Below are 72089 nucleotides of genomic sequence, written 5' to 3'. Positions count from 1 at the left end.
TTTTCATGATCTATATTTTAGTTGGACGATACATAAGAGCAGAGAATGTGAAACTTCACGCAGATTTACATTTTTTTTTTTAAATTTTACATTCTGCTTTTATATAATTGAATGGAAATAAATCTTTATAAAATTCAAAGTCTTCCTGAACTACTCGTTTTGACATGTCTGTTTTACTTACATCAGCAGTTTTCCATGTTGATTTTCGTTTGTTTAACTTATAACATGATGTGCCATGTTTGCTCCAGCCTCGAGGACAATCTGGGAAATTCAATTAACATAATCATGAACATTGATGTAAAATCCATATATGTAGCATTGCAATTACATTTATTTTCGAAAAATTACAAATCTGTCTTACTGTAAATTTACAAAATAAGAGAAAAGATGTTATTTCGATGTACTTACTTGTAAGTCGGTTTATCTGTGTTTTGAGGTTTTGTATATTCTTTGAAAAATCTTTTTTCACTATTGTAAAGATAGTAAAATCAAAAATTTTCCAATTTCTTGAGGGCATACGTATGAATAGAATAGTGATCTATCAGTCAAGTTTTGAAAGACGGAACGGTACATATAGAAATATATTTCAAAGACCATGCCATCTGTTAGATCGTTTGTTAGATACAGATTTACCTATGGGTTCATCCATTTACCTGAGCAAAATATAGGGCTAACGGGGCAATAGGGGATACTCAATCTTCGCTCCGACCTCTGCTCTGGTTCATGAATTCGTGTTTGCACTACTGTTAATTTTGAATTCGTTACATTCACTCATGTTTTGGTAAATACCAGGCTTATTCTACCCACAAGTACTTTGAAGTTGATATAAAAAAGATGAAAAATTTCCTAATTCATATTATTTATGTAGTCTTTGGTAATCAGGTCTTCTAACAGTATATTTAAATTCTCATGAGCACGGATTGTTCTCCTATGTTTCATGACCTGTTTTTGTATTCATATGAAACGGAATTTGTTCAAAGGTTTCCGAGAAGAAAAAAAATCATATTATGGAATTTAATATATCGACGACGTTTTATCTATTAACAATGCACATTTTCTTTCATGAAAGATGAAGATAGCGAACAGTGATCAATCTCGTTAATCCCATAAGCAATACAAAATACATAGTTGGGCAAACACGAAGCCCCTTTACACACCAGAGGTGTGATCATGTGACTAGCAGGAGTAATCATCTCCTGTCGACCGGTCACACCCGCCGTGATCCCTATATCCTGATCAGGTAAACGGAGTTATTAGTAGTCAAAATCAGTGTGTTAAAAACGGTCTAATAATCGGTATGAAACACATCAGACAGTATATGACCCAATGGTATGTAGTAACGATATGTCGACTCAAAATATCTCAAATGAATTCATTGCACAATCTCTCATGTCGTAACAATAATTTATATTAGAAATGCAAGTTATTACTGTGCTAAACGTTGCCTGACCAAGATGTTACAGATTGTGCTGTCTTCGACTCAGTCTCTATCTTGAGGTGTTTGTCACTACGTCTCTTACAACAAAATTAGTATTTTCTCTATTAAAATTCATAGGTTTCTCCAGATTTATATCCATTTAAACTAAAAAATGTCATTAATATTCTGCAAATAATTGCAGAAAATCGCGTCTACGGCTGTGCTTGAAATAACTAAAAAGAGAGTCGTTGGATCAATGAGATCAATGTTTTATTGAGTAGGAAGCTATTAATAATAGCACGAAGGACATGAACAAAGATACATTTACTTAATGCATAGGGTGGCAGACATACTTTATGGAAAGATTAACATGTATTGCATCAAATTGTGAAGTCTATAAAAACTGTGAAATGTGAGAGGGTATGGCAGTCTCCTGCTCGGACATATGTGTTTCCTCTGGGCACTCCGGTGTCCTGCCACATAAATGACCCCTTGCGCAAACATCCGTGCATTAAAGGATCCCATTGGAAATAAGCTTTCGGGCTTTCATGTGTTATCCTTGGTATTTTTGTATGTATGTATGTATATACCGAATAAACATTTAGTTTTATTCATCTAACTGTTTTTGTAATTGTCAAGTGACATCTAGAGCTTGTATAAGTGTTTGTGATAATCACTTCACTGGTAAGGGGACACTGTGTCAAGATACAAGACACACGTAACATGGTAAACATTAATTCACTAACATAAATCCAGTATGAATTATAAATCTAAACGTTAGTTTGGGTTTTGGTGTCATGAAACGTGCCGACGGATAGCTGTAATATGGTGACGTTGAAGACGGTTACTTAAGTCATGCAAAAGGAATATATTTCCTGATTAAATGTAGGGTTTATGGCTTAAATCTCAACTTTAATCAGTTGTTGAAATTTGTAATCAATGAACGACCCAAAGACATCCATTTAAATTGTTGTTGGATGATACGATCCTACTGTCTATTTCATTCGAAATACTTTATGGGAATGAAGACATTTAGAGTAAACGATTACAGGGGATAGAGAGAAAGAGGGAATGCTGGGTATGTCAAAAGGAGAGAAGAAGAGAGATGGAATGGAGTGAGGGGGAGAGAGCTGGAAGGTAGGGATAGTGGAGATAGGAGAGACAGTAAAACTGGAAGGATTGGCTGACCACTTCCATGGAAGGATATGGTCTGGTACAAATACTACATTTCACAAGTATTCATGTTTCGTCAATATACTAACAATGCATAGACAGCATACACAAATAAAATGGGTGTAGAGATTTAAGTATGGGTACCAGATGTTGTGAGTTTTTTTGATATAGTATTCTGAGAGAAATATTTAAATGCTAACGTACGTCTTTTTTCCAAATCGCTTAATTCATCTTTCAAATACGATTTTATATTGAGCGTGTAATCCTCCGCTATGCATCGCTCATCGTCACGTTTTATACCAAGAGGTTGGGAAAATCCAATCTGTACTTGTAGACAGAAAACGAAAAATACAAAACCCAATATTTCAGTCGACATCTGAAAAATAAATGAAGAATTAGTTGAGTTGCCTGCAAATTAACATGTATAGGAACTATACAGCACGGGGAATACAAATTGTGATAAAATATTTGTATCGAATGTCCTTAAAAAGTTGCCGTTGCTTGTAAATATCTATTAATTATGTTAATTTACGATTCGTCTTCATTTATGCTAATGTCGGAAAGCTTAATTCAATTTCATTACGATTAATTAATAGAAAACTGAGAATATAATATGTTCATGAAAAGAATCAATCAATTACCAAAATGATATTATCTAGATATTTTTGTTACTGGTGTTTTACATAAATATCACAAAATCATACCTGTAGTTCCTAAAATGAGATTTGACGGATAGCGGTATAGATCAGCTTCCAATAATAAATCTACACATTGTCGAGTATCAAACACTTATGGGCTTTATTGTGACAAACCAGGAAAGTAAATCAAAATCTCATTACAACCCGGATGTATATATCATATGCTTGCTAGTCTTCAATATCCGAGTCACCGGGTTTATATCGAAAACGAATGAAGGTTTTTAATTTTACATTTACTAATCTAGTATATTGTATCTTACTTCGTTACTAGCTTGAAAATACGGAGGTATATTTAATTGCTGTGCTGTTCTAAAATTTAGAAATTGATTTCAAAATTAAGGATTACCCCCCCCCCCCCATGCTTAGCTCTGCTCCTTAGACGAATTTGACCCAAGACTTTGGCACTCTGTTTATTTAGTTCTTACAAGTTTATCATTATTTCGGATTTCCATTATTTCAGCATGAGTGTCACTGAAAATACATTATTTGTCGAAATGCGAATCTGGTGCATCAAAATTGGTACTATAGAAGTTTTACATTACAACCCCTGGGTCGAGGTCTCTGCTGGTGGACTGTCAGTCTCCGAGGGTATCTCCAGCCCAGTAGCTAAGTACTTCGTTACTAGCTTGAAAATAAGGATGTATATTTAATTGCTGTGATAAAATTTAGAAATTCATTTCAAAATTAAGGATTATCTCCCTCATGCATAGCTCTGATCCTTAGACTTTGACTCCAGTCTTTGGCACTCTGTTTTTTTCTTTCTAGTTCTTACCAGTTTCTTGTCACTTCGGATTTCCAATATTTCAGTTTGGGCATCTAGTGAATCAAAATTGGTACCGTACAAGTATTACCTTAGGGACTTCACCTCAAATATGAAGCAATTTTAAAGGTGCAAGCAGTAACTCTGGAGCGAGTGTTTATTGGCAAATTTTGTATAAATTATAGCACTGCCGAAACAGTAGGACGTATAACTGCGAAATAAAATCTGTTATATGTACACAATACCACGATGTAAAAGAAGAAGAATTAACATTTTGCAACGTAGACTCATGCTAAGTATATTTCGTAATTTACAGTTTGATTCCTTTCTCTTCTTTACGTTCGCATCCTAAAATGAGAATAACGAATGGCTTGAAATCATTATTGGATTGTATGTAAGGTTGAATGATTGAGGATTTGGTATGCTCAGTTGTTAAAATATAATTATTACCGAAGTCCTTTGATTTCACATAAAAGTCCCGAATATTCATATTGAGAGCCGATAGAACTTTTTCAATAACATCGTTTAAGTTACGTGGATCCTTCTGGCGAGTAATGATATGGTGGCCATCAGTAAGGTGTGTTTGCTTATGTACAAGCAGGAATCCCTCAGTTGGGTGAGGATCATAGTACCGAACTTCAAACCTCCTCAAGGTCTCTTGAAAAGTCCAAATTTATTAAAGGCTCGTACTGTCAAAGAATACATTCTAAATCATATATATTTGTCAAGTGATTGCCTACAGTAGTTTCTCCTGGGTGTTACTACAGTGTAACTACTATGTTTTTACAAAGATAATCATATGAGTTTGGTTGAAAGAAGTTTGAATATATTATTCTCAATGTTATTGGGAGCACAAGCTCAATACTTCGGTATTCTATTTTCTAGAGGATTTTACAAACATACACATATCTGTACAGCTGAGAGAAGTTTTGATACGTGATACCTCAAAGGTAAATACAAACCATTTGTGGACATCCGGATGACTGCTGCTTCAGGTGAATGGGCCGTATCGGGGTGAAATCTTACCGCTGTGGTTCGACATTCTTCCAGAGACCTAAATGTAAAATAATACAAAGGCTTGCAGTCTGCTGAAATACAGAAGTTGCGCAAATTCTATTGCCATTATAACAATCTAGTTTGCCAATACAACCTATAATTGGGCCCAATTCTTTCTGATGTGTTTCATACCGATTGTTAGGCCGTTCTTAGCACACTGATTTTGCTTACGGATAACTCCTTTTTACCTGACCAAGATATAGGGATTATAACCGGTATGACTGATCAACAGGGGATGCTTACTCCTCCTAGACATCTGATCACACCTCTGGTGTTTTCAGGGATCAGTGTTTGCTCAATTATCTATTTTGCATTGCTTATAGGAGTTATGAGATTTATCACCGTTCGTTATTTTCACCTTTCATACTCTGAAGTTGATGAAAGATGAAGATAACGAATAGTGATCAATCCCATAACGCCTATAAGCAGTTCGAAATAGATAGTTGGGCAAACACGGACACCTGGACAAACCAGAGGTGGGATTAGGTGCCTAGGAGGAGTAAGCATCCCCTGTCGATATTATAACTATATTGGAGTTCGTCATTGATAATATGCAAATAAATTTGGAGCTCAAGATTTTGAATACCCTGTTAGAATTAGCAGGCTTGTTCGTCAATTATATAGTATTTCTTTGCATTCTTTAAACTCAGAATTACCTAAAAATGTACATTTTAAACGAAAAAAATATCTTACGTTGGCCCTCAAGTCGGCAATTAGTTACATCGACTTTTTTATTATTGCTTCGGTTCCATACATCACATGGAACTTGAAATAAGACACCACAAAATATTCCACGGTTGCTTGATGGTTGGATATTTTACTGAGTATGAATGCTAATGAACGCAATTTAATGACAAAGTGGATTACTATATTTTCAACGACCCATGCCGATACAACAATATTCCATCATCACATACATATGCTTTTTATGCGTTCCAACCAATTCAATTCCCGGGAGCTTGTTCCGCGTATGATCAATAATCTTCAAGACAACAGAGGCTACTGACTAATTAATTCATGGTTTGAGGAGTTTCAATATTCTTATTTAAGGTAGGCATTTTGGCTAATTCCCTGGCCGTTATAATGAACATTTCTATATACTACATGACATTTGATCGGATGCTGTTTGAAGAGTGTGATTTTAACTGGTTTTGACCACAAATTTGCTTCATTTACCTGATCAAGATTTATTTCTCACGGCAGATGTTGACAGGAAACACTTACTTGTGTTGAGCACCCTAACACTACGATGTGTCCTTGACGCTTGTTTGTCCTGTTTTTGATTTTATTTTTTGATAGTATTGTGAGATGGAATACTGTTTGGTATATTCACTTTTGTCATAAAAACATTTCAGAAACATCTGCTTTGAATCGCAAGGAGGTTTTCATTCAACACAAGGAAATGATTCATTGAGATAAACACAGCCTGATAATGTAGAATCTATGTTCATTTTTAAGTTCTTAAGATGGCTATATCTTTATCCTTTGCATTAGAAAAAAGATCTTACGGAATCCAACGGTGGATGACCTCCACTAGACTTATTGTTTCATCACATAAAACCACCACGTCTCCAAAAGAATTGTCCCTGATGGTGTTATTCACTGTGTCCAAATGTTCATACCACCGTCCAGATAGCTTCAATGTACATATTGGTATAAATTACTTACGTAAGACATAAATTTAATTATTATTTGATATCGGCTAGACTTTTTAACATCATCGACAGTTGCCTTACAACAAAACATGAAAAACGGAAATATTTATATCTAGTGATCCCAAAATTACGTTGTTAAACACCACTTTTATTCCACCCACAAGTACTCTGAATTTGAAATTAAAAACTTGCTTGTAGGAGTTATGAGATTGATCGCTGTGCGTTGTCTTCGGCTTTCATATGTACTATATTACAGTTATTTTTGATGTTTTTCTTTCAAGAGATTTCTTTCTTTTTTGGCATTTGCTCAGCGCTATTTCGAAAAAGGACCTTGTCTTTTAAAATATTTCTACATTAAAATGTGTTTAGTTTGACATATAGCTGTCCTTCCTCGTGATGGTTTCAACTTGATACTGATTGTTTCACGTAATAACATTAGCAAAAGGCTTTAATTATTTCAGTCAGGAAACTTACACGGTTTATATGTTTGCAATATACGATAGGTGATTAACAAATATATCTAAATCGAGGATCTGTTACAAACCGTTTTATGATCCACAGTCTTTGGATCCATATAGTCTTCATTGAAGATTCCGGGATTTGAGGATGACGAAGATTCGGAACATCCAATAAGAAATACGAATAGAAATACTACAGAAGTATACATCTCTAAGACTATTTGCAATATGATGTGAAAAGTTCAACTCTCCTTTTTGACATAATGGATCAGCAGGTTTGATCAATTTCTTATATACATGCATTATCGATCTTACAAAGCATCAATACGCGCATGAAATCATTTCGCTAAGAAATATAGGGCATTGCACACATCAGTATCGCAAGAAATAAAGAAGTGGAGATTGTCCATCAGTGTGTACACGATTAGAAATCATTTCGAGTTGATCATCATTCTAGACTTGTAAAAGGGTAATCAAACGAGTAGTATTCACTGTGCGTTCTCTTCATCTGTCATACAAAACTTGAGTTTATGATACATGTGTTGAAAGGTATACAACTGTACAAGAATGATATACAGCTGTACAAGAAAGGTATAGAACTGTACAAGAAAGGTATAGAACTGTACAAGAAAGGTGTACATACAACTGTACAAGATGCAATTTGTAAAGCTCGGTTGCCTTCTTTAGCTTTCATATGCAAAACTAACAATGCATATATTGAACACAACCCAATATGTACCGAAAGTCATTGATCAATGATTGTACATGAAAAATTCCGTTTGAAATATGCGTTGAATATTGAGATTTTTTTAAAAACAACTAAAAACACAATTATAGAAGATTGGTAACGTATGCTGACGAATGCAAATAGATGTCGTTCAAAACGTTCTTTAGATATTGAAATAGTTCCTACGAGAAACAGTACGATTCTAGTGGAATGGTCATGTATACTGACATAGTTCCTTATGTCTGTATACATCTGCATCTAAACTCATAGTAGATTTAATGTTTAGATTGCTGTTGTAATTTATAGGTTTGTGATAAGTAGTTACAAAAAGTTTTGCTGCAAATTCCTAAAATGTCTTGTCATTTGAGTGTCCATGGTCTCTCTATTTTACTGAAAATGAGATTAGATTGATGGAAATGCAGGCACTCTGATTAAAGTTGGGTTAAATGTTTTTCTCATGTTTAAGTATAAGACTAAGCTTGGTTATGTAAGTGATTTTGCAATGTCATGTTTAACGTAAAACTACGGATGCATATTTAGTCTTCTACACTTTCACAAAATCCTGAATTCTTTTTACATTACGATATCCATGCTGGAAAAGGCACTGAATCTGACATGGATGTATATTTAATTGCTGTTATAAAATTTAGAAATTCATTTCAAAATTAAGGATTATCTCCCTCATGCATAGCTCTTATCCTTGGACAAATTTGGCTCCACTTGTTTGGCACGCTGTGTTTGGCTATATTTAGATCTAAAACTTCATAATGTTTTCGGATTTCAAACATTTCGATTGAGCATCACTGAAGAGACATTATTTGTCGAAATGCGCATCTGGTGCATCAAAATTGGTACCGTATAAGTTTTACATGCACTTAATTACTATGCAAATGCTGATGCATCTATGAAAAATCCGAGAATGATACGAGTTTGTAAACAACACACTCGGTCTTACATTATTAAGTTTTTGTCATCCCAAAGAGGAGATGTAAACATGTGGTGAGGTTAACATATTGTTATCTTTTAACGCATCTCAGCTTTAATGTATTTTGTGTTTATTAAACGTCTGAAAGTTGGCGCAGCAATTTCGTCTCCAGTGATAAAATGATCATTTCGTAAGGATTTATTGAGAGCTGAACACAATAGGTTGTACATATGATGCATATTTATGCGAGGTTTTAAAACTTGAGAATTCATCGTGAATAATTTTATGACTTCATCGTAATTATAAAACGCCTGAAGAAACACATAAAACATATCCCTAGCTATGTCTAAGAATACATGTGTGCTCCATTTAATCATGCAGGGATATTATGTATAAGATTCTTCTATACAAAGTGTGTATTTCTAACACTTTTGTATATATATCCAATGTGATAAGTTGATCTCTTCGAGTTTCACCCATCAATGACATTAGGAACAATTTTTCATTGCCAAAAGTGAACGTTACCATTCTTTTGGTTGCTTTAAGTTGATTTAACTATCGTTTTCTAGAATGTTCATTACCTAACTGATTTGGAACTTCTATTTCATCACTTGAAACATTTATTCATTAAAGCGTTGACGCGATCATAGGATTTGAAAACAAAAATATCTAGAAAATATGACAGGAAAATGCCATGCTATGTGCAAGCAACACTTTTCTGGTCTGAAAATGTAAAGACAACGAACACTAATGAACGTCGGCTTTTTAACACCTTACGAAAATCAAAGAGTAAGGATAAAAATGGAGAAAACCTGTCATTTTTTTCAAACCGATACGGTTGTGTTTGGTTGTTTTGATGTGGTAATCGAGAAATTATTTTACTAACATCGAAATATTACCAGTTGAAGATAAAGACCCACTACCCTGGACCTACAGCATGAGGATCAGTGCTGGTCGTCTACAGTATCAGATAATACTGTGATACAGAACCTCAGTTCTTAAAAGATCGCAACTGAAAGACCCACAGTAGTCCACTTGATATAGTGATATTATCGTAAATATTATGTTTTATGCATTTATATATAACAATGCACCGGTACATTACTTTTGCAGGCTTTGTGACGTAACAATGCATTAGTACATATTTGACGTTAGATTATCTCTTGACGTAATAAATTACTGTATGACGTTATCAGTATATTGTTATTATCGTTAGACGTTTCACTTGTTTTAAGCGAATCATAAGAAAAGATACCCACCGCCACCCCTACAACCATCCTGCTGTATCTTTTTTACACGTTGTCATTTGGCTATAGTTGTGGCCTATTGTTTGTTGTCACTTTATTTTTCATCATAGTTATTATAATTATCACACTATATCGTAACATGTAACTTTGGGAGATTCAAAACCAAGTTTATGTACAATTTGATAAGAAAGTAGGATCTCCCAAATAGTTTGGTACCTTCTTGTCATTAATAAATGACAGTTTTACAACTACAATAATGCCATTTATCATTATTTAGATAAATGCCTTTAATCTATGGGCAGGTGCGACAACTCCTGCAACCTTGTTCCTGAATTCCAAACGTTTTAGCGACCGAGCATAATTATTACGTGTCAAGCCTAGTGACCCGGATCATTCATCACATTATTCGGCCATCTTTAACCGTTGTCCCTTACAAGCGCAATCTACTACCATCAGACAAAATGCCTCCAAAAAAGAGACGTGCGACTACGTCAACCAGAACGACAAAGCAGTCGAAAGTCAGAAAAATGCCTGATTCGTCGTCTCGGCCCAGTACAAGAGCTACGAGACCGGTAAAGAAAAAACAGCCCCCCAGGCCCATTCCTGCAGCTTGTGCAACCACGCCACCGCAGCCCCTTGACGAGAGGGAAGGCTCTGTTATCACCCTACAGCCGGGAGCGAGTGTGGTGGGTGCATCAGGTAACATTATTGATTTTGCTGGGCCCGACCCAGATACTGATGGCTTGTATCATTCCGATACTAATTTCACTGTATCGGGTGAAAGTAGATCTTGTGATTTTAGTACGGGTCTTTCGTTTGGCGAACAGGTCCAGGTCAGTCGGCCTGTATCAGATGCAAACATCTTTGATCCCATAGGTATGCATGTGCCGCAGGCCATTAAGTCAAAAATATGGGCAGGTCAATACATTGACTTGCCTCTATTATTGAAACAAGCACGTGACTTGCGCACCGAGCCCCATGTTACGGGTGAACTTATAATAAGAAATGGGCAAATTACCATAGAGAAACAACAACTCAAGACAATTAATAGCATCCATACATGGACAACGGCGTTTATGATTTATATGTCCATATTTCTGGAAAAGTCTCCACACAAAGGCCAGGAACTACTCAAATATATGCACAATATTCGCCTGGCAGCAAATAGATCGGGGCATTCCGGGTGGGCCAAGTATGACGAACAGTTCCGACTCAAAAAAGAGCGGCACCCCACCCTACCATGGGGAGTTGTAGACTCCGAATTATGGGTTATGCACATTTCCTCCCCACAGTCTGATCAGTCGAACCAAATATTTGACAGTGGGAATAAGGCCCCTTTTCGTAACAACTTCAGTCGAAAACCACAAGCCACCCAGGGTACTAACTCCCAGGGAGGGGGATATGGTTCCAAAGCCACTACAGCAGCCAACAATACAACTAAGGCCGCAGGCGTCTGTTTTGCGTTCAACAGGGGCTCCTGTTCCTTTAACCCCTGTAGGTTTCGACACCGGTGCTCAGCCTGTAGGGGACCCCACCCTCAAGCAAACTGTCCCCAGTAATAATCTCTATAGCTTGGCATGTACACCTATTAAATACTCCGAATTATGTAACGCACTTTTGTCATATTCCCATTTATCGGATCAAATTCAACTTAGGCACGGCTTTAAGTATGGCTTTCTCTTGCACTATGCAGGTCCTAGACTACACCGAGAAGCCAAGAACTTAAAATCTGCACGCTTAGCACCCCAGTTAGTAGAGCAGAAGTTAAATAAAGAAGTTAAACTGGGCAGAATGGCTGGTCCCTATGACGCCATTCCTTTTCCTACACTCAGGGTTTCTCCGGTCGGCCTCGTCCCCAAAAGAGATGGTGATCAACGCTTAATTCACCATCTGTCATACCCTGAGTTTGAGTCGGTCAATGATTATATCGATCCACACATTTGTACGGTCAAATATAGTAACGTAGATGAAGCTGTTCTTATGATTCAAAAACTAGGCCAAGGGGCATTGTTAGCAAAATCCGACCTCAAGAGTGCCTTCCGTTTACTACCCATATACCCAGGCGACTTCGATTTACTTGGCATTAAATCTAATGGCAAATATTATTACGATAAGTGCTTACCCTTTGGTTCCAAGCTTTCGTGTGCACTTTTCAACAAATTTAGCTCTTTCTTGCATTGGCTTATAACTAAGGAATCCGGTAACCATCACATTATCCACTATCTGGATGATTTTTTATTTGGAGGTAAAAAAAAACAAGAGGGTACATGCGGATACACATTGGAAATATTTCACCAACAGTGCGAACATTTAGGGGTTCCTATATCCCAGGATAAGACTGTGGAGCCAACTACTTGCTTAGTGTTCTTAGGCATTGAATTTGATACCATTTCCATGCATATGCGATTACCACAGGATAAACTCGTTGAGTTACGTCAAAAAATTCAATTCTGCATTGATACTAAGAAAATCACACTCCGGGAACTCCAATCATTAATCGGGTCGCTAAACTTCGCCTGTCAAGTAGTGGCCTCAGGTCGAACCTTCATCCGCAGACTAGTAGACGCCACTGTAGGTATTAGGAAACCTATTTTTAAAATTAGAGTTTCTTCCGCTATGAAGTTGGATTTAGAAACTTGGTTGCTATTCCTTCAGAACTACAACGGTATTACATTATTTCCCCATAGGCTATGGTGGGCTAACGAAACCATTAATTTCTATACAGACAGTGCGGGTGGTGAGTTTGGCGGTTTTGGTATATTTTTCGAAGGTAGATGGGCCTTTGGCAGATGGCCAAAACAGTGGGATACGCTAGGTAGGTTTCAGGACTTAACTTTCTTGGAGATGTTTCCTGTCGTCGCGGCCGTAACAGTTTGGGGGCCACTACTGGCCAACAAACGGATATTATTTCATATCGACAATCAAGCAGTAGTTCACATTATAAACAAACAAACGTCCAAATCCCAAGATGTCATGGCTCTGGTAAGGCGATTCGTTCTTAAAACTATGACTTTCAATATCAACTTTAGAGCTGAATACATACATACTAAATCAAATGCTATAGCGGATTCAATTTCTCGTTGCCAGTGGTCACGTTTTCGGACTTTAGCGCCGCAGGCAGATCCGATGCCTACCCCGCTTCCCCCAGAAATTTGGCAAGTTTAAGCCAGGAGGCCAACAGATTACTCCAGGCATCGGTAGCTCCCAAAACCAGGCAGACCTATAATACAGCTTACGAAATCTTCAATCAGTTCAGGTATCACCTTCAACTACCAGTAATTTGGCCAGCCCCTTTAGAACATATTGTGCAATTCTTGGCATACTTGTCTCTCAAAGGCCGATCCCCATCTAGTTTGAGAACTTACATATCAGGCTTATCACACATTTTTAAAATTCAGGGCATGGCGGACAATACTAAATCTTTTATGGTCGCTAAGATTTTGGAAGGAGCAAACCGACTGGCAGGGAAGCGGGATATTCGAGCTCCAATCACGTACAAAATTCTCCTTAAGATCATCACGGCACTAGTCAACGTCTTTTCATCTAGTTATGAAACGCTCCTATTTCAGGCGACCTTTAGTCTAGCATTTTTTGGATTCATGCGAGTAGGTGAATTAACCATGCAATCGCTTAAGAGTGCTAGCCCAAGTCCTTTGCAGCGTAGGGATATCGAATTAGTCACATTAAATGGCCAGCCCAAAGTTAAACTCACAATCCGGCAATCCAAAACCGACCAGCTAGGCAAATCATGTACTTTATTTCTCTCAAAGACAGGTGATGTGGCTTCCCGGTGGCGGCTATTAGCAAATACTTAGCAATAAGGAATCCCGCATTACCACTAAATAGTCCATTCCTAATACATTTTGACGGTAATCCCCTCACGCGTTATCAGTTTGCTGCATTGGTGGCTAAAGCGCAGAGTTTTTGTGAAATTAGCACTGCATGTTTCAAATCACATTCTTTTCGGATTGGGGCTGCCACTGAGGCTGCCATGAGGGGCATTTCAGATCAGACAATCAAACATTGGGGTAGGTGGAAATGCAGTGCTTATGCCACTTACATGAGATTTCCCGAACATTAACTGCTGATTTTTCACTGGTTCACTCACAGTACTAACGTACCTCAAGTTTTCTAGGTGTAAAGAAAACCATATGGGTGATTGGCTCTTCCATTGTGTACTGGGCTGCACGCAGTGCCTTTAAACATCCTGGAGGAAAACACTTCAACCTGCAACTCAACAACCTGTCCATAGAATGGTTCGGCACCAGGGGAATGAAATGGCAAGACTTCGACCCCTTGTTCGAAAGTAAACTAAAAACCAACCCCCCTCCTGATTACTTAGTTGTTCACCTCGGTTCCAATGACCTTGGGTTGGCCACTTCATTGGAGCTATTCCACTCCATCAAATGCTCATTCTTGCGATGCAAACTTTTAGCCCCCAACTTGTCTATTATATGGTCAGATATGTTACCACGTCTTTATTGGCACAATGCCAGTGACGCATCTAAAGTGGAGGCAGCTCGGAAGAATATCAATCGTAAGGTTAAACAGTTTATCAAACAAGAGGGAGGGTTTGTGATTCGTTACCCTTCCATTACATTTGCCGACAAGCAGCTGTTCAGGTTCGACGGAACTCATTTCAATGATTTGGGTAACTCTGCATTCCTCAATACCTTACAAGGGGGACTGGAAACCTTCCTGTTGTCCAAACACCACATTAAAGTTTACCCTGATGATCTCGAAATCCCAAAGTAAGTTAAACACCCCCCCCCCCATCCTCTTGTGAGCCCGTCACTCTCTTAGGCAGCTTAATTTTTTATACTTCTTCTAGATATCCTAATTTCACAAAACGCTCTGTGGCAGGTGTGCTCGTATAGACAAGCACATTTGGCGGAATTCGGGGATTACCACAAATGAAAATTTCTCTCATGTCTGGCTCAAAACTCTGGAGAATCTATTCTCAGCACTGAGGAGGATTTGGGGCCACCTCAGTGGTACCTGTGGGGGCGGCTTGACCCTTGCTATACCAAGGGCAAGTCTTAGGGGTTTACCCCTGGGGGTCTTAACAATGACCAAGGTGTGTACCAGGGGAGACAGGATAGAGTTAGGGCCTGAGTCAGAACTGAAATTATCATCGTACGTGGCATTCACTCTTGTAAGGTGGTACCAAGAGGGCTGTTCCCACCACAGTTACCTCTGGGGGCGCTTTGCGTCAGTGTTAAAGGGAGGTAATCCCTGGGTGCTTAGTGATTCCCCGGGTTGACCGCAGGGATAGTATTTTCATGTTAAATGGATTGTGCCAACACCTGCCACTAAATTGTATATTGTCTTATAAATCTGCTAAAATGTTGACTGCATTATGTATAATTAATCTGGGTTTAATTCAATTTTGTTAATCTTGTCTGCATCTTGGATTAATTACTTATTTGTTGAGATGAAAAATAACTAGCTGCGGAAAACATGTTTTAACTTCTAGATTTATCATATAGAAGCCATAAACAAAATGACCTCAAAGTAATTGTTACAAAAGTTGTTATTGTAGTAAGTTATACTATGATATAGTCTTAACAACATGTATGAAATATACAGTAAATTGTTTGCGAATAAAGAGTATCTTACATAGTCAAATAAAACAATATATTATCGATACGATTCGTACTCTATATGCATTAAATATGATCGTAAAGACAAATGGAAGTAAATAAAAATAATTAAACAACGTAAAAGATCAGGGGAAAAGTAACGTTCGATAGATACTACATAGTAAATAGGCTAGGGTCTCTCAATGTTAAAACATTGAAGTACAATTTAATGCTGATTATTTTATCCTCGTATCAAAATAATCTATATTAATTTACGATATAGCATTTGTATTTTTTTGTCATACCGGCCGTCATCAATTCATGATATTAAGCGGAATAAGCTAAGGTACAACTTAAGTTTAGCACAGCCAATCCCTTAATGAGTTGTCTTACCTCATTTGCCCTACGCTTCCTTTTCAGGCATCATCGACAAACATCAGCAGCCAAACACCCACCCACCCACCCTCTTACCATTTTAATGCTTTACATACTATTTTGCACGTGTATTGCAGTAATCTGCGCCTAACATTTTTATCTTTACAGATTCATCACCTCCGGTATTTCAGCAATATACACAAACCAGGGAAGAAAATGCCCTTGGCATTCCTTTACCGCCTTCTTCGTCGCATTGTCGGTGTGCTGTGGACCAGGGGAGATAAAAAGGAATATTTGGATCTCACCTGGCCTGTTGTTCCTCCCTAATTTGTCTGTTACGACGGAGGGCTGTCAGTGTGCGAATCTGGTCGCCATTCTAAGTAAGTGAATTTGTCTACGGTACAAAGTAAAATATGGATTGGAGAATCACTAGCACGGCTTGGTTTCTCTCTCCACCTCATTTAAACGGAGGGGAGGCTGTGTTTGGAGTGCCTTGTGTGGTACGAGGAAGTACCGGCAATATTACCCAGCAGCAATCCCCCGGAGGAACAGGGACATCAAGTAGGTCCAAAACCATTCCAAGTCCATTATATCATACAAGCATTTGGACTTTCAGCGCCTGTGTGTACCAAGGGGCCATCGGTTTGTCCGTTCTACATTGTTATGTCGGTATCCGGTTATCTCCCCTGGTTCGGATTTCCAATGCGGCCATACCATCCACTCTCCCAATTAGACACTCGGACTGCTGTGTGTGCTTGTTATGACATTGTGTGAAATGTGACGCTTCAGCTGACTTGTTACAACTGTATTATGCAAATATGGGAATTCTTTGCTAATGTTATCTATAGTTAAAACCTCAATACAATTCTGTCCACCATATACATCTTGTGTTTCTTGGGGCAGTTTCGGGAAACTAGTGGTCATTTGTTCCTATTATACATACGAGGAGCAAGCCAGTTTCTGTTAAATTAATGTACATGTATTTTTTTTTTTTTGGATAAAATCCCTTGTCAACATGCATATACGATAATCTCAAAATCAAACATTACTTGATCTCAGATTGATCAACAGAACTATAGGTTATTTAATTAGCTCCATAGACCTAAAGAGGAATAACATCAGGATTGACTATTTCAATGAGTATGCTGGATGTACCTTCGGCACTTATAAAAACTATGATGCACCGTATATGGTATCTCTATGCATAATATAAAATAGTTCGATTTAATTGAGTTACTAAATGTATGGTTCTGCATATTAATTTCGAAATTCGAATCTCGTATTTTGAATGTCAAATTTACCTTCTGGGCTATCGTAGACTCTATATATTGTCAGTCTAAAACTTGTTTACGAAGCCTTGTGTGATATCAAACTAATCGTATGACAACATTGTGCATATTGAGATATTTTAATACCCACATTGTAATATTTCAATCAGTAATTTACGGACACCTAAAATACTTCCTGTTTATCTTTCCGTTCCTATAGGATGACACTATGTCAACTTACATACCCGTATTTTAGAGGGATAGTTGATGATATCTTTGTAGTATAGATTTAACGTAAATAAAATTGTATTACTTATAAGTACTTCGTTACTAGCTTGAAAATACGGATGTATATTTAATTGTTGGTATAACATTTAGAAATTCATTTAAAAATTAAGGATTATCTCCCTCACGGATAGCTCTTATCCTTAAACGAATTTGACTCCACTTTTTTAACACACTGTTTTGCCCTATAATAGCTCTAAAACTTCATTGTTATTTCGGATTTCAAACATTTCGGTTGAGCATCACTGAAGAGACATTATTTGTCGAAATGCGCATCTGGTGCATCAAAATTGGTACCGTATAATAAGTTTTACATTATATCAGCAGTTGTTTATGTTAATTTCCGTGTGTTTAACTCATTACAAGATATGTGATGTTTGTTCCAGCCCTGAGGACAATCTGTGAAATTCAATATAGAAACACAACCGTGTTCATGAAAATTTGATGTAGTATAGATTATAATGTTTTGAAATTAACCGAATTAATTTTCGTACAGTATATGTCTCGAGATTTTGGATCATCTGTGAAAAACTGTTCATGCATTAATGTAATGATACAGAATTAAATTATTTGCCATTTCGCAGAAACATGCACAGAAATGGAACAGTGATTTATCAAGCAAGGTTTGCAAGAGCAATGGTACATATTGCAAAATATTAAATATATATATGCGAGTGAATGCATGTCCATTTATTTTCGTTCCATTTTATGATACCAATAGGATTAACACTTTCTTATAAAAGACTGCAATCAAATGAAATTTAGATTCTTTACATATGATATGAATGTCCATTGAATAATTTATATAAAATTACGCAATCAGTTCCATGTGTACAAGAACATACGTGCAGTATATCATTAAAAATCTAAAGTGAAATAATTGTTTATAACAATTTCATTATTCGATGAAAAGCATTGCAAATTAGGTGGTATAGATCTATCTAGGATTCTTTACCGGTCTGCCTGGTCAAAATCATTCATTAACAACTACAAGTAGGTGCATTAAATTTTGATTAGATAATAAATGATCTACTTAAACGTGAATAACTGAATTCTTTTAATCATGAAATGGACTGAACTTGAAATTATACATCTAAGTACATATTGAGACGCTTAGTTTATTGGTATGGTCAAAACACGTTATATCAATGCACATATACGCCCCTCAATTTTGATTGGATAATGATTAAACGTCTACTAGTTTGAAAACTATACTGTAAATATCTATTGAGGTGCTTAACAGATTGCCATGAATAAAATGAGTGACCAGCAAGTGCATGCATGTTCAGCTGTTTTTTGTTTTGCTTTAACTTATCTCTTGCTCTCTCTCTCGCTCTTTCTCCATCTGACATATATGAAATAAGTGAAAGGTAAAATGTTTATTAAAGGGTAAATTGATCAATTGAATAGAACTTAATCAAACAAAATAGCACCACCTCGGAGATTATTCGCAAGGGTCCCCGTGAAAATTATAACTGGTATTACCTGTTATAAAGCTTAATCTCTATGTCCAGTGATGAAAAGTGAAGATAACGAACAGTGATCTGCTACTGTCCTACAGGTTCGGAATATAGAATGTTCTATCGTTAATGTGTTATGTCTTACGGACTTGGTTTATAGAATGTTCTATCGTGAAAATGATAATGGATTGCGGACTCGATTTAAATACAAAATGCGTCCCATCTACCATCATTGTATCAAAATAAAATTGGACTCAGTGCATTCGATATATCCCTATGAATTAGACATAACAGACACTTCAAAGTCGTCCACTTCTGCTTCATACTTAGAAAGTAATCTAAATATTAACGGCAAACTAACGACTTAACTTTATGACGAAGGGGATGATTTCAACATCTCATTCGCCAACTTCCCAGAATTATGTTGCAATACCCAATGACCACCTGCATATGGTGTTTATATCACTCTACTGATTCGATACGCAAAAGCTTATTCTGCCTATGGTCAGTGTTTTTTTTTAAATCGAGGCAGGTTACTGACAAACAAGTTGATGGTGCAGGGGTTTCAACAATCTCATTTAAAGTCTACATCTCGCAATTATATTGTTGTTATAACGATTTAGTTTGCCAATACACTCTATCGTTGGATCAGATGCTGTCTGACTTGTTTCATACTGATTGTTAGGAGTTCTTGGCTCACTTATTTTGACTACGGAGAACTCGGTCTACCTGCTCAAGATGTAGGACTCATAGCGGGTGTGACCGGTCGACAGGTGATGCTTACCCCTTCTAGCCACCTGATCCCACTTCTGGTTTATCCAGGGGTCCGTGTTTGCCCAACTCTATTTTGTATTACTTCTAGGAGTTATGGGAATATTCATTGTTTGTTATCTTCACCTTTCACTAAAACTACATGTTCCCCTTCTGGGAAGGAGAGACATAACTATACTGGAAACTTTTGAAAGAAGCATTTCATATAAAAATATCAACTGGAACTCCACCTATTCAAAGCGGATCGTTATCTTCACCTTTCATATCCGAGGACAATGATAAAAAATTATTTTTAGCGATTTAGAAAAAAAATAATTTATTTAACAAATATTTCTGTTCTATTTCAAATATGAATGTTACAGGTGTGAAATTACCTGATAAGTACTTGTGCAATGATACTATTGGTCATATTATTATTAATGAACAAGATATCTTAGACGTTCTCTGTAATGTTTCAATAAATAAAGCAACGAGTACTGCTTCTATTAGCCAAAGAAATGCTGAAACATACAGTAAAATCTTTATCTAAAACACTTTGTATATCATTCAATAGATTTCTTTACAAAACATATCAGACAGGATTTGACCCAATGAAAAATTGCATCGGCAAACTAGATCGTTATAACGACTAGAGAATTTGTGAAAAGCAGACTGTTGAAACCATGGCATATAATTAGCAATTCCTGCAAAAATTTTAAAGCATATTTTCTTGTTTGGGTCATTGAATACTGTAGCTATTGCAAATATCCTCCATTCTCTCATAATCCAAAATTTCTCGATTTTCAGGTAATGTACTTTTATCATATTAATTTAAAGATTTAATCTATGTTTAAAGCAGACCTGGATTTATATTTCCTGGTTGATATAGAACAAAATGATTTTAATTTGCTGATACAGGGATTTTTCCTTTCAGTATTTTAAGGAAAACAATTTGATAATATAGCAGGTGATAGAGTATTTACCACATTCTCTATCATACACAAACACGACATGATCATGTACCCCTGTACAACACTACAAATCTTTTTCGCAGACAGATGCCATTAGATTTGAGCATGGATAGTCATTCCAGCGTCCATATTTTGTTCCCAATATTTCCAAACAGTATTCGTTTCTATTGTCATTATTGGGTTCACCCTGGTCCCAGTTTTGAAATGTCAGTGGTATCTGCGAGAAACTCCACGTCCATGTGCCTTCTTTTTCCGTATCTACACCGCCTAACCAAGCTCGATCTGAAAATGTGTTTTTTTTTTCTTTTAAAAACTGCATAAAACTTAGAACCGAATATTGCGTGTTAAAAGTAATTCATAATTTGACACATTAGACGCGACTCACTATTCACCTGTGTCGTATTTGATAATATTGTAAATAAAGTCGTTTTCACTCTTCGTGCCAATTTCAGCTAGTCTTGCAGACAGGATTCTGCAGAATTGCTAAAACAAGAAATATTCGTGTAGCAATAACTTACGTCAAATGAATATGATAAAGATCCGATATTGCCATGCAGAAATTCTTTACCAGATCATAAGAATTTGCCTTGTATATAAATAGCAAAAGTCATCTACATAAGCATGAATGTAGCAAAGTTGGATTTAGTTGCGTTGCTAAAGGAAAGGTGAAGATAATGAACAGTGATCAATCTCATACCTCCTACAAGCAAATAGATAGTTGGGCAAACACGGACCCCTGGACACACCAGAGGTGTGATCAGGTGCCCACTAGGAGTAAGCATCTTGTGGTGTTAAGGTCTTATAACGCACACTGTGCAATACTTTAATTAGTAATTTACGGACATCTACACATAATTTGTTCGCAATATCGTTCCGTTCGCATAGGATGTCACTATGTCTGATTGTACATTTTAGAGGGACAGTTGATAATATCGTTGGAGTATGCATTTTAATGTCTATAATCTCTACTATAATATCCCTGTATGACTTACATCAGCATCTGTCCATGTTAATTTCCGTTTGTTTAACATATAACATGATTTGCCATGCTTGTTCCAGGCCTGAGGACAACCTGAAAATATAATTCATAGGGACACAATCATGTTCATGAACGCTGATATAGAATAGATATTTGACAGAATCAAATTTCCTACAGAAAACCCTATAAAAATATGAGAAAAAAATGTTGCTTCGGTGTACGTACTTGTAAGTCGTTTTATCTGTGTATCGAGGTTTTGGATTTTCTGTGAGACTTCTTCATTCACTAATATAGAGAAACGAAATAAAATCATTTACCATTCCTCAGAAACATACATACAAATGTAGTATTGATATATCAAACAAGGTTTGCGAGATACATGGCACATGCTGAAAAAGATCTAATAGATTAATGAAATATAGTATTATTTCATGTTAGAATATCCATATCCAGAATCACTTCAACATTATCTGATATATTGCGGTTCAGAAAAGAAAATTCGGAAGGCATTGTGAATTAGATACTAAAGGAAGTCGTTATGTATCTCTAACGATTTAAACATAAAATTGCATTTTTTAAATTCTAGAATATACATGTAGTATCATCCTTTTATTAAAGAAATAATGCTGACATAAAAAGGACAGCGTATCCCAAATATTTTATGACAATATGTGTGTTCATTGATAATTAAGAATTTAAGTGTTTCATGATATCTAATTTCTTATCTCTATATTTTTGTTTTGATCAGTACTCTTATAGAGCTTCCGTACTTATGTAGCGAATAAAGATCAGACAACACAAGATATAATTCATTAGAGTTTATCGAATAAATGATTGCTAACGAAGGAATGAAAATATGATTTAAGTTAAAGGTAATTTAGCGCGTCGAGTCAAATCATTTGAAGACATAAAGAATGGAGTTCAGTGGGACTGCCGACCAGCGATGGAGAGACCGTTGGCCTGCTTGAAATATAGACAGAAATTCAAAGGAACTGAAAGAATTGACAGAGGAGTGTTGGATCAAGTTGATATCATGCTATTGGTTAGTTTTTGAAAGGAACAGCTACATGTTCATCGTCAGGATCCGTGGCTTTAGCATTTACACTGGCATATTTAGACCAAGTGCAGATACGTTGCTTTCTTTAATCCCCAGGGTGGATAAGAGAAGATACACACGAACTGACTGAGAGTTTTTCTTCACTTGTGAGATTTCCATTGTACGCAGTAGGGTCAAAAAGTCCGGAGTGATGACAGCATATTCCAATTAAAACAAAATTCTTCCAAGCATCGCATAGTTTACTAAACATCGTTTGTCAATATATAAAAATGTCTTGTCACGTGGCGGAAATTCCTCGCTTAACTATTACGTCATCATACAAGTGACGCAGAGCTATTTTATTCGCCATACTTTCAATTGTTTTCCATCTCGGCACAGGGGACATGTGTACTCATATTTACAGTTTGGGCTTGATATACCGACATTGACATGATATATCTAAAATAAATGATTCGGACCCGTACATTTTCCTATCATATCTAGCAAGTTCCATAATCCTGATCTAAATGTTGGGCATTTCCCACATTCACTGCTAAATCTCTAAACGAGATACAAAATATCACCTTCCGTATCAAAATCCTAAATCTACCGCTAGTTACCTTTTGAAATATGCCTTCATCGAAATGAAATAGTATCATCTTTCACCTGTGCCAAATCCATATGTACACGCGGTTGGATTTTAGCTCTTCTGAGCTGAAGGCTCAAAGAGCTAATCATATGGCCATATGTCTGGCGTGTGGTGTGCGTCAACTTTTTGAGAAAAGGGCTATATATCAAGAACCCCTTGGCCAATTTTTGTCAAATTTGTCACAGGGTATCCTTGTCCCAATTGCTTTCATTTGTACTAAAACTAGGGTTGTGACCCTTTAACAAGAGGAGATCATTAGGAAAATGCAAACAAAAGTAGTGGTTGCTAAAAAATCTTCTCAAGAACCACTGGGCAAATTATCACCAAACTTATGCATAAGGATGAGGATAGGTTGTAGATAAAAAAAAATGTTCAAGGCATCATCCTGGGGCAAAGGGTGTGGTCTGAAGGTCACTTCAAAGTTGACCTTCAATTTTGTTTTGTTAACACTGTGATATTTTCCTTAATAAAAGGACTAGGACCATCAAATTTTGTCAGTTGATGCATCTTAAGACCTAATATCATGTTTTCTCACATAATCACCAGTGTGAGATTGATTTTACCCATGTGAGACAGCCATGTGAGATTTTTCTGTCTCACACTGCTGCGACGTCATTTGATTGTGACGTCATATATTTTCTATGATTTACGTTACACGGTGAAGATTTACGTTACATGGTGAAGTAAAAATATTTTGCATTGTTATCTTTGAATATTAATTTATATAGCTTTCTGGCGGACAACCTTGGTTTTTTTTTTTAGTTTACACTTACAGTGTAAACCATTTTCGGGTATGCTCTTTCTGTCTATCTAATTAGTTTTTGCATCGAAGTTCAAATGAGGATTTTGATAATTTAGAATTTTCTCAAAGCTAAATTTATACACTAAACTGTAGGTAAAATGTGAGAAAAATAATCCTTCATTATTTACTCGTGTGAGATAGGGAAATTCTATCTCTGGAACAAGATTCGGGGTCTAGGACTCGGCAAAGCCTCGTCCTAGACTGCGAATCTTGTCCCCTCGGTGGAATTTCCCTATCCCACACTCGTACTAATGAAGGATTCTATTAGTCTCAAAAGTAGGTTATGGTGACCTACTTTTTGAATTTCGCAGGTAATTATTATTAAATGGATTTTACTGCATATCTTGGGCACTGTTCAGCCTATGATCATCAAATTATGTCAGTTGATGGATCATGGGCTCTTAAACTGCGTCATGTAAAAAGTATGTCACCATGACCTACTTTCTGAATTTTATGACTAATCATTCATAATACATTTTAGGTTGTTATTTCAGACTCTAAGAGGTTTAGAATCATTAAACCTTGTAAGTTAATGCGTCCAGAGGCCTCGAAACATATTGATAAAAAGTAGGTTACAGTGACCTTTTTTGAATTTTGCAGACATTCAAATTTCACATTTTCAATTTTAGATGCATATTTTAGACACTATGAAAGCCAGAATCATCAAACTTTGTCAGTTGATGCATCTTGCGTCTTCATAGCTTGTTGACCAAAAAGTAGGTCACCGTCACCTACTTTTGGAATTTGACGGCTATATTTTAATATTTCAGACACTATTTGACTTACAATTATCAAACTTTATCAGTTAATGTATGTTGAGTCTTCAGAGTGTGTTGGTTAAAAAGTAGGTCACCTTGACCTACCTTTGGATTTTGACGGCTATATTTGAATATTTCAGATACTATTTGACTTACAATCATCAAACTTTGTCAGTTGATGGGTACTGAGTCTTCAGAGTGTGTCGACCAAAAGTAGGTGACTGTGACATACTTTTGGAATTTGACGTTTATATCTGAATATTTCAGATACTATTTGACTTCAATTATCAAACTTTGTCAGTTGATGCATCTTGAGTCTTTAGAGTGTGTCGACCAAAAAGTAGCTTTGTTAGTCGATGCATCTTGAGTGTTTGGAGTGTCTCGACCAAAAAGTAGGTCACTGTGGTCTTCTTTTGGAATTTGACGGTTATATTTAAATATTATTTGACTTGTCAGTTGATGTATCTTGAGTCTTCAGTGTGTCGACCAAAAGTAGGTCACCGTGACCTACTTTTGGACAGTTACATTTAAATTGTCAGTTACTATTTGACTTAACATCATCAAACTTTGTTAATTGATGAATCTTGGTTAGTGAGAATTTTTGCCTGTTCCACCATGTATCAGAAGATCGATTCTAGGCCCATGGGCCTCTTGTCTTTATTCGAAATGGTTATGCACATCGGGAAAATTTGAAGGTCAGAATGTAATATCATGCATTTATTGTAGGATAGTGAGGGAAATGTGAAAATGTATTCACCCATGAAAAATCATATTCCCCGAGGGCAACGTCATTTTCTCTCGAATATTCATACAATATAAAGTTGCTTATTATACCAAAACAATTTACGACTACAAAAATGCATATGAGTAAGCTCATCTGTACATTCTATGTATCTGAGGCCATCCTACTGACAACAACACACCGTCAACATTTATTGCATGATAGTGGGGAAGATATGAAAATGTGTTCACTCAAGAAAAAAAATATATTTCCCGAGGGCACGACCCGAGGGGAATATGATTTTTCAAGGGGAATAAAGTTTCATATCTCCCAAACATTCATACAATAAATTGTTTATCATACCGAAACAAACCAAGACAACAAAAATGCATTTGAAATAGGTACAAACAACTGAATATAGTAATATTATTGTTGCGTTTTGCGTGTCGGGGGATGCTGTACCCCTGCGTAACTGTGGGTTTCCCAAGTCTGTACATTGAACAAAAGGATAAGTCAGGAATGATTATAAAAAGTTTATTACTAAAGGTTGAATTTGATGGATCATAAAAAACTTCTCCCAATAACTATGGGAGAAACTACTAATCTAATAAACACATGTGACCAAGTTACTTTTCAAGCTCCCAACAACTATGGGATAAAGTTTAACCCTTCAAAGCAGATAACTCTAATATTAAGAATATAGATTAAATTCATGTTATACCAAACAAACATCAACGATTCCCAATAACATTTACTCATCTATTCATCTGTTTCCAAGACATGCTGGCGATAGATGAACCTGTCCAGTTCTGTTCTAGCAGACAGCTGATCAACGTATTTATTGACGTCGGGCTCGATTGTTGACGTCAGGTACAACATGTAAACACCCGCCATTTTCAGTTAAAGCATAATATATTCATACTGAAAGTGGACACGTTGTATATGGCGCAATTATGGCCGTTTGTCGTTGCTTGGAAAATGGAGATCGGCGATTGCTTATATTACGGGTTTCGTGATGGAGTTGCTAAAATGCGGATATGCCGATAACATCAATCATATATAATACAAACAAATTATCGGCGAGGAATTTCGGGATGACAAGTTCCACAACCTCACCGTACTACAACACTCGGTAAATATAAATCATTTCGTATTAAAATACAATTCGTTTATAAAACTACAATAAATTTCATTCCATTTATAATCTATACCCAATACGGAACTTTCGGGATGTGCCGGAACGACCGATTTTATTTGACGTTTACACAACACGGTCACGTGATAATAACCAATTGTAGGACAAAGTTGACATCGATACAAATGGTGTTTAGCTAGCACACGGTCCGTAAAGAGTTATGAGCAATCCCACGATGACAATCCGAGTCACTATTGGTGCCTAGTACCTGGGTGTAAATTAGATGGAGGGGAAAAGGTGCATTTAGACGCGTATCATTGGATGCAAGGCGTGAGGTTTTACCGATATCCTCAAGATATTCCCTAGATTTATTTCTCTCGCCAACTCGCATATTTTAATCAAATGCATTTTCCTATAAAATGGTTGTAGTAATTCCTTTCTTTTAAATATAGCATTTAAATGCAGGAATTTGATAGCAATTGAAGAATTCCATGTTTGTTTACTTTGTTGTTATTGTAATCCGGAAGTGACATGTCCTACAATTGACGTTCAACGCGCGATAAAAGTCGAGTGGATCCGTATCTCGAAAGTCCCGCATTGGGATCGCCTCATATGTTGTATATGTATTCTTTTAGGGAATGATGGCCATTATATTGACACTGGGGTACCGTTTTCGTAACATTATAATCATTTTTTGTATTTCCATTCTCCTTGAATGCTGGTTTACTCGCTTGTTTTTGTATCAACCAAAACCAAGCGATTTAACTATGTATCAAAGACCCACGTATTTTTTGTCTTGCGAACTATGAAAGTAGTTATTGCGACGTCACAATACACTTCGTCTACTTTGACGTTAAATTTATGGAAAATGCACGAGGCTACCCAAGGGGTGAAATACGATGGGGAGATATTATTTTTAAGAGGAAGATAAGCAGTTTTATCTCGTTCGTGCGGTGTATATTGCGAATGAGATGCTGTATTAGTTTTATCATATGTCCGTTTGATAAAACACTTAATTCCTGTCCGAGCTACTTTTGACATTGTCCCGGCTTGAATTACCTATTTTCTGTGTTTATCCAAATATCGTTGCGCAAACTTGTTATTCTGTGTTGATTTAGGATTTCTTTTATAGCAAAATTAGAATGATATTTTCTCCATTGACATACGTAGTATAGCCCCCCTCGCTGGCTGGTTCAACTGAGTGCAATTTTGAGTGCGGGTCGATGGCCGGTTCAGCGGAGTGTAGTTTTGAGAGGTATTGACATGAGTGTAAGGGTCAGCGTGCGGTCAAGCCTTGTAGGTGGCCAGCAGGCCAGCTGGCGCGGTCAAGCTGAGCAGGGGCGCGGTTAAGCTGGCGAGATAGCGTGTGGACGTTTTGATAATCCTTTTCTATTCTTTTTGTTAAATTTTAAATAAAGAATTGAATTAAAGAAGAACAATGGTTCAAAGTTTACACATTTATTAAATGTACTATTTGCACACAATTTACTGACCGCGTCTAACAGCTGACAGAAAGTAGATAGGGGTTAGGTTTCGTTTTCATTTCTCGGAAACGCGGCTATTTCGTAAACAATGAACTCAACTAATTGGTAGTTTTATAAAATACAATTTACTCACAGTTAAAGTCTATCAAGAGGCGGGGTTAAGCAGGTGGAAGTTGCAGGTGTCAGGTGCCTGGGCGGGTCAAGCTGGACAGGTGGAAAAAGTGTGCTCGTGTTAGGCATTTGGAGGACCATTCACTACCAATGTGTACGTCTTACGTTGGCGATGACATGAGGAGGATTCGAATTCATGAGCTCCAGGTTAGGAAGCTTTTAAGCGAACGCTCTACCATTGAGCAATGCGACCGGTAATTGCGTAGTGGTGGTGGTGGTGGTGGTGGAAGTATATAAAGAACCTAAAAGCCAGGAATTATTCATTCACTTTTATGCATTCGAACAGGTAACATGATTGAGTGCTCAGAGTGCCATGCTTTATTTTCTCGCAGAGATGCCATGATGCGTTACAAAAGACTAAAACACGGGGACCGCAATCAGGAAGAGGATATTGACATGAGTGATGTCTCTCCAACACTGAGCGATACTGACAGTGACGCAGAGGAAGACAATATCGTCTTTCGCCAAATGGCACATAAAGCGCGAAAACATATTGCCGGAGAGTGGCAGAAGCGATACGAGAAATACTTGAACCAAAATATGTCAGAAAAGAAGGCTAGTAAGAAAGCAGACGAAAAGACCAAAGGATAAACTTACCAACAGTTTAGAAAACTGTATGAGCGGTTCCTTTACGATCAGTATCAGTTGCAAGAAGACACAACGCACGAACAGGTGACGGACGCCATCGATGAATTTGTGTCCGACAATCATGGATTAAAGAAATCCATTAAGATGGCTCTACGCAAACACAAATATTTACTTGAATCTTACCTAGATAAGTATGACAATGATGAAGGCGAGGAGGAGGAAGATGAGGAGGAAGACGAGAAGGAGGAGGACGACTAGTCGATGTGACAGAATCACACCACTGTATACCGAGAATCCCATTAATGAGCACCTTCTTTAAAAACTGAATTCATGCAAATATTGACCTGCATCTACTTGAAGGAAAAAGATACATCAAAAGACATTTTTCATCTGAAATATGCAATAACATAAAAGTTGTAAACCTACAAAAATGTGTTATTTCCTATGACATGGGTATTACGAAGCAATCTCAAATAAGAAATGTAACGAATCCTCAGGTGGTAGGATCCAATACCCTGAAGTTGTCAAGAGCGGTTCCTTGTACATTTCATCTGGAAGATATACAATATAGGTGGTAATGTGTGGTGTACAAGTGGTGGTATGGGGGTGTATAGGTGGTGCTACGTGGTGTATAAGTGGTGTTAATAAAATGTGGTTGGTAGTATGGTGAAACATGCAAACTAATAACGCTAAATCAATCTCTTTAATTAACATTAAGGAAAGAAATGCAATATTAAGGACCTATATAGGTAATAGGTTGTGTTACGTTAACGAAACCCTAAGTCATGGAAACTGGTGTACCAATAGTGGTGAGTAGGTGTTATGTAGCATATAGGTGGTAGTGTGTGGTGTACAAGTGGTGGTATGGGGTGTATAAGTGGTTATATGTTGTGTTAATAAAATGTGGGTGGTAGTATGGTGGTGACACATGCAAATTGATAACGGTAGATCAATCTCTTTCATTAATAGTGTCATGCTAAGAAATTCAAAACTTAGGACCTTTATAGGATGTGGTGTGAGTAATGTTAAAGAAAATGTAAGTGATGGCATCTGGTGTGCCAGTAGTGGTGTACATGTGGTGTTTGAGAGGTGGTATGTGGTGTTTGAGTGATGGTATGTGGTGCATAGGTGGTGGTATGTGGTGTATAGGTGGTGGTATGTGGTGTATGGGTGATGGTATGTGGTGCTAATGGAAATGCCAGTGATAGTATGGTGACATATGCAAACTAAAAACGGTAGAACAATCTCTTTCATTAATATTGTCATGCCAAGAAATGCAAAACTTAAGACCTATATAGGAAGTGATGTGAGTAATGTTAAAGAAAATATAAGTGATGGCATCTGGTGTGGCAGTAATGGTGTACATGTGGTGGTATGTGGTGTTTGAGTGGTGGTATATGGTATATAGGTAGTGGTATGTGGTGTATGGGTGATGGCATGTGGTGTTAATGGAAATCCCAGTGATAGTATGGTGGCACATGCAAACTAAAAACGGTAGATCAATATTTTTCATTAATATTGTCATACTAAGAAATGCAAAACTTCGGACCTATATAGGAAGTGGTGTGAGTAATGTTAAAGAAAATGTAAGTGATGGCATCTGGTGTGCCAGTAGTGGTGTACATGTGGTGCTATGTGGTGTTTAAGTGGTGGTATGTGGTGTTTGAATGGTGGTATGTGGTGTATAGGTGGTGGTATGTGGTGTATGGGTGATGGTATGTGGTGTTAATGGAAATGCCTGTGATAATATGGTGACACATGCAAATTAAAAATGGTAGATCAATTTTTCATTAATATTGTTATGTTAAGAAATGCAAAACTTAGGACATACAGCTCACTCCACTTATATTAAAGTCGGTTATATTGAACTATCTGTTATATTGAAGTTAATATAAATCACCCAGTAGCAATATTTGTGTAGTTCAGCATTGGTTATATAGAACTTTGGATATAATGAAAAATTCAGGTAAATCCCCTGAATTTTATTATATTCGGAGTAGACTGTATATAGGTAGTAGTGTGAGTAATGTGAAAGAAGATGCAGGTGATGACACCTGGAGTGCCAGTAGTGGTGTACATGTCGTGGTATGTGGTATTTGAGAGGTGGTAGGTGGTGTATGAGTGGCAGTGTGTGGTATTAATGGAAATGTGAGTTGTAGTATGCTGGTGTTAATGGAAATGTGGCCTAATTTGGAAGGACCTGCTACTACCATAGTAAATTCGTGTTTCAATTGAAACTGTCCTAGTGTCTCGTAGGTATACATTTTGATAAATGACACGAGTTCTAGAGTACCATACATATTTATTTACAAGTAAAAAGCTTCAATTTATTTACGAGTTTAAAAATACAGTTTATTCAAAAAGCAAAAATGCGTGCAGTTTCGTCCACAGAATGTCTACAAACAGGACAATGTGTAAGTCCCGCACCACACACGGCACAACAGCATAAATGTCCACAAGGTAAAAATGCAATTCTCAGTTCACGGTTTAAACAAATATGACATTTTTGAGTACACATGGGGTTCCTCACCTCGTCACTGGGTAAGTCCCCCCAATATCGACCACTCTCGGTAAGTCTGGCTTTGGCGTTGAAAGCTTGTCGTACCCATTTCACACTTTTATTACACACCAAGTAAGCACAATGAGGACTCCAATACGCGTGTTCTATCCAAGGATCGTCCCTGTTCTCCCATTCCACCATCGACACCGAACAATGAAAAGAACACACACAATCTTCCGTTCCTCTGTAAAAGAATCCCGCTTCTGCAATGGCTGGTAATAATTTCTTTAAGACATCGGGTGCTGTTTTAAATTACTCCAAGCGATCGAATAATCGGACATAACCCGGTATGATGGTATGTCATAGTGATCCGCATTACTCATGTTTGCAACTTAAAGACCCAACTTTAAGTTAACGCCCCCCAATTTTACCTGTGTCGCGATCAATGATAAGCCGCTGGTCAATCAAACTTTTAACAATAGAGCTGAGGTTGATTGACGTTTGCAGATACCGTGGTCTACAGCTACCTGAGAAAGATGTTTTGATAACAATCATGGCTAATGATGACCGGCAGTCTTCAGATCTCGAGGAAAGCCCCAGTATACCTGAGTTTTAATAGCATTGACTCGCACCTAGAATATTTTAATTTCTAACGTCCCCTATACAATGCAATTTATCATCGTATTTTCTCTCTCCATCTTTATACATGTATTATAGATTAAACAATCAGAAATCAAACAATAATAATAAAAAAAAACAAAAAAAAAAAAACAAACAAACATAAGTTATTGGAATATTTTCTATTAATGATTTATTATGACTTTATATTTATAAAAACATGAACAATTCTTTATTGGCGCAGCACATCAACATGTATAATGGTTATATTGCCCATGCATAAAACTGTTCCAGTAGTTTAAAAAATGCTTCTGTTTGAGATACCACATGGATTATAAATTACACAATCAGAAATCAAACAACAGTAAAAAAGCATAAATAAGTTAATGAGATATTTCTATTTATAATTTATCACGGCTTTATATTGAGAGAGAGAGAGAGAGAGAGAGAGAGAGAGAGAGAGAGAGAGAGAGAGAGAGAGAGAGAGAGAGAGAGAAATGTGTAAAACTGTAGCAATAATATAGATGAAATAATATGGCATGGCAATAGTGTTGCATACGTATGACAATAATTACTCATTTAGTCAATGATTGGGAGTAAGGGAGAGAGAGAGAAAGGGGGGTTAGACTAGCTATGTGTCAGCTTCTGTTTGGAATACCATCGTTACACAAACACTACGTCCACAGAAACCCTAAAGAGAGAGAGAGGGGAGGGGGTGTAGACTTCGTGTCAGCTTCTGTTTGGGATGCCATCGTTACACAAACACTACGTCCACAGAAACCCTAAAGAGAGAGAGAGGGGGGGGGGTAGACTTCGTGTCAGCTTCTGTTTGGGATACCACCATTACGCAAATACTACAGCTACAGAAACCCTACAGACGGCCCATATTGAGGGGTATCTTGACCATTTTTCATTTGGTTGTACATGTACACAGATCTACTTGGATTTATTCATTCTCTCGAAACATGGATATTTTACCTACTACACACACGACACCGCAAACTCCCAGGACACCAGGAAGTGCCTGGAAACGCCGGGTAATATTATATTTCGGAAATTATTTATATACGATATATAACAATTTAATTAGAAGTTTTAAAACGCAAAGGTTTAGAAATGGGCTAAACCTGTCATTTGCAATACATAAATATGACCAAGTTTGAAGGTTTACGGGAAATAGAAATTACGGTATGCATGTAGGTAGAAATTTTAATTATTTTTTTTTTTGCACAAATCAAGACACTAAGCATAATTTGTAATAACCTGAGAAATTTCCTGTGTATATCATAAAAATATACACAACAACCGATCTCTTGGCCAGGTAAATTCCAGGTAAATAACATTGACCATGGATAAGCTCCGCCCACATTCAGTCATCCGTGGAGCAACCGTACGGTGTTTTTTGGGGTCTTTAAGTTTTCCCGCCGATGCAATTCCTTTTTAATACCCGTAAGGGAGAGTGTTGTAATGGTGAACCCGCTGTCGCTTGTCGTACACCACGCGGTATTTCTTTACTACGGGGATGGTGCGAACATCGTGATGTCGTGTTCTTTGATAAAGTGGGGGTAATGCACGTTGACTTCTTCTTCTTCACCTTTCAACATTTTTTTCTAAGGTGGTGAGGGAAACGATCCTGGAAGCTCGATAATTGTGCGTCAGTCCTTTGACTTTACACATTGATTTTCCGCCCTGGTTCTCGTACGCGTAATTTTTAGGGCCTCCCGACATATATTTGACGATGCGGTCACCACTCAATTCATCGGTCCACCCACCTAAACTGTTGATGATGATGGGGTTGAACCGACTCTCATCGTGTTGTTAAATGATGCTGTTGGTATCGAAGTAGAGGACGCGATCCACCAAAGGCTCTAGAGTCTCGTAGAGATGTAAACGCGCGTGTGCGGTGATAAAAATCGCTAACACCACATTGCCAAAAGGATGGTCTTCTAAAAATTATTCTTTTTCCTGATAATTGATCAGCATCATGTCGACGTCGGGGTGATCTCGAATTTCCAGCAGCTCAACTCCTTTGATTTCTAGAGTGGCATCTTGTATTTTTTTCTGCAATTCTTTTTCCTCTGTTAAATACTGTGTTTGTGGTAATTCTAATCGTTGTGCAAATTTTCCCCAGAGACAATTTAAAAAGAGTTTGGCAATGGTTCTACGGACGGGTTTTTTTCTCAATGTCTATTAGATTCATGAAGATGCTTTCCCGGTGCTGCATCTCACTGATGTATTCTTGTTTCTGTTCGCGCGTCTGACATTCATCGGGAAATCCGGAGGCTTCTTGTTTGATCTTCAAGAAAGTGTCGATGTAAGATCGAAACAAATCCTGGCTGGTCTTTTCAAAATGCCAGACTTCGTGGATGCGCTCAAGCCGATAGCCGAGATCTAGAGCTTTGTGTACTTCTACCGTCATCCAGGTTCCGGTCAGACTGCGTTCTGAATCGGTGTGACTGCATCGATCGTCGGGTCCTAAGTTGCGATGTTCGGCATAAGGGGAAGAGTAATTTTCCGCCTGTCTTGTAGGGTAGCACGGGGTGATACAGACCTCGGGGTGGGAAAACGCGGCAACGAATGAGCCCAAAGTACTCACTCACATCGGCGAAATCGCTGGTGATGACTTGAGGATGGTCGATGGGAAACGGTCTGCATTTCAACACGTAAGGATATAGGGAACACACATCAACGTATCGCATGTCTCCCTCCTCGCAATACAGGCGCGTGGCATTGGTACGACCCCCGTATAAGGCATCGCGGGGATTTAATGGGTCCTGAATATCGAGGTCTCGTAGGAATTCTTGTAACTCGGTATTGTTTTTGACTTGTCGATCAAACTCGTGTTCCCAGATGCTCACTACCGTATATCCTTGTTGCTCTAAGGCGACGCCTCGTTTCAAAGTCTGTTCGTACAGGGTTTGATACGTCTGCTGGACTCAATGGGGGTGGGTTTCCGTCAACAGATTCGGATAACAGGTGGGGCACCCGTGCCGGTAGCAGCCGTAAAATTCGTACACGGTGCGGGATTCCTCCTCGTAACCGTCCACCGTATATGGTCATATGGTGATTTCGCCCCCGTTCTTAGCATGACGTATGTTGCAGTCTAGGAAGGTAAGCCAGTGACAGGCCTTGGCCGAGTAGCGGCGCGACGGTTGGCAATCCATATTAGGGATGATGCCTATGGTGTCCGGTGACATGAATCCTCGTCGATAAGCTAAATTAGCCGTGCTGGCAAAAGTTATTGATTCCTGAAACGGGTCGACGCGGACGAGCCCGTAGAGTGTCGTCTTAAATTGCGCACAACAACGGCGTAAAATATCCACATCCGAGATACAGTAAGCCAAGAATTCCTTCTGGAAATCGAACAATTTCCCGGCCTGTTGATTGTACCAGGTATAGAAGGCTGCACGATTGACTATCGACATGTCATCAGGATTTTAGTAGTGGGCATCTGGATAAGGACCCACGTAATCCTGGTTCTGTTCCGTGTTGAAAAAGTGGGGGAAATAACCTTTTTTCAGTTTTGTTCATCCAAACGCAGAGGGCATCTTGGCGAGGGCAAAGGGGGGGGGGGGATTGTACGAATCGATGAATCTCAAGCCGAACACTCCCAAACACAAGATTTTACTGCCGTTGAGGATGACTGCGGGTTTGATACAGGCCGTGTGCACCAGATAGTTCAGGATGAACTGCCCATCGTATCCTTTGAAATTGTGCGCAATGGCGGTAGTTTCATCGTGTTTGAAAGTCACATTACCCTTCTCGTCCGTCTTGGATTGTAATAACCACTCCATAAACTGCTTTAAGGTGTCTCGCCCTTGAAATACGAAGCGGCGTTGCGATCCAAAACTCTTGACAGTGTTCACAGCGCGTGTCGATGTTTAAACTGTCGCAATGTTGACACACGCGTTCGGCCACGCAGAGATTAGGGGTGTGAACTCCGTTTCCCTGTGTACATTCAAAATCGAAATAAATATACATTTTCAATTCCTTGTTGCGTTTGGGTTTGGGTTTCTGAATTTCCGGGAATGACGATCTGTATCCAGTTGAATATGATAGTATTCCGACACTAACCTCCTAGGTTGTTGTTGATTCCGTACTCCGCGACCTTGCTGTAAAATTCACAGTCGCTCTCTATTCCGTCTGCGGAGTTGTAATTCACGCGCTCTTTGTAAGTGAAGATGTTGTTCTAAATACCGCAGTCGTTGCTCCCTTTTATCGCTCTCTATATCCTGGATTCGCTCAGACATGATGCTGAAAAGTGACAATGTCACGGCTGTATCGCGTTTTTATATCCCTCTAACACGAGCACACTTTCCCACCTATCCACCTTGACCCGCCCACACACCTGACACCTGCAAATTTGCACCTGCTTAACCCCGTCTCTCCATACACTTTAACTCCGTTTGAAATTGTGTTTTATAAAACTTCCAAATGAAAACGAAACCTAACCCGATCTATTTTCTTAGGCATAAGACTAAGAAAATAGATCGGGTTAGGTTTCGTTTTAATTTCTCGGAAACGCTGGTATTTCGTAAACAAAACGGAATTCGATTAACAATGTAAATAGTTTACACATTTATTAACTTATGCAATACTTTTGCACACGCGAGAGTTTTGGTTTTTTTTTGGTTTTTTTTTTTTTTTTTTTTTTTTTTTTGCACACGCGACAGTTTTTTTCCTCGCAGCTGTTCTACACGCGCGACTGTTGTTTTTTTTTTTAATGTGCTACACGGGCAGATGAAAACAAGCGATATTCTCACGAGATTATACTTACTTGGGTGAAATGTCACCAATAGATAATATATTTCCGGAATAATTGTTGGCGTATAATACGCCATATTCAAATTCGAAAAATTAATCTTAATAAGATATTTTCTAATAGATATAAAATACCTTACATATTCAATTACATGACAAATTTGGTTAGGTACATTTGGAATGAAATTACACTGTATTTTTGGTAGGCTTTATACATGTATCAGAGACATATATTATTTTAGGGCTAACATTGACTATAAATCAATTTTTTTTTTCATACAATATGCAAGAAAGTTGCCAGAAATTTTACTGAACTTCCATTTTTGTTGCACATAAGAATCTTAAGAGCATCAGACAGACACATAGCGTGGTTTTTTGTCTGAAAGGGGGGGGGTAGCAGAGGATAACTCGCAATCGTCTAAAATTCTTGACTATCAAACGAAAATAAAAAAGGGTCCAAAAAATCCATAACAGATGTTCTCTATTCCAAACGTCAACACCATACATGTAAAGAAGGGGGTGGATTCATCCTACCATGCAATGTAAGGGGGGGGGGGTGTCAGCCAGTATATCATAATTTGCAAGGGATGATAATTTACTATGCATGTGAATATAATGGAAAATTCAACTTTATTAAAGTTAAAAGTATCCCGTCTCTGATTTAAAGCGCATGAGAGTAAAGGATATCAAATTGGAATGGGACGGTGGTAAAACGAATTTCTTTTAGATCCAGTGGTACGGTATGTATCAATATCTCACCAGAGTTCATAGAATGTAGAACTGACTTCATAATGACTTATGAAGGTGATCGGTTGGGGAAATAACATATTCTGGTGATATTACTGGTTCTACAGGTATATATTTTGTAGACAGTGGAGGGGTGGTGGTATGTACACAACATCTGTACACGTACACTACCCACCTCACGTGTCTGTGCATTATGCAAGCACTAGTGTTTGCAAACTTTTATAAGACACATGAAAGACTGTATTGAAGATAATGGCAGGGATGTAACTTAGGATCAACAAGCTCCACTTTTTATTTGGTGTCTGTGCATCAAATAAAGTATTTCTCATCTCCCACAAAATCTTAAGAAGAACACTATAAGAGATAGGAGATGTCTCTCATTATTCATGGAAATAATTGTCATTAACACTATATTCTTTTAGCCCCTTAACTGGCCCTGTGAAATGCAGAACCACATGACCTATATCCTTGCCCTTGGTGACTAGGTATACAGACTGCTGAATAGCAGTTGACCTTTGCTGTTCACTACAACAATCCTTTTCAAGACCACCAATTCTTTTAACACAACTTCCAAGAAATGCAATAAAATGGGTAAGTCTAACAGATTGAAACACAAAAGAGTCAATGTACTATAATCATGATTATATGCTTGTTTATAAGGAACTCCTCGAGAGAAATTAAAAACATATTTAATATTTATGATCAAGATTCCTTATAGTCAATATTCTTTCAAGCTTAACAAGGTTATTATGATGTGCATTGAAAATAGTTATTCTTAAAGGGGCATTAGCTGTCATTTTGATACAAAAAAATGAATTAAATGAAATTTGCGCCATATCATACATGTGTATTTCAGTGATAACACCAGTATTTAATTATTTCAAACACCTTTTAACCCCAAAACAGGCACATGAATGTGTATGAATATCACATGAATTTTGGTAATTAAATGATTATTGTCTTGCAAGACAATAACTTGTCCTTATGTATTTCTATACACTAAAAGTGACAATCTATTGTCGTTTTATTGGGTTTCTCATGTTTTTGTACAAAATAAATATTATTATTAGGCATTAATATATATTCTTATTGAGAAATTTTGAATAAAAAGGTTGCCATCACTTTCACAGCTAATGCCCCTTTGACAAACTACATAGCATATCATAATTAACTTGCTGTTAATGAATATGTAACTCTTAAATTAGGTTTAGAGAATTTGATACCAAAGTGCAGAATATTATATTGTAAAATATACAAAGGTGCAGCCTTGAAATTTATCAAACATAACAATAATATGATTTCACAAAGTGTAATAATCAGTAATTGACAGTATCACTTATACCATTCATAAATGTATTTTAACATAATGCATTTAGTACTACTGTGTGCTGGATTATTTTTCAACCCCATGTAAATAATGAATTGCATTCAAGGGCAACAACTCTTCTAGACACATATTCTGTTCTGAACACATTCTCTTCCACAGTCATAAGATATACATCATCATTTAAACTAATATGTTAACATGTGCATATCATAGGAAAAGATTTCACACACATATATCATAACCTATTATCCAATGTGGAGATGTACATGTACTCCAAAGTTTAGATATTGTATGTCCAACCTAACGCCATATCACTGTCATTGTCACCTCCCCTCCATAGTCCTGGCTGCCACTTCCCTGTTTTCCATAATTTTCTGCTACTTTATCCTCAGTATCCTCTGCAAGCATCTGATATGGTAAGCATCTATTGACTTTCCACCTACTCACCTTCCAAGACATGGACATGCAAAATTTCTGAAAAAATAAATGCAAATATACCCTATGATAAATTTTAAATACATGCGTCTTAAACAGTACAAGAGGCCAAGAACCACATCGCTCAACGGAGTCACATTGGCCCTGCCATTGTACAGCTTTTGTGATTTTAAAAAGATTTCAGTCTTTATTCCTATGAAAAATGTTGATCCCATATTGTGGCCCCAGCCTACATGAGCCCCAAAGGATCACAACATTACTGAAAATGAATTCACATTACACAGAAATGCCTCAACACCAATATGATTGACAAGATCTTGCTGTTCTGGATAAGACCAAGGTCACAAGATAATTGATCATGGTACATGCATGATACCAAAGATCTTGCCATAAGAAATCTATATACAAAATATGAAAGCTCTGTCTTAAATAGTTGAGATATTGAATATGTCAGATTTTTATCAAAAGTAGGTCAAACTTCCAGGTCAAAGTCACAAGATCGAACACCGTTGCATCACATGAAAGAACTTTTCGTAAAAAATGTATATACAAAATATAAAAGCCCTAGCTTAAATAGTTCAAGATATATCTTTAAAAAAGATGTTTCCTATATACTTGTATGTAAAACCTTTATCCCCTATTGTGGCCCAACCTACCCTCGGGGCCATGATTTTAACAAAATTGAATCTGCACTATGTCAGAGAGCTGTCATGTAAATTTGAACTTTTCTGGATACAGTGGTTCTTGCGGAGATTTTTAAATGTCCCCCCCCCCCGCCTATTTTTACATTTTTGTGATTATCGCCCCTTTGAAGGGGGCATAGTCTTTCATTTCAACAAACTTGAATCCCCTTAACCCATGGATGATCTATGCCAAGTTTGATTGAATTTGGCCCAGTGGTTCTGGAGAAGATGGAAATGTGAAAAGTTTACAGACAGATGGCAGATACAAAGTGATTAAAATAGCTTACTTGAGCTTTCAGCTCAGGTGAGCTAACAATATATCTTTTAAGATGTTTCAGCATATATATATCTTTTATTAATAATAACTTCTTACCCTGTCCCTTTTCTTTTCAGTGGAATGAAATCTGGGTTGTAAGATTTTTATCCATTCTTCAGCTTTCTGGAAATGTCATTTTGGAGTTTCAGACAGGCTTTGTTTCCTGAAATAAACTTTAATTAAAAAAATGTTTAGAATTTCTGACTTAATTTTGAACTACATGTATTTGGAATAAGTAAATACTTATAATGTTCAAGGGACATTATATGGAACGAGCACATGGGATTTTAATATCATTTATATGTATATACTTAGCTGTTACCTTCCCATTGCATGTGTCATGGAAGGATGGTTGTATAGGACATCATCTGCTGATTCGCAATGGCCTTTCTGTTTTTTCCTTCATACTCCCTTTTCGTCTCAATTACATTAGTTTCCATCTCATGATCTGTCTGAATATTGAAACTGTTATAAGATTTCTCATATGAGTTAAAATGTAGATATTACTGGAGACTACTATTTTCATATAATTTTTCCATTTAACAACCCTAAAAAATCCTGTATGCAGATGCTTTGTGTTACCACCATGGTTTTGACCTTCAATTCTTATTGAATCTAATCTGAGTAGATATAAAGTTCACGCTTGCCTTTTATATTGCATCAAAATCATTTGCCTGTATCATTAAAATTCCATGTGATGCACGTTATATGTATAAATTACACCTTCTTTGAAAAGTAACATAAAGTCAAATGCCATAGTAAAAAAAAAAGATAATATGGTAGATCCATGAAAGTAGGTTCAAAGTAGCTAATCACCTCTATTATGATAGGATAAACTTCCTGAAGCTGGAATATTACAAAATTTTACTTATTAGATTTAGAGTTTGATACATTCTTTTTAATAGATAAAAAAACATCCTAGACATTTGTTCCTTACATTTATATTTACTAGTACCTTAATTTGCTAATTAATACATGCAAAGGTAGCAGTATGTTTACTACATTCTTTGGTTGTGTGGCACTAGCATCTATTGTTTTCAAGATAAAAGATCTCCAACACCAGGGAGTGAATCTTCAATTTATGCCATAAAGTAGTAGTTAGGAGAAACAAGTAATGTATAAATTCACTTAATTAAAGAAAAAGTAACTAGTTAGTATGATCTATCTCTGAATACCATAGAGGCATAGCAGGGTTGGGCGGTTAAAACCGCCCCCGGTTTTAACCAGTGGTTTTAACCGTCCTGGTCAATACTCCCCACGTGGTCAATAATGGTCAATTGTGATTTAAACTGTCCATTTTCCTATTTTTGTACATTTCTTGCAAAGATAAAGATAAATTAAGCCTTTTCATTATATGGATCAATTGTTGATTAATATTTTTCATTAGATAATCAAATGTAATTTCATAAGTTTGATATATTTGGTTTGCTAAAATTGACCGAAATATCTTCAGTTCCTACCAGAGGGTCACAGTTCCATAACATAGCTTGATTGGAGACAGACCTCTTAATACATGTACCTGGACAGATTAAGAATAAAAGGTAGCTGGACATTACCTGAGTCCAGGAAACAGAGTAGACAGGTGTTACATGTAATAAGCATAGGCTGGGACCAGAGATGACCAGTATACCTGTTATTGTTATGAAAACATCACCAACCCACCCCCTCAAATGTCTATTCAACAGTATTCAACAGTTTAAATGAAGATTGATGAAACAATACTTATACTAAGGTAGTTCTTGTTAAATTAAGGAATTTGAACAGAAACTTTTACATCTCCCCAATTCAGCAGAGTCATGTGTACATTATTTATGTAACATTATGACTTATAAGTATATTATATATACCAAACAATTTTCAATCGACCAGTATTAACCAGTTTTAACCAGTATTGACCACCGGTCTCATATCGACCACTTTTTTGCCAACCCTGCCCCGGGCATAGACATATAACAGATATATGTTATCCGTTATATGTCTATGTGAATATGTACTGCAACTTTGCATTCTGAACAATTAAACATATACATATTTATTTAATTATACTAGTCCACATTGCTCTTTTTCCAGCCAATTGTGCATTTACTAGTTCTGGTATACATGCTATAACTGATGAATTTGATTACATCCCTTGCCCACCCCCCTTTCATCTTAACACTTTAGCCCCCCTACTTTCCGATTTTTTTATTGGGGGTTATTTCGATGTAATGGGATTGTGAAACCAGTAGGATAATTTGGTTCAGACAGTGAGTTTTGCATTTCATTCATGCATAGAATAGCCCTACTTACCTGATATCACCTCTGATATGTCCAGGGATCTATGTTTGCCCTACTTTCAATTTTCTATTCTTCATGGGATTTATGCGATTAATCGTTGTTCATTATTTTCACTGGTCCACATAACGGTAAGAAAGAAATAAAGAAGTTTTTCCTTCAACGTATCCGCTTCGTTTGTTTACTGCCGCCATTGCGCACAAGCATTCCGGATAAATACTATATAACTACCGGATACGTCTCTTTCATTTCGCTCATTTCCGCGCGAGACCATGGGTTGTTTTCATCTGCCCGTGTAGCACATTCTTTTTTTTTCTATCACGACAAAACACCAGGTGTTCATCACGTGGTCAGTAAATTGTTATTCAAATTGTTGATTTAATAAATATGTAAACTATTTACATTGTTAATCGAATTCCGTTTTATAAAATTACCAAATAGCTGAGTTCATTGTTTACAAAATATCCGCGTTTCCGAGAAATGAAAACGAAACCTGACCTTAGGCTATATATATTTTAGTCCTGATGAAATATTACGGGCCAGTACATTATGTGTGTAAATTGTTCATTTAATAAATGTGTAAACTTTCAACCATTGTTCTTTTTTAATTCAATTCTTTATTTGAAATTTAACAAAAAGGAATACACAAGGAATATCGAAACGTTCACACGCTTTCGCCCCACCTCCCCAGCTTGACCGTGCCAGCTGTGGCCACCTGCCCAGCTTGACCGCGTCACACCCGCTTGACCGCGCCAGGTTGTCTCCCAGCCACCTCGCCAACTGCTTGACCCCCGCTGATCCGCCTATAAAACCCCGCACTCCAAACTACACTTCAAACTGCACTCAGTCTATCGGATCGCACTCAAAACTGCACTCAGTTGAACCACCCATCGGGGGGGGGGGGGCTTTACTACTGACATATAATGCAAGTTACCGGCCAAATAAAATATCAACTCGATCAATTACTACTCAAATATTGCGAACAAACAACAAAGATATGTCTACACTATTATTATCAACAAGAAATCAACCGCCTACTAGACAGGCATAATTGAAAGTACCACGACATCATTCACAAACACAGTCTGTTTTCTCTGGAACCATATTGAATGTGAAAAATCTCAACAGCTTTACTTACAAATTATAAAGTGCCTCAGGATTTCCTCTTGTCCTCATATCCAAAAAGAAACCATGTGAATAAAATTCAAATACACAAACATATAAATTGTTTAACGTTCGAATAAAACTGCATTGAAATATTCACTCAAAGTCAATAAAAGCGTGCAATCGATGTCGCCGGCACTTTATTAGAAAATAAGCTATACCAAATCATATATTTTGTGTGCTATACATTCATGGACCCATAGCCTCCCTAGGCATGGTATATTTTTTATTTCCCCTTTACTTATAAACTTGGTAGGAAGCGTAGATACCCTAATTTTGTAACGTACGTGACTGTCGCCGACTCAATTTTTAAAATTGAACAAGCAAATATAAAAATCTGAGAGCGTGTTTTTAAATTTTCTTTGCGTTAATATCATTTGTATTTCCTAAATTTTCATTCAATAAAAGTTTAACAACTTTTGCGTATGATTTTAAGCGTGGTGTATATATTACTCCATGTCGCCAGATTATATTATGTGATCATAGGGTCAATTAAACACCCAATGTATGGACAAAGATTTCGTATTATCTTTATGTTTTTGATCTATTTTGGCGCTAAAATATTCAAAAACGGTGTGAAAATATTCATCAAGCGATATTTGGATGTGGCATTGAGAAGAAGTCATCATATTCTCAAAATTTTGCATTCTGATTTTAGAAATGTAACATACGATACACTAATTTTTTTTATGAAAACGTATTTGCAGAGCAAATGTTACCCCTTTTATGAAAATCTCGTAGTGTACAGAGAATGAAAATATAAACATTTCTTTTGCAGAAGTCATTGGTTGGTCTGAAATTTGACAAACGTGTCAAGATGTAACATTCGTGATGTAACATTCGTTACCGAGAAATTAATTAAAGGGAATGATAGAACAATTTCCAGCGTATTTTTGCTCTCTCTCTGCATGATGTGGTATACGACATGAACGTCTACTATGAACGTTTGAGTTTGAAAGTCAATACGTGTTAAACTTTGAGAATTAGGATTAATTTTCTCTTACGGTAAGTACTATTACAACAACTGCAATGTTTGATATACAATATTGATTAAGCAGATGAAATGTTTTGGTCTGAATTTGTTCTTCTGATATCAAAGAATGTATATCGTATTCCAAATATCTCGAAAATCTTCTGGTGTAAGAATTACATTGAGTAGAATGCTGGTAACATACGTTACTCAAAGTAACGTATGCTACTTAATGAAATGCTTGATTCGACATCAAATATTGAACTACATATTGACAAAATATCATCATTAATGATATGTTTGTTGAATATCAACTATGTTATGAAGAAACAAATGTGTTATTGTTCCCGTATTCACTAGCATATACAGATATCCTCTGCAAGAAATACAGGCCATGTTTTCCTCTGCTTCTGTCCTATTTATGATAAATGTAACTATGCAACTCTACATTTATCAATTTGCTAGAATTCAGCATCTTTTCATAATATATCTTAGAAATGAAGGGACTAATCTCTGATGATTGTTCTATGCAATCTTATAGAGAAATCATTCAAAAATATTTTATCTGAGTGTAACATATGTTACCACAAATTCCGTTACGTAATATTATTCTACTTGTTTTTAATTTTTTATTTATGTTTTTCAGAAATGGCGCTTGTGAGAGTAGAAGTACAGAATAACTACCATGAAAAAAATGTATGAAAACATAAGAACAACCATGAAAAAATGTTTTAGAAATAATATTATATGCTCCCCTTGTGGCAATACTGAAAAGGTAGAATGCCTATATAGACAGTGAAAATAAAGGTTTAACTACCGGTCAAAGGCTACCATAATGATACATGTAAGTTTTGTCTCTCAAAATACTTATAAGCAACTTGTCATTTGAGTAATTTTGTATGACCTTTGACCTTGTGACTTGGAATCCAATGGGGGTCATCTATTCATAAGGGGCACCAGTGTTTCAAGTTTGATGTCTATCAAGGAAAGATTTCTCAACGGACAATAGCGTATGTCCAGAGTAGTTTAACCGTTGTCCTTTTGACCTCAAAATTAATAGGGGACATCGTTAAATATTCATTCATAACACCGCGTGGTGGATTATACTGACAGTTTCTATGGAAAGGTATTCCAAAATAAGCAACAAAAACATAAGATTCGGTATACATTTAATTAAAATGTTGGGAAATTAAACATTTTCTTTATATTATTATTGTAAACAGATTGTTAGAAATGGGTACATATGATTCTTTCCATTTTTTGAATAGAAATGATGTGTTTATAGTAATGAAAGGAAAAATAAGAAACATACGTTACTTTCATTGTTTATTATAACAAAGAGCAATCCAGGTTTCAAAACATGTGTCTGTTATTTCTATAAGAATCATGAGCATTTAAATAGCGATACATCAATCTATCACTTTTGTTTTAATCGCACATTTATTGCAAATTAACAAATTCAGAAGAAAAGACACATTTGGTAAAAATATTTGCTTGTCTACGTTATATTTCTATTAAAATTGGTATTTCCATTGAATTAAGTGATGTCCTTATGATTTTGCAACATCAATCGTAAAGAATAACTGATGGTGGCATCGTTTTGGCACAATATTTTCATGGATGTACAGTTGTGTAAGTGTTGAAACATACGTTACATAATTATAGCACTACTTCATTTACATACAAAAAAGCTATCGTTCTATATCTATTGCTAGTCTTTTGTTTTCATGTTTCATACATATTGAACTGTTCGAGAATATTTGTTAATCAATTTTATTTTTTGCCATTTCAAAGATATTGAAAGTGATATCTAGTCGTTTATTTTGCGCTCTTAAAATCTTATTGCTGACTTTTACAGCAGATAATTTCTTGTTGTGTTGATTAAATATTTTCTTTGAAAACCTGTATTTATTGTCTTTCGCAAATTAGAAAAATATATGCTCAGTCAATTCCAATACAAATTATGGAATAATACATGGAAAATTAATGTTTATCTTAAATATTATCATGTCAAGGACTCAGTAACGAAGGTTACATGTGAGAAAAATCTCGAAAAATATACCATACTTTGACCTACTGTAAAAAAAAAAATCTGTCATACTTAACTTGAAACAATTTGAGGTGAGTGTTCAACAGATATTTACCATTAATAAACGCATGTTACCATATATATTTTGAATGGTCGATAACCTATGATTTTGAAACCCTCAATTCCACGCTTTTATTGACTTTGGGTGATAATTACGTTCATAGATCGTTGTTACACATATTTATTTCAAAAAGACGGCGATATGAAACCTTTAACAGGTCAGGCCTACGTCAAAAATCAATACTCGGTCAAAATTTGTTATTTCGTTGGAATGACAAAACCAATACTAATTCTAAACTATAATACCTTCTAAACCAATTTTCATCCACAGTTTATTTTATTAAAATGTCCTTTGTAATATACATGAATCGATTATAAGCTCACTGTTTCTTCCCGCGTAAGGAAGATTAATATGTACTACGGATTCAAAACAATTTCAATCACCTGTTTCTGCCATACTGGGGATCATCTCAAAATTAAGCGAAAAGAAAATGCATGACATAATTAGAACATCTATAGTTGCATATTTTGGTTTATACAAATCGCGGATGAAAGGTGAAGATAACGAACAGTGATCAATCTCGATCATAACTCCTATAAGCAATGCAAAATAGATAGTTGAGCAAAAACACACCCCTGGACACACCAGATGTGGGATTAGGTGTCTAGGAGGAGTAAGCATCCCCTGTTGACCGGTCACACACACTCACGAGCCCTATATATTGCTCAGGTAAACAGAGTTATCCGTAGTCAAAATCAGTGTGCTAAGAAAGACCTAACAATCGGCATGAAACACGTAAGACAGTATTTGACCCAATGATAGGTTGTATTGGCAAACTAAATCGTTATAACGACCATAGGTTTGTGAAATGCTGATTTTAAACGTGACTATCGGAACCCCTACAATATCAACTTGTTTGTTAGTAGCCTGCTTCGATTTAAAAAAAAAAATAACCATACTCAGAACAAGCTCTTTCATATCGAACCAGTTGAAAGATGTAAACACCATATGCAGGTGGGAATATTGCTACATAAATACCAGGAAGTTGACAATGGCGTATATTTCAATTAATTTTACCCTGAGCTCATGGTAACGTTTTACGTGAACATAGTACTTTTGTTTTACAAATCATATAAAAGCATATATAGTTTACCAATAAAATAACAAAATCCGGATAATCTTATTTAAATATATTTGAATAATTGATTAATTCTCATTATTAAAAAAAATCTTAAACATCATACATGTATATAATTCTCTCTATACTTCTTACTCCGACTTACACATGTATCATCTATTTTTGTTGTATTATGAATACAAATATATTATACAATTCATTTCGTATTATATATTATTGTAGGGGCTAGATGACTTAATAAATGAGCATTTTGAAATCAGTGGCTTAAAGTGTAAACTAACTTCAGTAGAAGAGATTTTCAGTGCTGATGAAATTTAGATAGATGAACCATCGTCAATTGATAGACGAGCAGAACAAATTTTCAGTACTGATGAAAATAACGAATCTTCAAATAATCCCGAGGAAGACGTCTTTTTTGATATGATCAATAGAGGATGTCAATGTGTAAAGATGTTTTTGAAGAATGTCTGTACACAAGACATAGTCAATCACATTTACTCAACTCGTGAATTAGAAAAATCCGAAAAAGAAATAATGATCATGACTACTTTAAATTATTTTGGATTCCGTCAAAAGCTTAAGAATTCTCGGGAAAGAGTTAAAAGTACACCTATATTTTTCATGGTCAACATAGCTGTAGAGCTGCTTTTAAAATCGGTTATGATGTAAAAGAGCACACATTAGATATTCTCGAGAAGCATGTCCAAACACATAAGGTGACTCCACGGATTCACGGCAACAAAGGTAAAAAAGCACCAAAATGCAATTAAGTATGACGATACTCGGAAAGCAGTCGAATACCTTCAGAGCTATACCACTCTAAACGGTATTTTACAACCAATGGGACCTAAAAGCTGTGGTCCAGATACTCCCATTTTCCAACCATGTTCAGACACAACAGATGCAATCCACAAACAGTATGAGATTGATCACTGTTCGTTATATTCACCTTTCATACAAAAGATTGCGGAATGACGGGATTATGCACATTAAGTTTTTCGTCATTTACGGATGTGTGGGTGAGATGTACCCCTCATATAAGATCCACGTTACAACCACAATGGGCGGCGATTTGGGGTTTCTTATGTAACAACCCAAATAGTTGCCCTTCCCAAATTATCGCCGGCGACGATTTGGGGATAACCTCACACCCAAAATTGGCGTCTCCCTTCGCAGCTATGTTAAGGCTTCCCGGAGTTTGAAATTCGTTCAAAATATATATTGGATTGAGAGGTCGGTTTTTGGTTTTCGCTTGTAATTCATATACTTAAGTACAGACAATCTATTTAGAATGTTCTCTCGGCTATATATTAGCATATCTGTTATGATATCACATGACCTCGTTGATCACGTGACGGTCATTTATAATTGTTTGAAGTGTTTCACATAAATCGCCGTATCCTTGTGTACCCGAAATGTGCTTGGGAAAAATGGTAGTATTACTTGCGTACAAAATATACGTATTTCAGGAAGAGTTCAACTTACGGACACACTTACCTACACATTTGATTGTGATCTGTATTCAAACAAAGCCATCAAACATTTAACCAAGCAAGATTTGGGTAGAGAACAAACCTCTCTTACGATTTCCGTAATAGATCTCAAATGAATCCTCATAAATTACCTGCGCTAGACTCTTTTATAAACACATCATAAAATTCTACCTCTTATCACTGGTATAAAACAGAGTACATTTCAAAGGGATATTTTTCGAAAGCAGTGTAAACACGCTGAATTTCAATCAAGGGTAGTTAAACAAACTATTTTGAAATATTCGGATATATAAGATATTAAAATACAATTCAAACACGTGAATTTTGCTATAGTGTTCTGACATCTTATAGGCAGTTTGAATTAAGGTCTGAAGTTTTTGACACTCTCCCCGTCATAACAGCTCAAGTTTGCAGTGACTTGATGTCATTTTTCATTATGACGTCATATATTGGTAGTTCAGAGAAGTAAAGGCATAAATTGCATTGTGATTCTATAAGGGAATTCTTAATCTACCCGCGTTGCTGCAACTATTTGGAAACATCATTTATATACAAACTGGTGCTGTTTGTTAACTCTTTCTCCTGTCCCCCTCTTTCTTCTTCTTCTCTTCTTCTTCTTCTTCTTCTTCTTCTGTTGTGGTCCAACTATGACCACAACAGGTTCCGTTGACATTAAAAGCATGACATCTTAAAGGCCGGGAGTAATCTAGAAAAATTTACATCCCTGCAGCAATTAAGCATATATGGCAAGAGGGCAGGGCTTAGCTGTGTTATCAGAAGAAGAGCAGTCTGGCTCCGGGGTCATAAAACTTACACGAGCTTACTTTTGAGATTAAGAAAAAATCTCATTATTCATCTCAACTTAGACCGTCTCACTTTTGGTGTGCCATAAAACTAGTTTTAGCTCATTTAGCAATTTCTAACTTGAGACAGAAACCGAGATCAAAACCATGGAAACTGAGCAGGAAATTGGTTGAATTATGGGATGTGTTGTTTACAGTTTATTTTTTGCAATGCCACGCCCAGTAAATATTGCGCAATGCATGGAAAATTAAAGACATCTTGTACAAACAAATACTTTTCTATTGTTACGTCAAATTTGACTTCTGAACTTACCAATTGTAACCCTTTTAAAGGGATTTTATTCTCAAGATATCATGTATATAAAGACATTTTATCAAACACTTTTAATTCATATCTATGATCTAAATATATTCTATCAGTTTAAGTAAATGTGTCAGTGGAACACTATGTTTGTGCATTTAGTGTATTTATTCATGCCTCTCTGATACAAAGCTACAGCTCTAAATATTTTGAAACCTTGACATTGACTAATTCAAAAAGTGATGCAGCAACAAATGATTCTATTCTCTTTTATCTGTGACCTTGAGCAAATTATTTTGAAATTTAGGTATATGGTAAATAATATGGGAAGGGACAGTTTATTATTTATATAGATATGTATTGTCAATGGAACAATTGTACACATATTGTACAGGTGCACCAGACATTTCAGGTAATACAATAACATATACATGTACATGTACCTTATCATTGTCACTTGAATTCAATAAATTCTCTAGAATCTCCATTTTCCAACACGAATCCTAGAAAAGAAACAAACAATTTGTCAAAATTTAATGAAATTCATCACAAACTATAAAGACATGTGGTCATTGAAATAATTTACACACATTATTTCTTTTTTTAAAACATTATCATCACTGCTATTATAACACGAGAGAGAGAGAGAGAGAGAGAGAGAGAGAGAGAGAGAGAGAGAGAGAGAGAGTTGAGAGAGAAACTGAAAGTTTCCTTTTCATAATTCACATGAATAGAACAATCTGTTTTTAATGTACGTGTTCAAAAATGTTTGGAACACTATTAGAATAAATATAACATTTATCTTATTATAACCTTAAATATTGAAAACTAGGTGAAATTAACATTGTTAATCTTAAATAAACCAGTCAGATATAGTACTTATTTTAAGATTACAATGCAACCCCTTCCCCTTTCTTTTACCCCCCCTCCCCCATTTTGTCTGAAAAGCATTATCTCCTTTAGAAAATATTTATTATATTTTCACCTTCGCCCAGTGAAATAACACAAATTTTGCATGCATTTCCATGATCACTAATTTACTGAGAAACAGATCGTGTCATTATGAAGTAATGTTACATTATCAATGTATCTACAAGCTGTACTTACGTAAACTTGTGTTCTCCACCTGGCATGGATACACTTTTTACGTAGTAGCAGTGTTTGTTGAATAAACATGTCGGTTGCAAGCGTCCATCAATTAATGGAAAATGCAGAACGAACCATATAACAGCGTAAATCGGGTGCATATATAATATACATATATATAAGTAGATATATATATATATATATACATGTAGACACAAGCTGAGCTTTGAATTCATATTCAATGAAGTTTTTTTCAGGAAACCCTCCTCACTACACGCAGTGTGTATTTATCACCTCCTTCACACTTGAATACATCCAGTACATATATAGTAATGGTCAAAGATGTTTAAAATACCCTAAAAACACATGTTTTCTGCATTTCTTTTCTTTCCCTCCTGTTCACAATACCACTAATTATTATCTCCTACATTAGAAATTCCACAAAGGGAGATAACTCAATGTGTTAAATTCAACAAATTCGTATTTTCCATGCCAAATTTCTATTATAAATTGTCATTTGCCCATTGATATTTTTATCTGCATTATATATAACTTATTTACCTTCTTCTTCAATTTATATTTTATTATCTTTCATATGACTGGCTTTTTGCTCAGGAGTTGGTCAAAGTACACAGTAAAACTGCAAACTTTTGGTCATTTGAGCCTGGATTATGAGCTGTGCTACAATAATGATACAATTTCCAAATAAATTTACATACTGATAAAGATTGTTACTACTTTGTCCCAGCATGTAACATGAAATTCCTTGTCAATTATTCGTGATAAAATAAATTGAAGTGAAAAACTCCCAAAACTCCAATGTTCCTGTTTTTTGTTTTTCTATATAAATAGCCCGTTGCTATGGAAACGAGTCACTTTTCAGTATAAGTTTAACGATATATTTTAAAGAGTTTATGTATTTCAATTGAATGATGACATTTAGTGTGGAAATTTTTTCAGTGTGTGCCACAATATTTTGGTCCTTACAGAGAATTGCTCTTAGTTAGCTTCAAGTTTGATTTATGTAATAAGACTTATGTATACAATATTCACAGGAAAGGGGTATGCAAGAAGAGGACCATCAAACAGGCCAAGAAGCAATGGTCAAATATGAAGCAGCGAGGTAAACATGGATTTATGGCAAATATAAATATTTAATTGTGCATCAGTTCAATTAAGATTTATATGATTATACATGTTTAAATCTCATTTAAGGTGGCTCAAAAATTTATTTCAATACATATGAACAAAACATTTAAATCGCCATCTTGTGACGTACATGTAGTGTCATAAAGAGTATAAGCTTCAGTGTAGTGAGCTACCTTAAATTAAAATATGCCATTTTATTACAGCAAAGAAAATCAACAGTAGCGGAAAATATCCCTCGACAGGTGGAGGTCCAAAGCCCCCATCTCATTCCCCCATTGATGAGACCATGCTGGCATTTCTATCTGGAAAGCCATCTTTAGAAAGAGTGGAAGGGGGATGGAGACAAGTGTAAGCTTGCACATAGGTAAGCAATGATAGTATGCAGATTTTGAAATTTACTTGAGAAAGTGTATTTTAGTAAACAAAAAAAATACAAACAATGCCATATATGAGAGCCTCAAATCTAATTGTCGAAAAGTTTACGAGCAGACAAACGACAAAGCTCACTTGAACTTTCAGGTCAAGTGGGCTAAAAAAAAAATGATATGTCTCCAAACTTGGTTTTAGAGAATTAATGGTAGAATGTCTGCATTAATTGTAGAGGAAACGGGAACTGCAGAGAAGGAAGGACCGTCAATGAATGTAGAGCAGTCAGGACCATCCACTTCCAATGCTTCAGGGTGTTGTCCCCGACCTGTAGAGATGAACACACCCTCTGTAAAAACAAAAACAACTCTATTCAAGAGAAATTGTAACCATACATCGCGATGTATTTGTAAAAGAGAAAAGGAAATTAGAATTTGAGATGGAATTAATGAAATTAAAAATGCAGAAAGTTAAATCAGAAATAGAGCATCTAGAAATGCGAAAAAATTAATTTCAATCTTCTTCCTACCTGTCTCTGTCTCATTTTTCAGAAATTTAAATACATGTAGGTAATGTACTAGAACAGGCTTTATTATATTCATCTGGAATCGATGATATGGTGGCATCTAGGTTTGGCCTGTCTGTCTGTGTTTGGTAAAAAAAAAACTTCCACCTTGATCATTCATGCACTTAAAGATGTTCCTTATATATTTGCATGTAAAACATTGATCCTAGATTGTGGTCCCACCCTATCCCTGGAGGTCATGATTTAAACAAACTTGAATCTGCACTATGTCAGGAAACTGTAATGTAAATTTGAACAGGTGAGCTAAAATGGGAGGGGTGGTATGCACAACATGACAGTTAAATTCCAATTAAAAAACAACTTACTGATTAAAAGTATTGTATTCCATATGATATACCTGATAATACTGAACAAAACCATTTTTAAATGTATTCTTATCCTCACTATTATTATTACATTTATAATTATATGCAAGGTGAAGATAACGAACAGTGATCAATCTCATAACTCCTACAAGCAATACCAAATAGATAGTTGGGCAAACACGGACCCCTGGACACACCAGAGGTGGGATCAGGTGCCTAGGAGGAGTAAGCATTCCATATGATTTGATGTAATTCATGATTAGATATGTGTGTGTGTTATTTTGAATATCCTGTCTTGTCTTGTCTTGTCTTCTGTGTATGTCACACTGTAGATAATTTGTGAGCAAATCTTTGTAGATACATTGAACCTAGACAAAGCAATCAAACAATGACTTTTAGTTATTATTACTTGTGTAAAAGGCTCTATAAACTGCTTGATCAGTCCTTATTTTAATGAAATTAAAAATTCTGAAACAACAAACTCAAAAAAAGTTTTACAGGGATGGTTCCTGGTCAAGATACCTGGAGCAGATGAGTAATTGGGTACAAAACAATGTCTAATTTGACTCCATGAAAAAAAAAATAACTTGGAAATGTGCCTTACGGATTTAGTAAATTAAAACCTTGATCTAATGGTTTCTATAAGCTATTGAATAGAGTATAACTGCATATCAACTGTGACCCCATTGCTGTACATATTACTACTTTTCAGGTTTATATCCAAAAACATTCTTGTGTGGGGTATAAGTACCTGAATATTAAGTGAATGGAATCCTTTCCTGTTGATGAAATCTCCTTCCTTTTCACTTGGTGCTTTGATCTTGATCTGAGTGCCATCCACGCAGCCAACAACGCTCGGAAACCCTATCAAATGCGAAGACTTAAAGGCACATTGTTCATTTCCGATAGTGATATACTTGTACAATATACCTTACCAATTTAGTTTCTACTTATTGCTTCGGAAAAGGGGGATGTAAGCAGCCAATACAACGAAGTTTAAATGTAGAAGTAGGACTTTGACAAGAATAATAGCCACAAAAGTGAAGCTTTATAAGTAACACACCGTCAAGGCTGTTGTATACATGTGCAATGCAAAACAGAGGAAAATCGGATTACAACTTTTTCTTTTTAATTAATCAAAAATACTTATCCTCGAGGACATCTACAGCTGTATAGGAACACTGAATGTGTGAACTAGATAAACATATGATAGAAGCTGAATGCATTGTCACGTTGAATCGTTGTGTGAACTCTATGTGTAATAATCCCCGTGTACATAGCACACAAACAAAAAGGAAAATAACCCGACCAGGGTAATTCACTCACCCGAGAGAAAAATATCTTGGTCTTATTATTTATTTCCTTATGTACGTGTTTATCCACTACAAACTGATATCGTGAAATATTTGTAATACCTTAAAATTAGCTTTAAAACGAAATATAATAACACACACACACACACACACACACACACACACACACACACACACACATACAAACATACATACATACATACATATATATATATATATATATATATATATATATATATATATATATATATATCAAACCTTAACATAGCAGTGCTGAAATTAATCTAACCCTGAAATAGACTGGTTCCCCTACGAAATACTCAAATTAATGCAATGCTTACCTGCAACCTCAAAAAAAGTACATTTGTACGAATCCAAGTTGACTGGGAAATTGATAAAGCGCGCAACCATGGATGATAACAAACGGCATATCACCCGAGCAGCTCTCCCTGTCGCTGACTTTGAAATCCCAAGAGACTCTACCACAATGTTGTAAAACGAGCCAGTGGCGAGAAATCTCAGGGCGGCGAGGACTTGTAGCAAATGGGGTAGGGAACAATTTCGATGGAACTGTCTCTGTATATCATCAAATACTAAGCCAACAATCCACAGAATTGTATCTGGACGAAACCGGAACCGAATGAAAACTTCATCACCTTCCAAATCCTCTAGGGGATTGGATCTATCTTGAAAAATCCGGGGACGGGGCGCTCTCCTTCTCCTACGGATGATGTTATACCGATTCAATCGGGCAACTGCGGAAGCCATATTGAAAGTGAGAAAAAAACACGGAGTTGAGACACCTTTCCATCGATCTAACTTTCTGAGCTCATAAGTGAGATCAAACTAGAAATATGAGATTATGACTGAGACGAAATTTTTTTATGGCACACCAAACTTGAGACTGAGACCAAACTCTGAGACGGTCTCAGACTTTGGTCTCAAAAGTGAGCTAGCTAAATTTTATGGCCCCGGAGTTTGATCCTTGACTCTACACGTGCTCTGTAGCAGACGATATTTTGAACAAGGAGACTGGCATGATCAGGTAAACGGAGTTATTCGCAGTCAAAATCAGTGTGCCAAGAACGGCTTAATAATCGGTATGAAACACGTCGGACAACATTTGACCCAATGCGAGGTTGTACTGACGACCTAGATCGTTATAACGACCATAATCGTCCACTTCTGCTTCATACTTAGATATTCTATTGAAAGTAGACATTAACGGCAACCTGACAACTCAACTGTATGACAAACGGGATGATTTCAGCTTCTCCATCGTCAACTTTCTATATTTATGTAGCAAAATTCCATAGTCACCCGCATAAGTGTTTATATCTCTCAGCTGATTCGATATGCAAGAGCTTTTTCTGCGTATGGTCAGTTTCTAATTCGAGACAAGCTACTGACAAACAAGTCGATGGTGCAGGGGTTTCAACAATCCCGTTTAAAATCAGCATTTCGCAAATTATATAGTCGTGATAACAGTCTAGTTTGTTAGTACAACCTAGCATTACGTCAATTGCTGTCTGACGTGTTTCATACCGATTGTTAGGCCGTTCTATGTACACTGATTTTGCCTACGAACACCTGTGTATACCTGATCAAGATATAGGGCTCGGGGTATGACCTGTCGACAGGGGATGCTTACTCCTCCTAGGCATCTAATCCCAACTCAAGTTTAGCCCTGATTCAGAGTTTTGGGGCCAAATTTAAAACTTCATGAGAGTTTATATCATCCCACCTCCGGTGTATCCAGGGGTCCGTGTTTGCCCAACTATCTATTTTGTATTGCTTATAGGAGTTATGAGATCGTTCACTGTTTACTATCTTCACCTATGATTAAGTCTTCTAATCTTACATTCCTGATGTCAATGTCTAAAAAAAGTAGATAATTCTTGCTGATCAATAATAGAATGATCATGTAACTGCTGACTACAAAATGAAATGAAATTAATAGATTTAATAATTATTTTTATCTTATTAAGAAACATCTAATCTGCTAATGGTACAGGAATTACTCATACAAAGTTTTGATAGATGCTTACATGTATCTTGTAATGGCACTTACATATTTGCTTACTGTCCAGTGATGTTATGAAAGAGGGGCAAATTAGATAATGATATAGTACTCATGGATATGAATTAACATCACCAAGACATTAGACACCTTTAATGCTAGCTGTGCACTTCTAGTTTTGATATTCAGCCAATCTTCACAGTTAGAAGTACCGTGCTTACAGACGTAATGGCATCACAATAACATTGTAAAATGCGTAACTCAATCGAAACATTTCCATTGAAAGCTTTTTAAACCTAATCACCGAGAGCATAACATTTTCAAACAAACACTTATAATGTTAAATGAAATTTGAAGGTAATTCAAGGACGCAAACAAGCTAAGAAAATTTCTAAACATTCATCTCCATGTTTCACGAATTTCTACATTCACTTCGTAAAAAGTGAAATAACTTATCTTAATCATAAATATACTTAAAATACGCATTACAGTTAGGAGGCAGGGTGATTTTAATAAAAAACACATATTTTCGCAAAGGTTTAATTTTAAGATCATTTTATTTTCTTTATTGAAAATACACAGCTAGGTACTTCGTTACTAGCTTGAACATACGGATGTATATTTTATAGCTGGGGAAAAAATTAGAAATTCATTTTAAAATTAAAGGTATAGGGTCTAAGATATTGGTAAAACTTTGCATGATCTTAAAAGGTGGCAAAATTAAAGATCATCGCTAGAAAATCACAGAAACTTCTTCAGAATGTTTAAAAACACATTGGATAATATAGTAATTACGAAATAATTACCTGTTCTCATTTGCCTAAACTGGTAGCCTGTTGACTTCGCATATCTTATGTTTGTCTGTAGTCACCAATCATTGGGGTACCAGTTTGATATATTGTCCTCCAGACAAACATTTTATTAAATGCTAAAACGTCAAATTGACTTCAATTTCAAAGCGCTGCAGATATTGATAACTCATAATCAATACTGCATTTTTTTTAAAGTTCTTCTTGCAAAATATTGTGATGTCATTTTTTAGATAAAAGAGAGACCCTATGCCTTTAAGGATTATCTCCCTTATCCATACATCTGATCCTTAGATGAATTTGGTTCCAGTTTTTGTCACTGGCTTTCCTTTTAGCTCTTAAAAGATTATTGTTATTTCGAATTTTCAAAATTTCGACTTGAGCATCACTAAAAAGACATTATTTCTCGAAATGCACATCTGGTGCATCAAATTTGGTACCGTATAAGTTTTACATTACGACCCCTTGGTCGAGGCCTCTGTCACATATACGGTGTACATGTTTATATAGTATGTTTTCAGTTATCCTGAAGAGGACCTCGCTAGTCAAACACCCTTCAGAGAACCCAACAATACCTGTATTTATTCACCTGAGTTTAGGATTTCACTCTCTTTGGACGGTGTTCCACGCATTACAGTAGCACGGGTTCCTGCAAATTCTCTTTTTGTCAAACTCCTAAGTTTAAATTAGAAATTCGTAACAGACACGACTTCTGAAGTGAGTAAAACATTTTACTTTTACATTTTCTCTTTGTTAATTTTACGGTCCTGGGATAACTGTTGTTTCAAAGTGTTAATAACTATGTTTGATAACTTATTTTGTTTGTATAGTGTTTATTTACACTGCATGAAATTTGGCGTTTACAGATATTATATTTCATTAAACTTATATTATTCGTGAAGTTTCAGATTTGATTCGAGTTTACAGTAAATTTATACGTGTCCGTAAAATGAAATTTAATTTCCAATTTTATTCCATGTATAATGCAGATTTAATGTTAGTAAATTTCATTTATAATATGAATTTAATAACCATTTTAAATTTTATCCCATATGACACAAATGTATACGTTTCTATCAAATATGTATGGTTTCAAGTAGATCTTATACACGCGCACTGCTTGTACAATATTCATATTCTACTGTCCAGACAGTCCGACCTGCACTACGCAAATGTTGCGCATAAGTTACATGTACCCCCGCTTGATAAATACAAGAATTTAAGATATTAAATACTACAGAATGTATATATGAACTATACACAATATAAACGAGTATTCAAACCCTGTTGTCAGTTTATAATTCTAGCAAGAATCCAAGTACAGATTTTCTATATCAATTTCATAATGAACAGGCCTTGGTTTCAGTGTTTATTTGCAATGTGTGTTATTCCCCCGTGCAACCGATCAAGAGGAGATACGTGCTCCTGATTCAATAAGCACCCGCCCTTACCTCTGTTGTGTCCAGAGGAACACGTTTGCCCTACTCTTAGTACTCTTTGTGGATTTATGAGAATAATCACTGTTCATTACATTCACTTTTTCATGCACCATATGCTTTAGCAATGGGTTCAGCATTAGCGTTCATATTCCTCAAAAATGTTCACCCTGTTAGTAATAATCACATCACAACAAGTATAAACAATGGTTTACTGCACATTTCAATAGTTTTTAAAAGTATATATATCATAAGTATAAATTACAAGTGTAAATGTTCAAATGAAATCATTTGAAAAGTTTTGTATTGATATTAAAAATTCCAAGAATACATCCTTCCATTCAACTGGCAAAGGACGAAACATCCTTACGAGAGACACTAATTAGTTAACTGGCGCATGCCGAAACATCCTTTCGAGAGACATTAATTAATAAAAACCGCCGTAGGACGAAACATCCTTCCGAGAGACATTTGTCAACCGGCGCAGAATGAAACATCCTTCCGAGAGATATTTATCATCTGGTGCAGGACGAAACATCCTTCCAGAGATATTAGTTAACCGGCGGATGACTATACATGAACATCTTCAAACATTACATTGTCATTTACCACAAAATGACAAAACTAACTTAAAAAATCTTTCAAGTATTTGCTAAACAAGTATACCTTACTGAAATGAACATACTTCATGTACATTGTGAAATGTTGCTTTAAAACATCATATATTCACATCTTTGATATTGGGACAAATGTAAGAAACATCTTTATTCTGAACCCTTCCATCTGCACAAATATATTTACAGATGATTCTCCGTACAGGAATAAATGCAGATGGTCCAAAAGTGTCATATAGGTCAAGAGGTATATTTATTTATTAATCTGGTCTACAGGGAGGATAAACAATTCTAACAATTAAACATTATAACTACATGATACCATACAAATGTATATCCTTTGTGCATATGATCTTATAAGGATTTCTATATTGACATTGGTCTGGACATTCCTCATAATAATACCGATGGCAAATGCACTGCACAACAAGTATGCCATATATGGGAAGTAAATTGAAACAGTATAAAATATTGTCCCGAACACAGAGGGTACCAAGGGTAGTGCCTGTGCTAACTGCCAAGTCAATCAGACTGGAAAGCTTGTACATGTACCCTAAGTATTCGAGACAGCTTATTTATAGTAAATAGGCATGCATGTGACTCGAAAATGAACTAATGGACACAAATAATTCGTAAATTACTTCTCTTCATTTATTTTGATTTGAACCTATTCTATTGTATAATAGAGCTACATACAAATGGATTGGATACGTATAAGTCCTTGCAATTTAATGATCCTCTCCAATATACTTCAACATAATGCGTCTATAAACTAGAAGACTGCCATTTATTTTAATATTGTATGTATCACCAGCTGTACATAGCACTGCACCATGAGTCTCCTTTATTATCCCCCACAATATTTATTGTGAGAGGGGAAAAGTATCAACAGGACTGATTCGATTGATTTAATACTTCACATTTAGTTTTATAATCAAGGGTAGGACAAACCAACTAATATTCTTTCGCAACAAATTTTTGTGAAATTCGAGAGAACTTTAATGTGACAAATATTTCTCTTCATATTCTGTCCTTCATTTGCAAATACAAAATGGTTACCAGTATCATACAGCAATTTATATATTTATGAAAGTGTTTCACTAAGCTTGCATCTATTTTTTTATACAATGAAATCATACAATATTTATCCTGATTGAAAAAAACAATTGATGATCTGGCAAAGGAAGTTAAAGAAATTAAGAAGCAGACAAAACAAATACCCGAAAAGACCCGAAAACAAGAGTCCAGCCTCTTTGTACCTCCACACATAAGAGTAAGTGTGTATATATATACATGATACCAGTACTTTTATAACAGAATAGAGGTTAGAGCTAAGGGAAAGTCGTTACAGTAGGAAAACCAGTTTTATACTAGCCCAGATAGCATGACTATATTGGGCCAACGTTGGTAAATGGTTATATTGTTGGCCGATGGTTGGCGTTGGGCATACAACGTTGGCACAATGTTGGCCCAATGCTAACATGCTGCTTTTTACTTTTCGTCACACTTAAGTCGGGAAGACAATGTTGGCCCAACAACGGCGCTATGTTAGCAATGTGCGCCCTAGAGTATTTTTTTTTTACGTTGGAATAGTTGTGTTGGGCCAACGTTGGCCCAACGCTGGAAATGTACTTGATACCTGACATTAAACAGGATATCGTCATACATTTATTTTAAAAATCGCATATAATAGTTACGATAAATTACCACGTAAAAAATATTTTAAATACATATATATGTGATATCACAATGATTGGATATCTTTTATAAATATGCTAGAACATGAAATAAGTGGGGGTTGGGGTTGGCTTAAAATTAAAGAAATGAAAAGACGCCAAACACTTAACCTGTAAAATCTTTGAAACATTGATTATATAATTTCGCTAAAGTGCCGATTTTAGGGGGCACATTCTGAGATAAGAGAAAGTTTCTCTGTTTAAGAAATTAGGTCAACATCATCAGTGCTTCTCACAGCAGGAGACTGGCCAGTTTCCTTGGTAACTGCGAAATCTAATATATCGAGATGGTCAGCACGTGTATCCATTTCACAAATTTCGCATTTGAGGTGCTTAATTGGTGCACACGGATATTTTTGTTGGATTAAAGAAATTTGGATATACTACTTCGCAAGACAATATGTAAGTACATCTTGTTATTCAATGTGTGATTTTTCTAACTTTTTTTTTACTGAAATACACGTTCCGGGCTGTATCTACAGTATATATATATATATATATATATATATATATATATATATATATTACATAATGTCAGGCTTACATTCAAAAGAACGTATTTACATATTTTTTTTTAATATGATGTACAATTCCAAAGAATGAATTATACTTTACTTATACTGTTTTCCGAAGTAAATCATTAAGAATGTCCCAATTTTCCAATTTTACTACTTTCGTCTTTTTCCGCCTCACCTTTTAAGATATCACGTGATTTGCCGGTCACATGATTTAGTAATGGATATACTACTTCGCAAGACAATATGTAAGTACATCTTGTTATTCAATGTGTGATTTTTCTAACTTTTTTTTTTACTGAAATACACGTTCCGGGCTGTATCTACAGTATATATATATATATATATATATATATATATATATATATATATATATTACATAATGTCAGGCTTACATTCAAAAGAACGTATTTACATATTTTTTTTTAATATGATGTACAATTCCAAAGAATGAATTATACTTTACTTATACTGTTTTCCGAAGTAAATCATTAAGAATGTCCCAATTTTCCAATTTTACTACTTTCGTCTTTTTCCGCCTCACCTTTTAAGATATCACGTGATTTGCCGGTCACATGATTTAGTAATGGCCGATGTTGATTTTTTTTTCTCACATATGTGAAATCTTCAATTTTTGAATGCATTTATCTTGTGCATGCGAGGGGGGGGGGGGGGGGCTGGAAAACTATTTGGCTGTCAAGTAAATTATAAGTTGTCATTTTGTCCCATTTCAAAATTGTAAAATATTGCTTTTCACCTCTCAGTTGTAAGTAATCAAAAGAAACTTGAGATAAATCAATCGCAATATATATGATGCTATATATCATGCTGTATTTATCTAAAGTAATAATGTATATAAGGCTAAGCCTTATTTCAAACTCGTGTACAGGGTTTGCGCTATGTTTAAAAATAAACGTTTGAGATTTTTTAAAACCAGAGTAACAAAGTGCTTGAATTTTTTAAAAAAAATCATTTTTTAATATTTTTATTGTCTTAATTGCACATGTATTATAAAACAGTGTACACAAAAGGCTTAAAAAGTGTTCTTTCATCGCAGGTCAATCTTTCCGTTTTGGTTTTTTTTTTTCCCACGCCACTGCATATTCAAATTTTTCAAAGACACTTTCTAAATTATTCATATTGGTTTTTTTTAAATCTATTTTGCTGACTATCTCTTTTCACAGAAAATGAACAAGTACTCAAGGGGTAAAGGGACGTCATATTGGTCAATTAGAAGACGTGTTCAACAAAGCAACATCAAGTTCTACAGTTTCACTATTTGACAAAAGCCCCACTAGCTCAGGTACTTACATGATATCATTCTGTGCTGATTCCATTTTTTTAAATAAATGATATCAAAACCATACATACATTTTGGACTAATTGCATGTCTGTCTTAATATACAGTAACAGAAAAGAAAATCCTAAACTGTTTGGAGAAACTTATGGCAAACGTGGAGGAAATAAAAGTACAGACCCACCTAAATACGCAGCTTCTGCAGGCCACAATCACAAAGATCGATAGACTTGAAAGCCGTCCTGCTCCTGGTACAGAGGAGCCCGACACTACACTGCAGTTAGATGTATGTTTTCCACTGGGAAAACAAGAAGATATACAGAAGCTGGAGGACCTCTTGCAGAGTAAAAACACGTGTAAAACTATGGTAGGTTACTGATCTTTTTTTTTTTATTATTGAAACATATACATGTATTTTTTTATTTAAAAAAAAAAAAACCTGCAAAATTATGTTCATCTTAAGATATTGTATTTTGAATTATCAATACATGGAATAGTATATACACTTGACTCTCTATCAATATTTACAATGTGCAGGTGAGATCATTATCAACTATTGGTGGTGAAAACACGAAAAGTTCAGTAAGGAGACTACTTTCCCACATGATCACCACAAAACTAGCAATAAACATGAACTGGATGGGAAAAAGGGGGAAAATTGCCTTCTCTTCACTGAAATTACTGGAAATATTGAAAGGTATGTAAAGTGTGTGTGTGTGTGTGTGTGTGAGAGAGAGAGAGAGAGAGAGAGAGAGAGAGAGAGAGAGAGAGAGAGAGAGAGATATTTCATGAACAATCTTTGAGAAATAAACACTTTTGATGAACATTCTTTTATCTATTTTAATCAGAAACAGTGAGGAAGAATCGCCTCTGTGCTAATGCAACAGATCTAGACGTGGAAATTTTCAACGTGGCAAAAGACTGGTTTCGCTTTGCTTGTGATAGAGATGGGGGACGAAGGAGAAGGGCAGAGGAAAAGAAACTTCAAATTCAAATTCAAGCGGAACAGAATGAGAGTGAGCTTGAGGATGAGACCAATAAATGAATAGATTCTTTGTAACACGCGTATTACCGCTCTTAATACTTACATGTAATAGAATATGAACAATTTCCTTGTTAATTTTGTAATTGTATCGGATACCTTCTTTTTCATTTGTGTAACTGAATTTTTTAACTCTTTTAAAGTAATACACTAAACATTAATAAAATATTAGGCAAATGAAGATCCCTTTCAATTTGAATAGTTATTAACTTTGTTGTTGCAGAGTTCTGAGACTTCATTTTTATATTTAATATTTTATGTCATTCCGTATAGAGTTATGGAACTTTTTAACTTTTTAATATGTACTTTTTATGTCATTCCTGCCTCTGAAATATATATTACAGGTCCTTTTCTGACTTGTCAGTTTTCTAGTTATTATGTACATATATCATGATACTTGTAGATGAATATATATTGCATATGTCATTAAGATTTGTTCATTTTGCTTTTCAAAGGAATAAGCTAAGAAAACATTACTTTTTCGGGAATAGTTTGTCTTCATTGAATCGACATGCTTCTCCCCATTAACTTTCACTGCTTTGTTAGAGAAAAGGTGTGTCAAAAGAGGAAAGAAGCAATGTTTAGGGCAGCCTACTGGGAAAATTCCAGGTTACATACCCATCAATGTGTGAAGTAGTTTTATATTATGCCAAGACAATCTTACATCATCACAGTGAAATGCTAGCTTTGTATCAAAATATATATTTTTATACCCCCCGCAAGTTGTGGGGGGGGGGGTTATACTGGAATCGGGTTGTCCGTCTGTCTGTCCGTCCGTCCGTCTGTAGACGCAATGGTTTCCGGACTCTAAAGCATTATCCTTTCCACCTACCGTCACCATATCATACACATGGACTACCCATGGGATGAAGATGTTCCCTATCGATTTTGGGGTCAAAAGGTCAAAGGTCAAGCGCACTGGACATCGAAGTAGCAATATGGTTTCCGGGCTCTAAAGCGTTATCCTTTCCACCTACAGTCACCATATCATACATATGGACTACCCATGGGATGAAGATGTTCCCTATCGATTTTGGGGTCAAAAGGTCAAAGGTCACGCGCACTGGACATCGAAGTAGCAATATGGTTCGGTTTGTCATGCCATTTGTTTTTTACACTCAGAAAAGAGGTAGTTTATACCTATTACCAACACCCTTTGGGAGATTGGGGTAAGCGGGGGGTATTCTTAGTGAGCATTGCTCACAGTACCTCTTGTTATATAATATTTCCTTTCATGAGTTTTATATGATTTTTGTGTGATAGCATAGTGTGTGTGTGTGTGTGTGTGTGTGTGTGTGTGTGTGTGTGTGTGTGTGTGTGTGTGTGTGTGTGTGTGTGTGTATCTAGTCATATTTACCTTCAATTTGTTTAGTAATGTAGTTTATACTCATGTGAGCGGTTGTTGGACTCGACATTGTGATAGGCTTTAATAGTATGATTGCATTGTATTGGATGGTATTTGTCTTCATTTCATACATTTCTTAAATGTCTGGGACATATTTCTGAATGTAATCCTTTTTGGTATTCCTGTATTATTTTGATATTTTTAATAGCAATATTTTTTTCACATTGTACCGTAATATTGTTCATTACATATAGTTTTTCTTATATATGAATTTACATCCCAGGCAAGATGTTATGTGAAATAAAAAAATGAAATAAAAATATTAATTATTCATGCCTTTTCTTTCTAAGGCAACTAATTCATGATAACTTTTGTGAATTTTCACAGAAAGAAGCTTACTATATAGCTCGCATGCTTATACCTATCTAAACTTCTCCTAAAGTGAAGTTTAACTCTAGCTTATATGGAAGCTTTATAGAGATGCAGAATAATTCTGCGAAACTCCAATTAAGTTTAATATGGATGCATTATACGCCAAATTTTGCGTAATTTGACGTTTAATATTGCTTACAGCTGTAAATGTGAAATTCAATGGAGGAAAATATGTGAAACTTCAAGTAAAATGAAGTTTAATATGGGTGGATTATACGCCAAACTTCGAGTATACTGACATTTAATATTGCTTAAATGTCAAATTTAATGGAGTAAAATATGAAAATACGTGAAACGGCAAGTAAAATGAAGTTTAATATGGGTGGATTATACGCCAAACTTCGAGTATACTAACGTTTAATATTGCTTAAATGTCAAATTTAATGGAGTATAAATATGAAAATACGTGAAACTTCAAGTAAAATGAAGTTTAATATGGGTGGATTATACGCCAAACTTCGAGTATACTGATGATTAATATTGCTTAAATATCAAATTTAATGGAGTATAAATATGAAAATACGTGAAACTTCAAGTAAAATGAAGTTTAATATGGGTGGATTATACGCCAAACTTCGAGTATATTGACGTTTAATATTGCTTAAATGTGAAATTTAATGGAGTAAAATAAGATGATTAAATTCTCAACTAGACGTAAAATGACGTTTAATTTTATTTAAACATGGCATTTACTTGGCATATAATCGACATTAAACGTCGTTAAATTTCGGCGTTTACGGAAAATTATACGCCACTGGATACGCAAAGTAAATTTGACATTTAATTTTCTATTAAATGTGCATTTTACGTTTAAATTTGACATTTAATTGGGGAATAATTGGTGTTTAATTTTATATTAAACGCAATTTTTCGTGCAGTGTTATTTAGGAAATAGTAGTGAGTAGAACGTATTCGTATGACTCTCGTATTTTTAATATCATAATTTGAATGCAATTCATACTGATTCTAAAGTGTGTAAGTTACAGTTCATATAGTTTTTCTAGTGAACTAAGTGTGTAATCTGTGAAGTAAGCATTTTTTGCTAGTTTACGTAATGCAGCGCTGCCTCATGTAATTACATAAGTTCTCCTAAGTATGGTGGATTATGTGAGTAATGACTTGTATAAATGTGTGTGTAACTTAATGTGTATTTATTGTGTATGTAGGTCCGGTGTGATGACTTATGATACTTGGTGTTCAACATAAACCAGACCAAATGTAAACATGCATTCTAGTAACGAATATCTGAGCCAACAATGGATAATGACTATGTACACTATGTCTGCAATATAAAGTGAAAACGTTTGAAATCTTGTTTTGATTGTTAATCCTGTAACAGCCTATGCTTGTGGGCCGTTAGTCCTCGGGGGTCTCTACGGCCCAGCAGCTAAGTACTTCGTTACTAGCCTGAAAATATGGATGCATATTTAATTGCTGGGATAAAATTAAGAAATTCATATCAAAATGAAGGATTATCTCCCTCATGCATAGCACTTATCCTTGGACGAATTTGGCTCCAGTTTTTTTGGCATTCTAGTTTTCCTTTTAGCTCTTACAAGTTTATTGTTATTTCGAATTTCCAAAATTTTGACTTCAGCATCACTGAAGATACTATTTGTCGAAATGCCATATTTTTGGTTCCGGGCACACATTTTTAGAAATGTGAATTCACCGTGGACCATCGTTACCATCGTTACCATGGTGAAAAGATTCAGTAACGCAGGGGTTCCAGATTTTTTAATATGCCTCATACTTTGAATGAAAGTAATTACTTTTCTCAAACACTCGTCTGTGCGTTCCGTGCGATGTGTGTTAGACAAAGAAAACTCTCATTTATGCTGGGGGTTTTTTCTTTTGAGAAAAATAAATAGACCAATCGCTTCAAAAATATATTGGGCATCCTCGAGTTAAAAATTGAAAATGAGAGATAAAGAGAGACTGAGAAACAGCCCGATTGTATATATCTATCTATTTATCTTTATGTCTGCCTGTCTGTCTGTACGACTGTCTGTCTGTCCGGCCATCCATTCATTTATCTTTATGTCACACGTTATTCGTTTGTTCCTATTTGCCTCTCATTAAAAAAATGTCCCCTTTTGAAATCTCAATATTATGTTACCAATTTGTAGAATTTTTTTATATTCATTTCTTGACCATATACGAATGCCAAAGTAGTTTCATATGTAATCCTTGCCTTACAGATTATAATTCAAATTGATATTAGTAAAAGAAGCAAAGATAACATAAGTCAACAGTTACGGCCAACCTTTATCTGGGTTTTCTTATCGTTTTTCTTTTTTTATGATTTCAGCTTCTCCATCGTCAACTTCCCACATTTATGTAGAATATTCCATTATCACCTGCATATGGTGTTTATATATCTCAACTGATTCGATATGCAAGAGCTTGTTCTGGGTATAGTCAGTTTTTAAATCGAGGTAAGCTACTGACAAACAAGTTGATGGTACAGGGATTTCAACAGTCTCGATTGAAGTCAGCATTTCGCAAATTCTATGGTCGTTATAACGATCTAGTTCGTCAATACAACCTCGCATTGGGTCAAATGCTGTCTGACGTGTTTCATACCGCTTGTTAAGCCATTGTTGGCACACTGATTTTGACTGCAGATAACTCCGTTTACCTGATCAGGATATGGGGCTCACGGCGGGTGTGACCGGTCAACAGGGGATGCTTACTCCTCCTAGGCACCTGATCCCACCTCTGGTGTGTCCAGGGGTCCGTGTTTGCCCAACTATCTATTTTGTATTGCTTGTAGGAGTTATGAGATTGATCACTGTTCGTTATCTTCACCTTGCATAGTTACCATCATCATTGTTCTTCTTCATTTAGGGATTGAAGTATGAAAAAGTTGCTGTGTATTGTTAATATTTCTTTATCTAGTAACGCATTTACAAAAACATAAAGCACGGGAGGATAACCTTTTATCAATACAAAATCAACGATAACAATTTTCATTTTAAAATTCAGCGTCATACATCTTAATTGGGATGTCTGTAATTGCAGTTACAGTTGCATCTTATCATATTGACCCAGTGACTATGTATCATGCATGGGGGCATTTTGATATGTGAATATTCAACAGCAAAGCAATAATTGTAATCGTCAACAAATAACAATTTGTATCTACCTGGCGGAATGAGCTTCATTAGTTTTATCTCTTCAATTAATTCCTCCATTGATGTCTTTAAAAAAGATTGTTCAGCTTCCAGAGTTTCTACTTTCACTTCTAAGTCTGCATTTCTTTGTTTAAAGAACGACAACTCCTTGTCACGTGTGTGTCCTTCCTTGTAAACACCATTCAATCTCCTCTCGAAAATGTAAGCAGCTCCCAACGTAAACGCTAGAAATACTCCTATAACACCGTATTTAACAGTGTCATCCATTTTAAGACTCCAAAATAATACCGTATGGTTTATTTATGGATCACTGAATGTGAAGCTTATCTATGGCCACTGTTATCTACCTGGAATTTACCTGGCCAAAAGATAAGGATGCTATGTGGAATTAGGGTAGTTTCGTCCCGATTACCTATTCGCACCGAGTCGATTCGCCCCTTTACCTGTTTGCGTTAAGTAGATTCGTCCTCAGTGGTTTCGTCCCACAGTACGTAATGGATGTTCATCTACAGCAACAGTGGTTGGGACGACTGATCAGTGCATACTCTCCTTTCACGATTAGCAATTCAATTGAAATTAACGAATGTAATATATTAATTTACCGACGTGCAAGTTATGTCCATGTTTATTATTATACCAACATTTAAAACCATAGAACACAAATCATAATGTTATACACCAGTCACGATGTCAACACAATGTAAAGGACATGTTTCCTGCAGACTTGAAAACTACATGTACCACTAGGGTCGTCCAACAACATTGATAATATTGTAAAGAACGCATACAAAATATTGGATTACTTGAATATCTAAAAAAAAAAAAAAAAAAAAAAAAAAATCTATAATTTCAGTTTCCAAGGATATTCTATCTCAAACATATGTAGTAATGCGTAGTATCTATATATGAATAAGCTGCTACAATATATACATGTATAAGTTTTGGGCTTCCAAAGTCTAGCGGTATGAAACACACGTCAGCTCTGGGGGAAGGCAAGGCAGCAACTGATTAATGTTTAGAAGTGTTAAAAGTTACAGAAATTCAAACCCTATCTAAGATACAGCATTGATTTCCACTACATTCTTCTCCATTTTATTTAAAATCATTGCATACTAAAACTCATTGAAATGTTTTGTGTTTTAACGACACACAATAAATAAAACTGATGTAAACAATCAGACTATGTACAAAATCCTACAGGTGTGTACAAAATGTAACTTAAATCAATGCAAGTGAGAAATTATCCCTAAAGTAATATGTTTCATTTTCACCATGAAGAAACAAACTCATCCCTGTATAGCTAAATATAAAAGATAGGTCCCAAAGAATTCTTCAAAATATTCTATTGTGAATGGTGAAGATAACGAACATGAAGCTTACAACTTAGAACAATTTAACAATGTAAACAGATGTTGGTCCTACCTAGGTGTTCTACATGCAATATGAATTTAATATGGATTTCATAATATACTGAAGGAAGCATCGAAAAATTTGACGTTTCCCTATTAGTACAGTGTGTGAATATGTCTTCCTACAGAATATATGAACTGGTTAATTTTGAGCTTGGTTACTGAATGTTACGTTTGTTTTAAATTTTACAGGTGGTCGAGGCCTTGGGGTATTTGAGTTAGCTGACGAATGACCCACTTCCGCAGCTACTGAGAGATTACAGCGCGATATCTGAATGTAAATGAATGTAGGGAAGGTTTTCTGGATCTTGATTAAAAACCGTTCCTTGCGCATTGTCCATTTTTTCCGCATTAATAGCATTCTCTTTGTTTCTGGGATATTGAAACTAATGGAGATGTACATCTTTGGCTTTTCGTCTCTGGTGATCTGTCTCTTTGTTGTCTATCTTCAGATAATATCTTAAAACAATTCTTTGATTAACCTTTCCTGTTCTTTCTGTTCATACTCTAAAGTTTCTGTTGACTTTGATGGTAGTGAACAGTTTTCTTTATGTGGATTTAGTTCCCCTGTTACAAATTCACAATCCTTCCTTTCTACTGTCTCATCAACATGGTCCAGGGTAACACTTTTCACTTCATTTTTGGCTTCAATATCCAGATTTTGATCAACAATGGCACATTTCATGAAAGGTGAAGATAACGAACAGGGATCAATCTCATAACTCCTATAACCAATACAAAA

At 35.9% G+C, this 72089-nt stretch overlaps 3 protein-coding genes across 3 annotated transcripts in view; all 3 read right to left on the bottom strand.

The window, feature by feature from the left end:
• LOC125656680 (galactose-specific lectin nattectin-like) overlaps positions 1-3453 on the bottom strand; it is a 4571-nt gene extending 1118 nt beyond the window's left edge. The window contains exons 1-4 of the mRNA XM_056143495.1: positions 3295-3453; positions 2795-2966; positions 409-468; positions 182-261 (exon numbers count right to left, since the gene is read on the bottom strand). Coding sequence (XP_055999470.1) covers positions 182-261; positions 409-468; positions 2795-2966 — 312 coding nt within the window. The 5' untranslated portion in view covers positions 3295-3453. The remainder of the gene's footprint in view (positions 1-181; positions 262-408; positions 469-2794; positions 2967-3294) is intronic.
• Positions 3454-3684: 231 nt separating this feature from the next.
• LOC125655318 (uncharacterized) lies at positions 3685-7626 on the bottom strand. The gene is made up of 5 exons (XM_048885579.2): positions 7304-7626; positions 6613-6740; positions 5011-5102; positions 4499-4705; positions 3685-4396 (listed from the first exon to the last, which is right to left on the bottom strand). Exons 1-5 carry the CDS (start codon positions 7424-7426, stop codon positions 4359-4361), a joined length of 588 nt encoding a protein of 195 aa, XP_048741536.2. The 5' UTR covers positions 7427-7626; the 3' UTR covers positions 3685-4358.
• A 12573-nt stretch (positions 7627-20199) lies between these two features.
• On the bottom strand, positions 20200-70270 carry LOC130047851 (C-type lectin mannose-binding isoform-like). Its single transcript, XM_056143489.1, has 5 exons — positions 69950-70270; positions 22012-22071; positions 21800-21879; positions 21200-21290; positions 20200-21089 (listed from the first exon to the last, which is right to left on the bottom strand). Exons 1-5 carry the CDS (start codon positions 70203-70205, stop codon positions 20872-20874), a joined length of 705 nt encoding a protein of 234 aa, XP_055999464.1. The 5' UTR covers positions 70206-70270; the 3' UTR covers positions 20200-20871.
• Between the last annotated feature and the right edge of the window lie 1819 nt (positions 70271-72089).

Source organism: Ostrea edulis, chromosome 7 (assembly GCF_947568905.1).
Source record: "Ostrea edulis chromosome 7, xbOstEdul1.1, whole genome shotgun sequence".
NCBI classification, from domain to species: domain Eukaryota; kingdom Metazoa; phylum Mollusca; class Bivalvia; order Ostreida; family Ostreidae; genus Ostrea; species Ostrea edulis.
This window is presented reverse-complemented; position numbering and strand designations above follow the sequence as displayed.

Excerpts from the sequence above, each read along its gene's own strand:
- LOC125655318 (XM_048885579.2), bottom strand. The coding sequence starts at position 7,426 with ATGTATACTTCTGTAGTATTTCTATTCGTATTTCTTATTGGATGTTCC. Across the intron at positions 6,741-7,303 it reads AGACTGTGGATCATAAAACG|CTATCTGGACGGTGGTATGA; the intron begins GTTTGTAACAGA and ends TGTACATTGAAG. Across the intron at positions 4,706-5,010 it reads CATCCGGATGTCCACAAATG|AGACCTTGAGGAGGTTTGAA; the intron begins GTTTGTATTTAC and ends GGACTTTTCAAG.
- LOC130047851 (XM_056143489.1), bottom strand. The coding sequence starts at position 70,205 with ATGGATGACACTGTTAAATACGGTGTTATAGGAGTATTTCTAGCGTTT. Across the intron at positions 21,880-22,011 it reads ACAGATAAAACGACTTACAA|GTTGTCCTCAGGCCTGGAAC; the intron begins GTACGTACACCG and ends TTATATTTTCAG. Across the intron at positions 21,090-21,199 it reads TATTATCAAATACGACACAG|ATCGAGCTTGGTTAGGCGGT; the intron begins GTGAATAGTGAG and ends ACACATTTTCAG.